This window comes from Mesocricetus auratus, unplaced genomic scaffold (assembly GCF_017639785.1).
Source record: "Mesocricetus auratus isolate SY011 unplaced genomic scaffold, BCM_Maur_2.0 Super-Scaffold_100062, whole genome shotgun sequence".
NCBI lineage: Eukaryota > Metazoa > Chordata > Mammalia > Rodentia > Cricetidae > Mesocricetus > Mesocricetus auratus.
Window position 1 is genome coordinate 2,565,078 of NW_024429234.1, and position 60,948 is coordinate 2,626,025.

The 60,948-nt window shown below is 42.2% G+C and overlaps 1 protein-coding gene and 1 pseudogene across 1 annotated transcript; both read right to left on the bottom strand.

Annotated features, from left to right (window-relative positions):
• Window positions 1-10,900: 10,900 nt before the first annotated feature.
• Window positions 10,901-24,095, bottom strand: LOC101836038 (annotated as a pseudogene).
• A 22,530-nt stretch (window positions 24,096-46,625) lies between these two features.
• Window positions 46,626-58,276, bottom strand: LOC101827999 (acylcarnitine hydrolase-like). Its single transcript, XM_040736563.1, has 12 exons — window positions 58,125-58,276; window positions 57,282-57,492; window positions 51,486-51,627; window positions 50,711-50,844; window positions 50,374-50,629; window positions 49,510-49,608; window positions 49,143-49,283; window positions 48,940-49,020; window positions 48,560-48,704; window positions 48,067-48,204; window positions 47,615-47,687; window positions 46,626-47,169 (listed from the first exon to the last, which is right to left on the bottom strand). Exons 1-12 carry the CDS (start codon window positions 58,198-58,200, stop codon window positions 46,983-46,985), a joined length of 1,683 nt encoding a protein of 560 aa, XP_040592497.1. The 5' UTR covers window positions 58,201-58,276; the 3' UTR covers window positions 46,626-46,982.
• Window positions 58,277-60,948: the final 2,672 nt, after the last annotated feature.

Here is a 60,948-nt window from a genome sequence, read left to right on the forward strand (position 1 = left end):
GTTGCATTGGGTGGCTGCCTGCTTATATAGGAAAAGGGTAAGGATAGTTGCCTGGGCTACATAGTGAGTCAAAACCATGAACTCTTCCCACCAAAGAAGGAGACTGCTTCCTGAATATAACACCAGTAGCACAAACACTGAGATCGACAATTAATAAATTGGACCTCCTGAAACTGAGTAGCTTCCGTAAGGCAAAGGACACATTCAGAAAGACAAAAAGGTAACCCACAGATTGAGAAAAGATATTCACTAACCCCATATCTGACAGAGGGATGATCTCCAAAATTTTCAAGGAACTCAAGAAGCTATTCTCCAAAACACCAAAGGACCCAATTAAAAAGTGGGGGAGTGAACTAAATAGAGATGTCTCAGTAGATGAGACTAAAATGGCTGAGAGACACTTGAGAAAGTGCTCAACATCCTTAGTCATTAGAGAAATGCAAGTCAAAGCAACTCTGAGATATCTTACTCTTGTCAGAATGTCTAAAATCAAAAACACCAATGACAGCTTATACTGGAAAGGATGTGGAGAAAGGAGAACACTCGTCCATTGCTGGGGGAGTGCAAACTTGTACAGCCACTTTGGAAATCAGTATGGCGATTCCTCAGGAAAATGGGAATCAGTCTACTATACGACCCAGCAATTCCTCTCTTAGGCATATACCCAAAAGTTGCCCATTCATACAACAAGGATGTCTGTTCCACTATGTTCATAGCAGCATTATTTGTAATAGCTAGATCCTGGAAACAACCTAGATGCCCCACAACTGAAGAGTAGATAGAGAAAATGTGGTACATTTACACAATGGAGTACTATTCAGTTGAAAAAACAATGGAATCTTGAAATTTGCAGGCAAATGGATGGCACTAGAAGAAACAATCCTGAGTGAGGTAACCCAGTCACAAAAAGACAAACATGGTATGTACTCACTCATATATGGATTTTAGACATGGCCCAGGGGAGTGCCAGCCTACAATTCCAGGGCCAGTGAGTCTGGGAAATCGGTAGGCTCCCAAGAGATATGCATTATACCCCAGAGAAGTGGAAAGAGGGAAGATCTCCTGAGCAGATTGGGAACATGGGGGGAGAAGAGAGGGGACTAGGAAAAAGAGAGGGGGATAAGAAGAGGGTAGAAGAAGACATGGGAGCAGGAAGGCTGAGTCAGGGTAAGAACAGAGGAGACCATGATGAGAGATACCATAATAGTTGAAGTCATTATAGCTTTGAGGAGAGAGCTGACACTAGTGAGATTCCCAGAAATGTACAAGGATAACACCAACTGGAAAGCTAAGTAATAGTGGAGAGACTACATTAATAGCCCCTATCTGATGATAAGGTTGGTGACTACCTTATGTGACATCCTAGAACCTTCATCCTGTGACTGATGGAAGCAGAGACAGATACCACAGCTAAACACTGAACTGACCTCCTGGAACCCAGTAACAGAGATGGAGGAGTGATGAGCAAGGCTGTCAAGACCATGCTGGTAAAACCCACATAGACAGATGACTGGACAAGGGGAAGCTCTTGAACCCCAGACTGATGACTAAGAGGCCAACAGGGGACTTATCAAGACTCGATGAATGTAGTGTCAGTGAGGAGGCCTAAGAAATCTCTGGGGCTTTGGGTAGTAGACTAGTGTTCATACAAATGAATTTGGGAGCCCATTCCACATAGAGGGATGCTGTCTCAGCCTGGACACATGGGAAAGGGCTTGTGTCCTACCCTGGATGAAATGACAGACTCTGGATATCCCGCCAATGAGGGCCTTATCCTCCATGGGGAATGATGTGGGGATTTGGCTGGGGGTGGGGAGGGGTGATCCTGAGGCTGGTGTAGGGAGAAGTGGGGAGCGGGTATTGACATTTAAACCATGCAAGTTTCTAATTTAAATAAAAAACATACAAAAAAGAAAGGTATGCAGATAAATGGATGGATTTCTCAAATATGGATCATTTAATAATGAAGCTCTTAAAAAATGATATGGCTATTGAAATTCTAAAGTGTCCTGTGAGTCCCCTAAGCACACAGAGGTGTTTGTAGGAGGAGCTCCATAATGCCTTAGGATTGCAGTGGAAACATCAGGCAGCCACCTTCCTGCACTCAGAGGAGTTGCTCTTCCCTCCCCCAGCACCTGAGCAGGCTGTGCTGTATCCTTGTCTACCCTTTGGTGTCCAGGTTAGAACATGCAAGAATCATCCTTTTCTTTTTTTTTTATAGATTTCATTTAAATTAGAAATAATCTTATTTTACATATCAATCACAGTCCCTCTCCCTCCCATCCTCCCATACCCCCCACTGACCCTCCCATCCCCCATCCCCCATCCACTCCCCAGGGAAGTGAGGCATTCCATGAAGGATCATCAAAATCTGTCAAGTCATTTGGGGCAGGGTCTAGGCCCACCCCTGAAGAATCACCATTTTCATCTGTTGATCCTAATAAACCTAGGCTGTGCAAATTCTGATTTGAGTGAACTTGACAATGGACATCAGGAGAGTGCTGACTCTTCTCTGTCTCAGACTGGGGTTGCATTGGATGCTATGCACTCCCTGGGAAACCCTGATCCTTTCCATGTGCAAAGGTGCAGGGAGGTGTCCAGTGACGCCCTTATTCCCCTTCTGGGTTTGTCACCTCCACAAGCTCTCACCTCCCTGGCCCCTCACCTCATAGAGCGCTCATTTGACACTAGAATTTGGCAGACACAAGCTTCAGATCAGTCTGGTGTTTCTAAGATCTCCCCTATCGGATTCACATGGATCAACATCATTTTTGCCAACTGACATGGAGGGGACCAGAGCAGCAACATATCTAGGCATCAGAGGATTTTCCCTACGTCTTTCTAAGGTGAAAATTTCACCTCCTGCTCCCAATGACTTGCTGCCTACATGGAATGACTTGCCACATGGGTTCTCTGACTATGGAACTCACTGAATCCACCAGTGATGCCTGGCACTAGTATAGCATTAGATAAAACTTGGAGAATTAGCCCTACTTGAAGCCTGACACAACCATGATACTTCATTCTCCAAGGGCAGCTTTCCCTGAAATGGAATTTAGTGGAATTGTGTCCTTTCTGTTTGAGGGTGGATAAGCCCAGCCCAAGAAGGGGTCAGATTGTGACCAATATGTGAAAACCAAAGATACTTGCATACATTTATTCACTTTTGCTTTTGTTTATTTCTATGAAGCAGAGCTGGCCTTCTTTTTCATTTCTTGAGTGACCAATGAGCTTATTGGGGTGTAGTATCTGAGTGAGAGGTTGCGAACAGGAGCATAGAGACCTCAAGGGCTACCCAGGCTGACTGATGTCTCAGGAGAGCTGCATCCCTAGAGATCTCTGGTGGTTTTCCCAATGCTCAACAGATCCAAGAGTCTCCTCTCCTTAGCAGTCCACTTCTTTCAGAGCTGGATTTGAAAGAACAGATGTGTGCATGTTTGCGGCACAGGGTTGAAGAGATGCATCCAGGAGAGGACAGGACACTCTCAAGCATGGAGTCTTCTCTTTGCAGTAGCCATACTTCTGATTTTGGATGCTTCTGGAATTACATGCTAAGAGACCTCTTCTCTGTGTTGAGTGGGATCCTGTGTGGTTGCTGATGTGCCCTGGATAGAAGCCCACCAGGGATGCTGTACTGTAAACAAGGTTCCCTGTCTTCCCTGTGAGGTTCCCAGAGCCTTGTAGCATTACACCTGGCAGAGGAGTGAAGCTGAGCATGCTTAGGCCTGCAGCATGATGCTGTGGCATGATGAAAGCTCTTACAATATTCAGCTTTGAAAACATATCTCTATAGAAGGAATGTTGCCTCAATGTAGATAATCTGCATTATAACACTATTGTGTTGGAGTTCTTACTGCGTTTTTTCTTATTATATACTAATGATACATAATAATATGTTTCATTATGACATTTTCACACATGTGAATGGGGGATTTGTTCCTTTACTCTCACTTGTCCCCTTCTCTTTTAGTTGTCAACTATTCCCTTTTCTGTTTTATTGTCTTCCTCTTCTTCTTTTTTTTTTTTTTTTTTTTTTTTTTTGGTTTTTCAAGACATGGTTTCTCTGTATTGTTTCAGAGACTATCCTGGAACTCACTCTGTAGACCAGGCTGCCCTTGAGCTCACAGAGATCTACCTGCCTCTGCCTCCCAAGTTCTGGCACCACCAACACCCGGCTTTTTATTGCTTTTTAAGCATTGTTGATCATCCAGTAAATTCAATTGGAGTAACTAATTAAGTGAGGGTTTATTTACAGCAGCATGAATGGTTTACTGTTAGCAATGTTACTGAAAGAACTGTTTCTTTCCTCCCCAGTGTTCATCACTCACCTAGAGATCCTGAGGAAGGAATGGGGCCTCCTGCACCTCTGTGCCCCAGCAACCCTTCACTGCCTGAACATCCTCAGAATTTTGTTATATGAACAGATTCTTGCCAGATTTCTGGATTTCAGTTGCAGAGTCTCCTATTTCCTTCAACAGGTTTCCTGTATCATCGGGAATGTGCCACCATATCTGGCTCACACCTATCTTTTTAAGTAATCCTGGGGATTTGTGTAACACACTGTCACCTCAATGTTCCTATGGATGAGGCAGCTCTGGGTGTGATAGAAGAGGATGGGATACAACTCTGTGCCTTCTTAGAGTTGTTTGAGGTTCAGAAGCAGGTACCCGAACCAAGCCTGTTCTAAAGAGCAGCCATGCATGAGCATGTTAGACCTTCTTCACTATGATGTTGAGTGACCATTAGAGCCCAAGAAAGTGCAGACAAGGGTCTCAGGCTGATGGAAGTGTGGCTTCCTTAGAATGGCTCTGACTAGGGGGAGTGGCTTGAATTCCTCAGTTCATTGTAGAGTGTCTGGGGATAAGAGGCATCAAGGTTTTTACACACTCTCTTGGTTTAGCTTCTGATCAGAGCCTGAAGACAATGTTGTGGGCCCAGAACAAATGTTCTTTGCTCTAGAATCCAAGTTGCGCTTTTGCCCATGGTCAGACACACCTAGAAGGGAATCTGGGCCTCTCATTTCAGCACTGTAGTGTGAGGCTAGAGAGTTCTGGTTCTGTTTTGGACCAGGATATTCTCCAGAGTCTTTGGGGGGGCACCTAGATAATTCTCTGAACAAAGTGAATGAACAAATGACATTATGAAGGTGTTAATCGTTTTATTGTTAAAGGTCCTCAGCATCAGCAGCCACAATTTAAGCCCAGTTACACACAGAGACAGGAAATGTCCCATCTGTCCCTCTCTTCCTGACCATCTGCCTGATCCTTCTACCTCCAGACTCAGCACTCATCAGAGCCTCTCGCACTGTTCTTCTCCCCAGTGCTGAGTGTCTTCAGGCATCACTGACTCTGTGTGTGCTACAGGATCACTCTGTGGGCTTTAGTGGAGGTATTGCCTTACTGCTGTCTGTCATTCTCCATAAGCTCCTCCCTCCCTGATCCATTGCCTTCTATGCTATCAGTCTTTGACTGCAGAGGTTGGCAGCTCTGACTCTATTCCCACCTTCCCTTTTCAGAGTCTTACTCTGAATACACAGGAGGGGAAGCAGAAGCCCACAGGCCATAGTCCTCAGGAAAGCCAGGAAGTTGACCCAGTGGCATGATCAGCTATCTCAGTGGTTCTCATTCTTCCAAATGCTGCTACCTTTTAAGACAGTTCCTCATGTTGTAGTGACTCTCAAACATAAAATCATTGTGTTGCTACTTCATAACTGTAATTTGACCACTGTTATGAATCATACTATAAATATATTGTATGTAGGATATAGGGTATGCCACGCATATGAAAGAGTCGTTTGTTCCACCAAAGAGGTTGCTACTGACAGGTTGAGAACCACCGAGCTAGCTCCTGGACCTGAGTTCATGCTGCTATGGGATGCATTGTGTTCCCCAACAGGAAGCAGCTGTGGGCCTCACCAGGTAGGAATTTGTACAAGTACAGGTGGGAGCTCTATGGGGCAGTGCATGTTAATATCAGAGGAGACCTGCACTGACCAGGCACAGGTGAGGATAGCCTGTGCTTATCGTACTGAAAAAGTCTCCTCATTTTTTTTATTGCTCTCCGTTTTGGGAGGCATAGCATGTACCCTGAAGTCATTTTGAATATCTGTAAGCCTTACCCCAAACCTTGCCCAAAATCATGGTGATTTCCTTGTCACAGACCCAGCATGGGGAAAGAGTGGGGACCAGGAAACAGAAGGCTGCATTGGAGGTTCTGGATCTGTAGGCAGCCGTGTGCAGAGGATCCATCAGATGGAGAAACCACAGATGTAGAAGGGTGTGGGCACTTGAAATTTATACCCAGGGATGGAGGCCTACAAATGCCTACTCCGTGGACTGCTTTATCTGTCATGGTATTTTGTATGTTGTCTTTTAAAGGCAGGGTTTAAATGAGCCCACCAGACCCAATATAAATGGTAAATAGGTATTTATTAGGGAATCACAAAAATAATAGTAAATAAGATGCCATGGTCTTCCTGTTCCAGAAGATGCAGTCTCTGTTCTTCTGATCCTCTCACTGCAACTCAAGAGAGGGAGCTAGCCCCTCTTCTACCTTATAAGGGGTCAGGGCTGCACACCTGAAGCCACGCCCATAGGGAGTGGCCACCACCACAAGTTCAATGGAAAAACAAGATGTCACTACAGTCTGGCTTTTCATTTGTTTTCTTTTCATTTTATTTAATTCTTGGAATTTTAATTTCCCCCTTTAACTTCTTCATGACACATTCATCATTCAATAATATATTGGTTAATCTCCAAGAGACTGTGTGTATTCTCTTGCTGTGGGTAGAGAGTTTTATTTCATTGTAATAAAATAGGATGAATTATTTCAATTTTTATGTATTTGTTAAAACATGCTTTGTATCCTAATATATGACTTTTTTATATTTGTTTTTTATTATATCTTCATTATTTTTAAATTTAAATTAGAAACAAGGTTGCTTCACATGTCAATCCCAGGTCCCTCTCCCTCTCACTCCCCTCTTCCCATGCCCACCCACCAACTCCCTGCCCCCACACCCCTCCCTCAGTCCTTTCTCCAAGGAGGGTGAGGCCCTCCATGGGGGGTATCCATAGTCTGTCATTTCATCCAGGACAGTCCACAGAATGGGACTAATTCACATTTGACAGAGGGCTGATCTCTAAATTTACAAAGAATTCAATAAGCAAGTCTTCAAAACACCAAAAGATCCAATTAAAAAGTGGGCTACAGAACTAAATAGAAAATTCTCAATAGAGGAGTCTAAAATGGCTGAGAGGCACTTTAGAAAGTGCTCAATATCCCTAGCCATGCAAATCAAAACAACTCTGAGATACGATCTTACTCTTATCAGAATGGCTAAAATCAAACCCACCAATGATAGTTTATGCTGGAGAGATGTGGAGAAAAGGGAACATTCCTCCACCGCTGGTGGGAGTGCCAACTCATACAGCCACTTTGGAAATCTGTACGGAGATTTCTCATGAGAATGGGAATCAACCTACCATAAGACCCAGCAATACATGAGTTATTTTATGGAAAGTTAGGAATTGCTTAAAAGAATGTATATTCTGTAGTGTTTGGATGGAATTCTAGGTACATACCTGTTAAGTCCATTTGTTCTATGATATCATTTAAATCGTATTTCTCTGTTTACTTTTATGTGGTTTCCTTAAGTGCCCATCTCCTATTCATCCCTATTCCGTTCTGTTTGCACACTAGTGACAAACTCCCACTGATATCAAAATTAGAGACATTAATATCTATGTGACAAACATTTTCAGGCCCTGTTGTTTCCAATACTGGGACTCTCTGGGCTCTCAGAGCCAATGATGAAGGTGAAATACTGGGTCATGAACAGGAGTTTCAGAGTCCCCGAAACCCTGCCAGGATACACACAGAATGTAACATAAGTATTCTGAAACAGTTTGGTATTAATTTCTGAATGAGGTGTTAAGCAATCTTAGTCTTTAGGGACACGCAAGGACTGGCTTACCTTGGTTCCTACTGTCCAGCTCTCACGTCCAATACAATCATAGCCCAGAAGAGCAGATTTTCTCCTTAGTGGTTTGCAGTGTTCTTATTGGCATAGTACAGCCATGGGTTCACTTGCCTCCTCCAATCAGTGAAGAATTCTATAGAGTCAGCAACTCCATTCTATATTTTCTGTGTTACAGAATATATTGTGTCCCCCAGTCTCTAAGTCTGTACCAGGGAAAGACTCTCTCTCTCTCTCTCTCTCTCTCTCTCTCTCTCTCTCTCTCTCTCTCTCTCTCTCTCTCTCTCTCTCTCTCTGTTACCAATCTAAGGAATGGCAGGATATTAAATAGTAGGTCCTCCAAGTTCAAACTATGGATGTAGTTTTTTTATGTTACCTGCACAGCCTGGTGTATCCTCTTAATCCTGGACTGTTGTGTGCTGTGTAGCAGAACTTGAGGTCCTCATGTGCTTTGTCATTCTCTGCACCATTATTCAGAGGCCTTTTTTTGATAATGGTGAAGATAACAGAAAACATGTAGAATGAAAAAGACTCTGAAATCTGTGTGTATGGGGCAGTTGTGAAAACTTTCATATGTAGGAGAGAGAGAGAGAGAGAGAGAGAGAGAGAGAGAGAGAGAGAGAGAGAGAGAGAGAGAGAGAGGTCAAGTTGGTCAGAAGTAGGAATTTGAAGGTATCTCAATGTCTAGGATGAAGGATTTTGTGAACACAATTTTTCACATTCAGAAAATGATACAAAGTACAAGACAGGTCATTTATTAGTCAGATCAAAAATACAGTGACAACAATTAGGTAAGAATGAAAGTCATGCATATGAAATCACAACAACTCTGAGATACCATCTCACTCCTGTCAGAATGGCTAAAATCAAAAACACCAATGACAATTTAAGCTGGACAGGATGTGGTGAAAGGGGAACACTCCTCCTTTGCTGGTGGGAGTGCCAACTTGTTCAGCCACTTTGGAAATCAGTATGGAGATTCCTCAGAAAAATGGGAATAAACCTACCACAAGACCCAGCAACTCCACTCTTAGGCATATATCCAAAAGATGCCCATTCATACAACAGGATGTCTGTTCCACTATGTTCATAGCAGCATTATTTGAAATAGCCAGAAATTGGAAGCAACCTAGATGCCCCTCAACCGAAGAGTGGATAGAGAAAATGTGGTACATTTACACACTGGAGTACTATTCAGCAGAAAAGAAATGGAATCCTGAGATTTGCAGGCAAATGGATGGCAATAGAAGAAACCATGCTGAGTGAGGTAACCCAGTCACAAAAAGAGGAACATGGCTTGTACTCTCTCATATATGGATTTTAGACATAGATCTGTGGAGTGTCAGCCTACAATCCCATGGCCAGAGAGTCTGGGAAACAGAACCTTCATTCAGTGGCCACGGGAGGAGGGGAGGGAAACAGAGAGGGACCTGGAACTGACTTGTGAAGCAACCTTGTTTCTAATCTAAATTTAAACTTTAAATAAAAAAATGAAAAAAAGAAAGTCATGCATATGAATTATCACTGAGAATGTTGTGTCACAGGGGACCAGAAAATTGAGAAAAAGACAGGATAACCAATCCATCCAAAGACTGGTTCTCTGGGAGAGAGGGGACAGGAATTTCCTCTACTGGACATGTCTGAACCTTCTGACATCCTCATCCTACTTGTATCACACTCCTTACAATCAAAAATCTTCATGGATGTGCTGTGATCTTCCAAGGATGGGCCTAACAGAGTCAGCATATCCCTTGGTGTTAACCTCAGCGGACACACAAACACACACAGAGAGGCACATGTAAACACTCATAGAAGTTCACTGATACATACACATACACACAAACATATACACACTTGCACACGTAGACTCATACAAATACAAACACATGCACACACACAGACACAGACACACACACACACTTTTAATATATTCAGGCTCATGCAACTTATAGATAACCAGACCTACCTCTTATAAAACTTAAACCACTTGACCCCATGGAACAGAGATAGACTATATTGATAGGTTTTGTTAAATGTAGATTATAGGTGACATTTGATTTGTAAACAACAGGTAGCAACGTTTTCCATCATTTACAACCTTAGTGGTTGATATGGGGACCTCTAGGTGCTATGTTTTGAAATTTTATGCATCATATGCCTATGTTGAAATCTAGTTTTCTATGGGATGTTAGTAACTGTTGGGTCTTTCGAAGGTATCACAGGGGACCAAGAGATAAAAAAAAAGCTAGGACAGAGAGTTGGATTTAGGATCTTGCACAAGCTAGATAAGTGCTCTACCACTTAGCTGTTTCTCAGAACCTTTGGGTTTTATTTATTCTTTGGCAATTTCATATATGAAAACAATGTATCTAGATCTTGAACAGTATTAGTTATCCCAACTGCCCAGTTGAAAACACAAGGTTCAATCTTTGGTATAGAGAGCTATCCCTCACCACATAGCACACATGCTGGCATATGCTTCATGGTCTACAAAACCATGAATACACTTTTATTTATAAGCCACACATTGGTACATACTTGTTCACACATGTATACAGCTATATATTCTTGAGATGCAGTCTATGTATATTTAATGGGTAGTCCCTTAGCTCCTGAGATAACAAAACTCTCTGACTTCAGTCTTCCAAGGAGCTGAGGCACAGACATCTATCAGAGAACTGAATTGACTATCAGCTTGAACTGATAATGACAGCAGGCTTGTGGCTCATCAGAAGTTTTATAAATCATTTATAAATCATTTCTCATAAAGATATGAGAAAACTTGGTGATTGGAAAGAAATGGATATGAAAATTTGACAGTCACCTATTACCAATGTAGAGAATTACCCCAAAGCTTCTAAAGAGGGGACATAATCAGATACAGAGATTTACACATGTCAGATAAGAACTGTGCCACTAAACTATATTCCAAGAGTATTGGATATTTTTTATTCTTTGGTAAATTCATACATTCATACAATGTGTCATATGCAACCCTATACCCCAATACCCACAAGAATCCCCAAACTCCCACCATATTCTCCTTCAACTACATTATCTCTTCTCCTCCTCCTCTTCTTTCTCCTCCTCCTCCTCCTACTCCTCCTCCACCTCCTTATTCCTCCTCCCTTTGGTAACTCACTCACTGAAATTATATTTTTAGTCATTTTTTTGTACTTCCTATGTGGAGAGAAACCATAACTAAATTTCCCAGTCTTGCCTGGATCTTGCTCTATAGCTCAGACAGGTTTCAACTTGTGATTCCTGTCCTCAGACCTCTAAATACAAAGGAATGTAAGTCTGTGTTTTCTGAACTTCATTTATTTTATTTTCTATGGTGGTGGACATCAAATCCAGGGCCTTGTGCATGGACGAAAGTTCTCAACCTCAGAACTACCTCCCCAAACTTACAACTTCTGTAAAGGTTTAATACATGTGTCTTCTGACTGGGCAATCTTGTTTGGCTTGTAAATCAAAAATTTATGTACATGTATCACATGAAATCATGTGTGAGAATATCCACACAACATTATTAGAACCAAAACCTGTGGCTGCATTCTCATGCCTATATTTTAACCACTCAGGAATCCAAGGCAGTGATAGCATGAGTTGAGTGCATACCTGGGCTACACAGAGACATTGCCCAAAGAAGAAGAGCACATAAGCAAGTGAAACAATAAGCAAGTGAAAATAATCAGTTGTCCATAGTTAGGGTAAGGGAATAGAATGTGTCATGTGCACACGTGGACAGCACAGTTCTACAATGAAAGGAAACAAGAACTTCGTGTAAAGTTAAATAGCCAACCATAAAACATTCTACTTGTATTGCACTGGAGACAAGCTCCAATAGACCCAGATAAATTAATGTCTTGGTTACATTGAAACAAGGTCAAAGGTAGTGAATGGCAGTAAAGGGGGAGGAAGGGCTCTTCTAAATCTGATGTGGTGACAGTTGCATGCCTTGAGAATTTTCTCAGACTTACCAAACCATATACCAAAAAGAGATTGATAGTCCAATGATATATTCATGGATAGAACATTTGTATAACATACACAAACCCTAAGATCAACCCCTAGCCATGTAAAAACAATCTACACTCAAGCTAGTAGAAGTAATATAACTATACTCATATAAGGCATATTCTGACTCACTTTGGAAGTCTAGTGTATATACAAAACTGAAAAGCAGAGACACACTAGCAGTATGAAAGTCAATAAATGCTCTGCATAGAGAATGGAAACAACCTGTAAGTTCAGTCTCACTAACAGGAAAATCTTTCCTGGCCACAGTTCAAGTCAGCAGGGACCTAATGAGGTCCTTGGAATGCCACTATTTACTCTTTCTCCCAGAATAGGAGACAAGATGTAATCCTTGAAACCACTAGACAAAGACCTGTTTCTCACCACACAGCAGATCTGTGTATATTCTTAGCCAGGATTTCTCAGTCTACAAAACTGTACTTTTGTAACTGTTTGTGAGTTACTGAGGTTATTTATTTTTGTTTCTGAGATGTAGGTCTTGTTATCTTGCAATGGGCTTCGGTAATCATCCTGTATCAGCCTGAAGACATCTGAGGCCACAGACAATAAGAGTCTGGTTTGTAGTTCATTATCTGTTGGGAACAGCATTGTGAACTTAGGAAGGCCACAGGGCTTGGGGAAACCAGGTTTTCTATTGGCAACTGATAAATAGGAGAAAACATGAACTTTCTGAGAGAGGACATGAGATTTCCTGTAGTCAACAGTGCCTGAAGTTTCTGCTTCATTTGAAGAGGGTCTGAGACATGGAAAAGAGGAGAGAGGGGATGTGGTGAAAATGATTGGAGAGAGGGAAGAAGGAATGAAGGAAGGAAGCAAGGAAGAGCCAAATTGCAGTGAAGTGTTTAGATGGGGAACTTTGGGGCTCACACATCCATTTGGTTATGAGAGTATTTATTTGTGTCCAGAAGGATAAGGAGTAATACACAGAGGGTTTGTCATACATTACTGAAAGAGTAAATCTTGTTGGAAATGCTTATGTGAGTGTTGGAACAAATAAAGATAAATAAACACACGTTGTAAACTAAGGATGACCCTATCTGTTCTCAGCCCCACCCACCCTTCCTGTCACAGGGCACTAAAGCTCTGTGTGCTTGTCCTTGGCCCCTGTTAGCTCCTGAATCTTCTGGGGAAGAGTCTTTGTCCTGGACTGTAGCTTGGTGGCCTTCAGCAGGATGAATGTCCAACTTTAGATACTGGTCATCATGGACCAATTAGGCACAGTAGGGTAGACCCTTGCTGTTGGGGTACCTGTGAATATGCCACCAACACAGAAGGGTGAGGTCAGTCTCATCAAAGATCTGATCCCTTGATTTAGGTCAGAGCAGTGGATGAGTAGGCCAACGTCCCGAGGATACAGAAGGACTGGTGTACTGATATAGCATACAAGTGTCATCCACTAGTGTCTGCTCTATATGAAGCAAGGGAAGCTGTCTAATTTTGTGTCTCCTTCTCAGTGGGAAAATCCAAAGAACAGTACCACAGTATTGTGACTCATCCACCAGATTTCTGTGTGTTGAGCAGTAATTTAAAGCTGGAAGTTATCTAAGTGTGCCCCGGGTTGGAGAAGACTGTGGTGTATGTAAGGATCATGCATGCTATGAGGCACAGGTACATGGGCAACCTGGATGAAGAAGCATATGAAGGTGAGGAAGGGGCATGTTCTCACCCATGTCTTGAAAAGTTGGCCCAGTACTTCATCATCCTCCTGTACAGCAGTGACGTCAACTGCAGACAGAAGGAGACAAGGGTCCAAGTCCTAGCTACCTCAAACAAGTGCAACTCATGCTCTACTATAGCAACTATAGCAACCACAGCCCAAACCTGAATGCTCAGCCTGGTGTATATATACTCCCTTTCCTCAGCACTCAACCCAGCATCCATGGAAGCCTCTACTTGGATTCCGTCTGGTTCACTCCTATCCCAATGTATTGTCATACTCTTTAGTCCAAGCTAGACTAGGAAAGGTTCATATTCTAACCCTGGTAGAGCTTTTGCTGGCTTGTTTGCTTGCTTTTTATTTTGTCTTGATCTGTTCTCTCCCAGAGCCCCAGGTTCCTCAACTGCACTGAGAACTAGGTAATAACTTAGGAACTCATCAGGGACTTCATTGAGCTCACTAAACACAAGGAAGACCCACGTTTCATGCCCCAGAGGTCAGAGACAAACACAAAGGCAGCATCATCACCATGGTCAGCCCTCACATGGGATGCTCTGACATGCTTGACGTAGCTTGGCTTGTGTTGGAACTCATAGAAGTAGACAGGAGCATGGGAACCTGGAAGTGAGAACATGGTGACATAGTGATTTCTCACATGCAGTTTTTCTGCCTAAACTTTGATGACAAGAAGAAACCTTGCTTTAAATTTATCTGGAATTACAGTTGAGTGGTGAGATTCATGTTGGATCATTAACTATAGGAAACCTTTTGTTAAACAGTGACCCTGGCATTCTCAGATGAGCAGTTTTGGCAAGACACCAAGTGTAACTAACATGTTTCTTCCTCTAACCTGGATAAGATTCCAATTCACTTGCTCTAGACATAAGGATTTACTGAGATGAGTGTCTTCAGTTGCCTGGTGTCTGAGGTTTGATGATGACATGGGTCAGGCCTGGACACTACAGAACTCATCTGGAACCCACAGATCTGAGCTCCCCACCACACTAGGTCTTGTTAAAGAGGTGCTCATGCTGAAAATGTGCTACTTGGAGTGAAGGGATCACAAACATGGTGTCCCCCATCATCTCTGTGAACTGTGATTGGAGGGCCTGGGGGTCCTCAGTGTCCCCCATGTACTCTCCCATTAGCAGGTCACCACACTCAGGAAGCGACTTCTACACCAAGGAGAGCAGGAAGGATGAGGCTAGGCATGTTCTCAGTTAGGATGGTCATCAACATTTGGCATGGGGAGAATGGGTCCAGGGATGAGTTAGGCTATAGGCAAAAATGTTCAAGTTCCAATCTTGTGGAATATTTCTTTAACAGGGCAAAGATGTGTCACATTTCTTTATGAGGTGGAATATTACTTTAACTGTGTAAAGGTGTGTTACATTTGTTTCTGTTGCCTTTTTTAGTGATGTCAAGATGTGCTACATTTGTATTTGCTGTGTTTGTTTAATCATGTAAAGATGTGTTGCTGTTTTGCCTTGCCTGTCCAATGTACCTGATTGGTCTAATAAGTTGAATGGGCAATATATAGGTATGAAGGAATAGGCAGGGCTAGTGGGTAGAGAGAATAAATAGGAGGGGAAATTTAGTTTCAGAACAAGGGAAAGAGAAGACAATGAGGAGGAAGGGAGGGACACATGAGGGCCCAGAAGCCAGGCAGCTGCCAGCCAGACATAAGAAACAGTGACAGTAAGATATACAAAAGGAAAGAAAACTAAAAAGCCCCCAGGCAAAACGTAGATAAAGGGAAACAGGTTAAGTAATAAGACCTAGTGACCTAGTGGGGCAAGAGTAAGATAAGCACAAGTCTTCATGTCATGATTTGGGACCTGCATGGTGGCCTCCAATAGAGAAAGAGCCTAGTAAACTTATAGCTGACCCCACATAGAATCACCGATATACTGACATTTATTAATAGGGATGCTGTCTGAGGAGATATGAGCAGCCTCTTTATATAGACAAGACTAGAGGTGTCCTTCAGTGCATCCTGTGGTTATTTCATTTATTGTCTGGACACTGTTTACAACCTGAGAAGCAAAAGACAATGTTAAGAATGGGAATAGATGGCTTAAATTAAACATGTACTGATTTCCCACTGCTTATCATGAGTCTCCAGGCTCCCAGAGGATTGGAAGTGAGCCTCAACATAGGGATGATTCAACCATACTCATCATTTTGTTGACATCTATGATGCTGGGGGCAGGTTGAAAATCCACAGGGGCCAACAACTCCCATGGATGCCTGGGTAGGAATTCCTCATCCACCACAGCAGGGATGGCCTGGAAGACCTGGAGGCATTGAACGTCAATTCTGAATGTCAACAAAATACACATGGCAATGTCCACTGAGTGACTTTCACCAATTTCTCATTTCCTCAGGGTGCTCAACTCCCTCTGGAAGAGAACCTATACTTAGATTAGCCCGTCTTGGTGTTCTGATTGCATACAGAACTTAAGAACGCCAAGTCATAGAGATGAGGTGTTTGGTTCAGAGTCCCACATCTTGTTTACCAGGTCCTTCCATATACACAATTCTAGTTAGTTAGTTAATGGCAAAACACCTGCTTCACTCTTGCCTGTCAGACAGTGCACCAGGGCCTCTGATTCTACAGCATCATACAGACAGCCTGTCCACCATCTATAAAGGGAACAAGCAGGGAGAAGAGTTTTCTCAATTATAACTCAATGCTATTGCCCCTAAATACCACACTCCAGCGTGTGCTCTGTGTGGGTTCAAAGAAGTATGAAATTGTTTCCAAGTCCTGTAGTTCATAGGTGACAGATAGCATGTAATGTCCTTTATATGATGAACACTCATTTTTTTCCTATGGCGTAGTTTTTTCTCCATCTATATTTCTGTGTTTTGTGTATGAGAGAAAGAACAACTTTTCCACAGTCCGTATATTAAGATTAGAGGACAAAGTCTCAGACTTCACTGTTCACAGGGTGTCTTCTTGTTTTCCTGCTGCCTGTACTAGCTGAGCTGTTCTGGGAACATCCAAGGATTCTCTTGTCTCTGACTTCTGCCTGGCCACAGGAACATTGGAATACAGATACATGTTAGTATCTCTAGCCTTTTTTGGGTTCTCTGAATTTGAACATAAGTCCTTGGCTTGCACTCCAAACACTTAAAAAAAATCCTGAACCATCTTCCTAGCCCTTGCAGACTCAATTTTGGCAGTGATTGAATCTGCTAGGGCAGCTTTGCTGTTCACATAACACACTCAGCCTGTAGAAAGCAGAGGTGTGGAACTGGCAAACTAAGCAATAGTGGAGAGACTACATTAATAGCCCCTCCTTGATGATAAAGTTGGTGACTACCTTATATGCCATCCTAGAACCTTCATACAGAGACTGATGGAAGCAGAGACAGATACCCCTAACAAACACTGAACTGAACTACTGGAACCCAGTGACAGAGATGGAGGAGTGATGAGCAAAGGTGTCAAGACTGGGCTCGTGAAATCCACAAAGACCGCTGACCAGACAAGGAAGAGCTCTTGAACTCTGATGTATAAGAGGCCAAGAGGGGACTGATCCAGACTCGATGAATGTAGTGTCAGTGAGGAGGCCTCAGAAATCTCTGGGGCCTTCGGTAGTAGATCAGTGTTTACCATGGCGTATGAATGAACTTTGGGAGCCCATTCCAAATAGAGTGATGCTCTCTCAGCCTGGACACTTGGGGAAAGGCCTAGGTCCTGTCCTAGATGAAATTACATTCTCTGGGGATCCCCCAAGGAGGGCCTCACCCTCCCTGGTGAATGATATGGAGATTGGGTGGGGGCTCAGGGAGCTGGTGGAGGGAAAAGGAGGAGGGGTGGGAGAGGAAGCTGACATGTGAAGCATTCATACTTCTAATTTAAATAAAAATGTATACTGAGGGAAAAAGAAAGCAGAGGTATCAATTCTAACCCTCGAGCCTTTCAGAAATAAACAAAGAGATGCCCTTTTCCTAGATTCTTGTTTTCTCCATTGAACACCATAGTGCCAGCGGATAGTGCTGTGCCAGGAGATACAGGGCTGAAATTTTTGTGGGCACTCACTTGGTAAACCATCTCAGAGGAGCTGGAGATGAGACCAAGCATCATGGCTACTCCACTCTCCATGATGCACCATGGAAGAGTCCTTTGGACATGGGGGACAAAACACGTGAAGACACACTTGTACCACCTGGTAACTCTCCAAAGATAGTGACCTAGTCAGAGTTGCCTCCAAGGTGGGTGATAAGTTGATAAACCCAGCATAGGGTGGTCATTTACTCCAGGTGATCCCAGTTGCCTCTGGCATGCTTGTCTCCAGTACTGAGAACTGGAAGGGACATGGATCAAAAGTCTTCCTAGGTTCTTTTCAGTTGACACTGCCCTGTCCAGTCTTAGTCTCACCTGAAAAAACCTAGGACACCTAGACAGTACTGGATAGTGACCACCACCATATCCTCAATTGCTGCCAGCATGGATCCATCATATATGGAGGCCAGGCCTATAACCAGAGCACCACCATGGATCCACACCATCACCTGGAGGAGTCAAGAGAGATGGCTTCTATCTGGCACAAGCTCAAGTGGGACTACCTCCTTGATAATTGACTGCTTTCTATCTGTGCAGCTAAACACAGACACAGACACACACACAGACACAGACACACAGACACAGACATAGACACACACACACACACACACACACACACACACACACACACACACACGCACAGCTCTTCATTGTTTTAGACTCAGGCCATAAAGGAAGAACTCAGTCTCAAATCAGCTCATTTCCAAGCTCCACTCCTGCAGCAGGAATCTCAGTTGAAATTAATGGATTTCAATCCAGAGTAATGTCATTATCATTTCCAGACTTCTTAACAGCATGGAAAAGGGAATCTACATAAGAGATTTTTTCTTATTACCAACAAAAAGTAGCAGCAAATCTTATTGGTGGAACCAATATCCCAAAGTTGGAAATTTGGCTTATCTCAATGTTCATCCTTTACACACCAACTTAGGTTTCTAGAGATCAAGTTTGTTGGGAGAGAGCAGAGTTAATGAATGGGCCATCATCTTTGACTTCTCATAGCTCCTGTGCTCAGTGTCCTATACACAGGGTTTAGCTGCCTGGCAAGACGATACAGTGGTTGAGAAGTCTTTCTTGGATACACATGAAAATGTTGACTTGCCAGCTACACTGCAGTAGAGCTCAGGTTGATTGTCTTCTAATTCTCCTTATAATGAAATCCTCCCGCAGTCATAAAAATGCATAGCCATATCTTTAAGGCATGCATGTTAGGATCAAAAGTCTTTCCAAACCTCAGACAGACCCCACCCTTCATGAAGCCCACATGCCTTTCTTCAAACAGGGTACTATAACTCTTTGTGCCTCTCTTGAGTGCCCTTTAGCTCCTGGATCTTCTGGGGCAGAATTTTGGTCCAGAACTGCAGCCTTCTGGCCTTCAGAGCTCATCCCACAGCAGGCTTGATGTCCAGCTGCAGGTATTGTTCATCGTGTTCTAACATGGACCAGTGGGGTAGCTGTTGGGGTTCCTGGGGATATGCCACCGATAGGGAAGGGTGAAGGTCAGTTGATCCCGAATTGGTTTCAGGACAGTGAACAAAGGTCAGAGTATTGAGGGAACTGATGGGCCACATGTCCTGATATAGGTATATGAATGTGACCTACAAGTTTCTGCTCCATGTGGGACAAGTTTACTGTCTCACATGGCCTGTTTTCTGCCTCCTACTCAAATGCAAGATCTCAAGAACATTACCACAGTAGTGTGTCCCTGCCTAGTCACTGCAAGATGACCAATAACAAACATATTTAAAGTATCTATCTAAGTGTGCCTTGTTGGGGTGTGGAGGGAGCTGCTGGCTACATGGTAATCTGCTGGCCAAAGTGTGCTCTGGGGTAGGGAAGAGTGTATCATGTAATAAAAGACCACACATACTAGAGAGGCCTCCACACACACACAGTCCTGGACAGTGTTCCATCCTTGCAGAATTTGGGGGGAGGGCATTCTCACACCCATGCTGTGCAAAGTTGGCCCAGTACTTCATCATCTTTCTGCTCAGGAGTTCCTCTTCCTCAGTGTAAGCAACTGAAGAGAGACGGACAGGTGCTTAGTTCCCAGCCACTGCATACATTTCCCCACTCATGCTTCATATCACCCCACCTAACATTTGATCTTGAACATTGGACTGGTTCCCTCCCTCCCCTAATCCGTGACAGAAGTCTCTAAGTGAATTCAGCCATGTCCATTCCTGCTCCATTGTTTTCTTATTCCCACTAAAAAAGGTAGATTGTAATATAGGTTTTGAGTTGTCAGATGTTGCACACTGGACTCTGTCTTTCTCTAAGGGTTTGGTTCACTCAACTGGATTAAGATCTCAGCTATCATTCAGATTTCCATAACGGACCCCATCCAACTCAAGGAAAGCCAGGAAGACCACAATTTTATGCCACATAATAGGTAGCCAAAGACGAAGAAAAATTCATCACCATGGTCAGCCTTCACATGTGGTGGTTTGGAATCTTTAAAGTAGCTGGGCTGATGTTGGAACTCATAGAAGTAGACAGGAGCATGGGCACCTAAGTGTAGGACATGTGGTGACATGTCAGCATTTTGCCTAGAAATGCCCTGACACATGTTTGGTGACAACATAACTTGCTCTCAAGTTATCTGGTATGATAACAGTTGAGTGTGGAGCTCCAACATGGAGCCACCTGTTAAATAATGACTCTGGCCTCCATAGTGAGTAGTTTCGTCAAGTCCCAGATATCACTCAGCTATTTCCTCATCTGTACCTGGATAATATGTCACTTTTTCACACTCAACATAAGAATTTACTAGATCAACACTCTCAGTGATGAACCAACAATCAGGGAGCCTGCAGATGTCTAACCTAAGCCCTTTGCATATATGTCATAGTTGTGTAGCTTGGTGTTGTTGTAGAACTCCTAACTGAAGGAGCAGGGACTGTCTCTGACTCTGCTGTCTGCTTTCTATCTGTGCAGCTAAACATACCCAGTAGTCCTCATTATCTTAGACCCAGGCCACACATGAGGAACCCAGCCTCACCAGCATGTTTCCAAGACCCACTCTGGCACCAGGAATCTTAGCTTGGATTAATGAATTTAAGTCCAGAGTAATGTCACTAACGCTTTCAGAACTCTCAATAGTTTGGAAATGGATGTCTCCATAAGAATTTTTCCAGATTATGAATCAAAAGCATCACCAAATATCACTGGCACATCCTATATCCCAAAGCTGGAAATTCAGCTTTTCTCAATGTTAATTCCTCAGACACCTGCCAAGGTCTTTAGGGAAAAAGTTTGTTGAGATAATCCTGACTTTGTCCATGAAGGTCAGCACTAACCATTTCCAACTTCAGTGTTCATTGTCTCATATCCAGAGTTTAGCTGCCCACCATGACTGTGAAGGCTTTTTTGTACAAAGTAGGGAAAGGCTTCTATCAGGGTTTACAGTGAAGTGGAACTCTGCACTGATTTTATGCTTTATAATAAACCTGAGACAGAAATCTCCATGTCCACCTAGTTTAACATGACCCAACTCTCACCGGCAGGTTAGAGCCCTCATGGGCATGGGTTGGTGTGTAGATGTTGACATACAGGCAGTCCTCAGACATAGAAATGGGAGGCATGATGAGTTTTATCGTCTTCATAGCCTCAAAATTCATCATATCATAATTTGTTAGACACCTGGTGACAATGGCAGACAGTTATTATAAGAGATGTGGTGGTCAAAACTAGGGCTTAGTATTGATTTTCTCTCAGCAACTTCTGGTCACTTTCCTCTAATATGTCCTGTTAAAGCATGATTCCTCTGTAAAACCCTTTCCTATAAAGGTAAAGGCTACAGGCTCTTTGAAATGTGGGATGGAGCCAGATTTCCAGAAAGGTTTGTAATTGAATGAGGGCATATATTTTATTATTTCTGAGCCTGGAGTCTAGAAAACTCTGGGTGGACTTAATGAGGATAACTTCCTACATGCAGTGACAGTCACTTCTCTTCTACTCTTTAATTCCTGTTAAGATGGTGAGCTTTGCTTTCCAGCTAGAAATATCATAGAATCTCTTGGGGAATATAGTCTGAACCAGGGATTGTCTGCATCAGTATAGCCTATGGGGATTTCTTGATTTTGTTAATAGAGGTGGGAATATTTCCCACTATGAATGTCACCATTGCCTAGGAAGGGGCTTCTTAACTGTGTAAGCCGGGAAGGCCAACCTCCCATTAGCAGATATGTATGCATTCTTTGATCTCTGATTCCAGTTAAAGTTGTGATGTGAGCCTATCCCTTAAGGTTTCCTATTGTAATGAATGGTAATATGGAACCTATAATAAACTGTTTCTGTGTTAAATTGATTCTACCAGGTATTTTACCACAGCAAAAACCCCAAAACAATAAATAACAACAACAAAATGAAGATACCTGGATAATGTGGTACTATGCCTACCCAGGAACTATGGAAGTCAGTAGACAAGAATGTCCCAAATCTAGTGGGATGCTCTTCACTCTATGTCCAGAAACTTAGGAAAGCTTGACTTCCCATTTAATATCAGGGGGAAGCTTTTATCTATTTCTTTGAATAATGATACTAGGCTCTATGGATTTTCTCAGTGAGTGTAGAGGATGGAGTTGCCAAGGACCTATCAATGATGCCCTCCTCAGAAACTTACATCACATGAAACTATTCTCTGGGCTGTGGCCGATTAATGTGCTTATATTGACCTTTGTCTCTAACTGCTTCCATGGAGGCATGGATCACTTGGCACAATCTGAATCTAGGAACCATTTTTATCTGATTCTCCCTGCAAAACTGAGAGACACTCCCTGTAGGAACTAATTTCTGACCCAGGAGACAGGGAAAGTTGTTTTGTTAGAAGTCTTAGGTGTATCATGAATTAATAAAGGGATCCTGAAACTGATATTGGGGTTCAAACTTCAAGCTGAATATCAGAAAAGCAAAGCAGCTGGCCACTAGCTTCTTATCTCTGCTTCAGGCTGAATGGACTGATCCTGTCTCCACGAGTTCTCACCAAGCCTCACACTGTAAACTCTACTCAGCATGAGTGGAGACTGAATGCCTCCTACTGAATACTGAAGACCACTTTTTTATCTTTTCACTCACTAGTGCTGGGATTAAAGGCATGTATTCTCTTCCTCTTTTAGACTGATCCAATCTTGTGTATCCCTGCATGGTCTTGAACTGACAGAGATAAGTTTACCTTCTTAATCCTGAGTACTAGGATTAAAGGTGTGTACCACCACTTCCTAGCTTCTGGTTGCAGGGATTAATGGTGTGTGTCACCACTACCTGATATCTATAGCTTGAGATTGACTTTGCTTTTCTAAATCCTCAGGGAAGCTTTAACAGATCATAAATAATATATCACTACACTTACCTATGTACTAGAAATAATCTTCCGTGGGTTTGCAATGAAGTATGACCCTCATTCTGGCCCAATGCTCAGAGCATATCCCCAACTCTTGTCCCAGAACTTACATGGCTGGATAGGAGGTCCCATCTCTCACACCACTCCAAGGCTCTGGAGGCTCAGGGGGTGCAAAGCACAGTGGTCCTACAGGTGGCTTGGCAAAGGGAATTCCCAGAAACTTGTGGACATCAACTTCAGTGTTTTTCACATGGACAAGTCTTCCTCTAACCTGGCCTGTGTGTGTGTTCCTGATGGGACTGGTTGAGTCCTGGCCTGTGTATTGAGAGATGCCATCAGGGTTAGCTTGGCTCAGGCAGCTGCCACCACGCTGTTGTTTACCACCTCTTTGTCACTAGGGTAGTTGGGAAGGGAAATCCGGGATTGTGGGTTCAGTTGTGGGATGTGGCAGAGGAGTTTCTTTATCCTTCTCAATGTGCAGGAACATTGTTCATGCTGTTTTTTCCTGGTGCCTATACACATTTCTGGCCAACAAGGAGACATCCTAAGAGGCACTTTGCAGTATGAATGCATTATTTTAATTATTATCCAGAGTTCTATAGTAGCTACACTCACAAACAGAGGAAGGAAATGACCCTTTGTTCACTTTGCCCTAATCTGCAGGCCCAGTCATGTCCAGACCTCTTTACACTGGGGTGACATTATGGGTACAGGGTGTACTTAGGTGTCTTTAACCCTCTGTGTGCAGCAGGCTCACTCTATGGGCTTGGGTATGGGCCTTGAGAGCTCCACAATTCCCACCTTTTTATCTGCCATCTTTACCAGTTCTTCCCTTGAGGGTTCCTTCCCTTTGGCAAGATCAACTGCTGAGTCTCTAGAACTGGGCAGCTTGGACCCTGGTCCTCATATTTACTTAGGGGTTCTCACCTTACACATACAGGAAGAGTAGCAGGAGCCCACAGGTCACAGCATTCAGCCAGCCAGGAAAGCTTTCCAGTGTCATGGTCGGCTCCTAGTCTGAGTCTGTGTTTGCTACAGGATAGCTGTGTTTCATGCACAGGAAATAAATTATGTGGAACTTTTGTAAACAGGAATTTGGACCTAAAATAAAGTAGGGAGTAACTTAGCAGGGTGGGGCAATGTCCTCATTGTTAAAGAGGTGCAGGCCAGCCAGCAGGTAAAGCAATCGTTGTTCCTGCTCTTTGGCCTCCTAGAAAGGGATACCATGGTATCTGAAGTCCCTCTGTGACACCAGGAGTCCTGTATGCAAACTTAAATCAAGTCAAACCGTGATCACTGTCCTTGTTCTCACTGGTCAGATGTCAGTGTTGTCGTGGTGGTCAGGGAACAGGAGGATATAAAAGAAGCCAGCAGTGCTTCTCTGAGTAGATAAATACCGAAGATGCCCCAGATGGGGAGTGGTCAGAGATCTTAGGATCTATAGATAGACCCCTCTGCAGAGGTAGTGGCTGTTTTATTGAACTACTGTCAATCTGGTACTTTTTAAGTCAGAGCCCCTATTCATGCCTCTTCCATAGTCTGTTTCACTTATAACCACCTCCTTCTGAGATCAACTTCATAGTTCTTTTTTTTTGGAACCAATTACATTTTTCCTATGTATTTGTGTATTCTGTTAGTGTTTAATGTATGTGTGAATTCCATGGCACACATATGAACACAACTCCTGCCAGTCAGATCTCTCCTCTTCTTGTGTGTATCGATCTCACGTTCTCAGGCCTTCTACAGAGTTTCTCTGCCCATTGAATCACCTCCTGGCCTCCACTTAAGAAATACTTAATGGGGAGTGAGTACAGGAGCTAGTGAGGGGGAAGCAGAGGCTCAAATTCCCCTAAATGCCTGCAATGAGACACTCCTTCACAACATTCAATAACAGCAGACTTAGGAGCCATAAGGCCAAGTGGTCACAAAGATATGAAGTCACAGACACCCTCATACATGTCTGGAAGGGATGCAAACAATATAGTCAAAGAAAACAGTTTGACATTTTCATTAAAAGTCAAACATGCAACTCTGCTCTCAGATGTTTAGTCCAATGTAAAAATATTGATCTTGAAATCCTATGTTTGAGATGCTCATAAGAGCTTGATTGAAAGTAATCCAATTTGGTTACTCATGTGTGCTTCAAGTGGAGACTGTATAAAATGTGTAATCTGCATATGTAAAATGACTATGTTAACCAAGAGACAACTCCCTTGACTAACTTGTACCTAGTAGCTGGACTAATCACAAATTATTACTTTTCCATGATAGGATGTCCAGGTCCCTGATGTTTTTAAATTCTAAGGAGTTTTCAAAGTGTTTACCAGAAAGCAGCCAATGAGTTGCCAGGGAGCGGAGATCAGGCAATGATTAACATAATGACCATGAGCTAAATTGACCAACAGAAGAATTATTCTTATCTTTGAAGTGTGGGTTGTGACTTATCATATGCTCTTAGGCAAATTTACCAAGTTATACTGGTCAAAGGCAAATTTGGTTGCTTTCCAGTGGTAAGAGGCTTATATAGTGTCTAAAAACCCCTCAGTGAAGTTCCTGTACATCAGCAGAAATGCAAACCTCACAGAGGTGTGTGTACAGCAGGAGCTCAGTAATGCCTTCAGGCTCCTGTGGAAGTACCAGGCAGAGCTCATACGTCCTCAAAGGGTCCAGGCAAAGCAGTGTTCTCATGTCTCTCCTGCCTCCTGGTGTTGGGAGAGGGCATTGCAAAAGTCTTCACCTGGATGATGATTATCTTTTTTTTAGAATAATATTTATGTTACATTTATTTTTATCTTTATTTAATTTTTAAAATTAAATTTAAATTAGAAACAAGGTTGCTTCACATATCAATCCCAGGTCCCTCTCCCTTTCCCTCCCCTCCTCCCACACCCTCCCTCCAATCCCTCCAATATCCCTTCATTTCCCCAGGGAGGCTGAGGCCCTCCACAGGGGTGTCCATAGTCTGTCATTTCATCCAGGGCAGGGCCTAGACCCTCCCCTGGGAGTCCAGGGTAAGAGTACATCTCTCATTGTTGGATGGGCACCCAAAGTCCATTTGTATACCTACGGTAAATACTGATCTACTACCCAAGGCCCAATAGATTACCTAGGCCTCCTCACTGACACCCATGTTCAGGGGATCTTGATCAGTCTCATGCTGGAATCCCAGCCATCAGTCTGGGATTCAAGAGGTAACCCTTGTCAGTTCAGCTGTTTCTGGGGGTTAAACCAGCCCAGTCTTAAACCCTTTGCTCATCAGTCCTCCCTCTCTGTCACTGGAGTCCTTGAGTTCAGCTCAGTACTTAGCCCTGGGAATCTGCCTTTGCTTCTATCAGCCATTGAATGAAGGTTCTGTTTCCCAGACTCTCTGGTCATGGGATTGTAGGCTGGCACTCCCCAGATCTATGTCTAAAATCCATATATGAGAGAGTACATGCCATGTTTCTCTTTTTGTGACTGGGTTACCTCACTCAGGATGGTTTCTTCTAGTGCCATCCATTTGCCTGCACATTTCAGGATTCCATTGTTTTTTTTTTTTTTCTGCTGAATAGTACTCCATTGTGTAAATGTACCACATTTTCTCTATCGACTCTTTGGTTGAGGGGCATCTAGGTTCTAGGTTGCTTCCAAGTTCTGGCTATTACAAATAATGCTGCTATGAACATAGTGGAATAGACATCCTTGTATGAATGGGCATCTTTTGGATATATGCCTAAGAGTCGAGTTGCTGGGTCTTGTGGTAGGTTTATTCCCATTTTCCTGACGAATCTCCATACTGATTTCCAAAGTGGCTGTATGAGTTAGCACTCCCACCAGCAGTAGAGGAGTGTTCCCCTTTCTCCACAACCTCTCCAGCATAAATTGTCGTTGGTGTTTTTGATTTTAGCCATTCTGACAGGAGTGAGATGGTATCTCAGAGTTGTTTTGATTTGTATTTCCCAGATGGCTAAGGATGTTGAGCACTTTCTCATGTGCTTCTTAGGCATTTTAGACTCCTTTATTGAGAATTCTCTATTTAGCTCTGTAGCCCATTTTTTTAATTGTATCCTTTGGTGTTTTGGAGACTTGCTTCGTGAATTCTTTGTAAGTTTTGGAGATCAGCCCTCTGTCAGATGTAGTGTTGGTGAATATCTCTTCCCCTTCTGTGGGTTGCTGTTTTGTCATGTTGATTGTGTGCTTTGCCTTAAAGAAGCATCTCAGTTTCAGGAGGTCCCGTTCATTAATTGTTGATATCAGTGTCTGTGCTATTGGTGTTATGTTCAGGAAGCAGTCTCCTGTACCAATTTGTTCAAGAGTACTTCCCACTTTCTCTTCTAGGAGATTCAGTGTGACTGGATTAATGTTGAGGTCTTCGATCCATTGGGACTGAAGTTTTGTGCATGGTGATAGATACGGTTCTATCTTCTGTCTTTTACATGCCAGCATCCAGTTACTCCAACACCATCTCTTGAAGATGCTTTCTTTTTTCCATTGTATAGTTTTAGTTTCTTTGTCAAAGATCAGGTGTTCAAAGGTGTGTGGGTTGATATCAGGGTCTTTGATTCGACTCCATTATTCTCCTGTCTGTTTTTGTGCCAATAACAAGCTGTTTTCAGGACTATTGCTCTATAATAGAGCTTGAAGTCAAGGATGGTGATGCCTCCTGAAGTTCTTTTATTATATAGGGTTGTTTTGGCTATCCTGGGTCTCTTGTTTTTCCATATACAGCTGAGAATTGTCCTTTCAAGTTCGGTGAAAAATTGTGTTGGTATTTTGATAGGGATTGCTTTGAATCTGTAGATTGCTTCTGGTAAGATTGTCATTTTTACTTTGTTGATCCTGCCTATCCAAGAGCATGGGAGATTTTTCCATTTTAGGGTATCTTCTTTAATTCCTTTCTTTAAAGACTCAAAGTTTTTGTCATACAGATCTTTCACCTGTTTGGTTAGAGTTACCCTGAGATATTTTATGGAGTTTGTGGCTATTGTAAAGGGTGATGTTTCTCTGATTTCCTTCTCATCCCCTTTATTGTCTATATATAGTAGGGATACTGATTGTTTTAGTTAGTTTTGTATTCTGCCACTTTGCTGAAGGTATTTAACAGCTATAGGAGTTGCCTGGTATTATTCTTTGGGTTGGTTACATAGACTATCATCTTATTATCTGCTTCTATTGTGTGGAACAATTTGAACAGTATTGGTATTAGCTCTTCCTTGAATTTTTGGTAGATTTCCGCACTGAAGCCATCTGACCCTGGACTGTTTTTTGGTTGGAAGACTTTTTATGTCTGCTTCTATTTCTTTAGGGATTATAGATCTGTTTAAATTGTTTATCTGTTCTTGATTTAAGTTTGATATTGGATATCTATGCAGAAAATCATCCATCCATTTTCTTTAGGTTTTCCAGTTTAGTGGAGTACGTGTTTTCAAAGTGTGACCTGATGATTCTTTGGATTTCCCCAGTGTGTGTTGTTATGCCCCCTTTTCATTTCTGATTTTGTAAATTAGCATGTTCTTTCTGTCTTCTGGTTAGGTTTGATAAAGGTTTGTCTCTCTTGCTGATTTTCTCAAAGAACCAATTCTTTGTTTTATTGATTCTTTGTATTGTTTTCATTGTTTCTACTTTATTGATTTCAGCTCTCAATTTGATTATTTCCTGGTGTCTACTCCTCCTGGGTGAGTTTGCTTCTTTTTGTTCTAGAGCTTTCCGGTGTTCTGTTAATTCTCTTGTGTGGCAATTTTCCAGGATCTTCATGTGGGCACTTATTGCTATGAATTTTCCTCTTAGAACTGCTTTCAAAATATCAAGATAACAACCCAATTAAAATTGAAGTTCAGATCTAAACAGATTATTATCAATAGAGGAAATTCAAATGGCTTAGAAACACCTAAAATATACAACATCCTTAAGTATCAGGGAAATGCAAATCAAAACTACTTAGAGATTTCATCTTACATGTGTAAGAATGGCTAAGATCAACAAAACAAGTGACTACTCACACTGGTGATGGGAAGATGGCAATATATCTCCCTCAAGATTCAGCTAAAGGTTTCCTAGTCATATACCCAAAGATGCTTCATCCTACCATTTGGACACCATCTTTATTGCTGCTCCAGTCTTTTTTTTTTGTTTTTTTTGTTTTTCGAGACAAGGTTTCTCTGTAGCTTTGGAGACTGTCCTGGAACTCACTTTGTAGACCAGGCTGGCCTCGAACTCACAGAGATCCACCTGCCTCTGCCTCTGAGTGCTGGGATTAAAGGTATGCGCCACCAACGCCCGGCACTGCTCCAGTCTTAATAGTCAGAAATTGGAAACAACCCAGATGTCCCTTAACAGATGAATGGATAAAGAAATGGTGGTTCTTTTCCATAATAGACTATTACTCACTTGTTAAAAAATTATGACATCATGATAATTGCAGACAAATGGATGAAGCTACAAAAAATGATCCTGAGTGTGGTATCCTAGATTCAGAAAGAAAAATATTGTATGTTTTTGTTTATACATGGATGTTAACTGTTAAGTCAATGATAACCTAGCTACAATCTGTGGAGACACAGAGGGTAGGTATAGAGCAAGAGACTAGGGGAACAGTTTGATCTCATTAGAAAGGGAATATAATTGTACTTATGGATGGAGGCTGGAATGGGAAGCTCATGTGGTAAAGATGGTTCCAGGGGGTTGAAGGAGTGAAAAGGGAGAGAGACAGCTAAAAACTGAGGGACATTTGAGGGGTAGTATTGTAAACTAATACAGAAGATATTCCTGAATATATGTATATTTCATATATATTATACATATAATTTCATACATATATGAGAGTGATTTAAATGAATTTTCGAAAATGTGGGGGAGATGAAGTCATCAAATGAAGCTTGCAGTACCAGGATTGGATTATAGCTAATTGCACTGTTGTTCAAAAATGTCCCATGGAAATCCCCACAGAAGCCATGTTCTTGACAATACTGTAGGTTACTCTCCACAAATAAGCAAGACTTCACTGCCAGAGACAACACCTACAAACTTCAGTGAATATATAGGAGTCCAGCTGGTGCCTACATAGAACCTTCACTCCTACATTCTAGTGTCTTTGGTAAAGGAAGGTACTCTGCATGCAACCAAAAAGAGAAATGTAAACACCAAACCAGCCACAATCCCTTTAATATACAATGATGTCCTACCTGTAATATATGCTAGGAAAATGGTGGCATAAAGCTTGTGGAAGTAACCAAACAATATCTGATTCACTTAAGGCTCACTACATTAGATGGGACCCATGTTCAACTGCTTGTGTAACCAAGAACCAGAGAACAAATAGCCCAAGGACCTAGGTAAAACCCAGCACTACTTGTTTGGAAAAGGAAAAGGAAAAGGAAAAAGAGTGATTACATGACTCCTAATAATATTCTGTAAACTCATAAATCTGTGTGTTGCTTATTGATCATCAGAGAAACATCCTCCTATTGCAGATATGAAAAATATAAATATCCATAAGCAAATATTATACAGATAGTGAGAGACCTTGGAACACTCAGCCCTACATGGGATGTCTCTCTTAAATCCCTCCCCTGAGAGTTCATGCAACCCTACAGAGAGGAGGCAGAAAGACTAGAAGAGGACACCAAGAAACAAGGCTCTCTATATCAACACAACACAAGTAAAGCTCATAGGAGCACAGAGACTGAAGCAGCCTGCACAGATCTGCACAAGGTCCCCTCTGTACATTATTATGGCTTCAAGGTTAGTGTTATTGTGGTATTCCTGAGTGTGTGAGTGGATTTGATTCTAGTGCCTTCCCTTGCATTCTTTTCCTTGATCAGTTTGTTCTGTCCAACATTGCTGTGATAGTTTTTGATTCATCATATTTTATTTTATTTTGTTGTATTTTAATATCATCTCTTAGTAATCTGTTCTTTTCTAATGAGAGAAGAAAAGGAGTGGATCCAAATGGGAGGGGCAGTGGAGAGGAAGTGGAGAGGAGTAGAGGGAGGGGAGACCGTAATCAGGATATATTAAGTGAGAAAAGAATCTATTTTCAATAAAAGGGAAAAAAGTCATTTTATAAATAACAAAAAACATTGAAAATGGTTCCTCAATAAAAAGTGTATATATGGAAATAAAGGTTCACAGAATAATTTGCAAATGGACACCACTTCTACACACCCAGATAACCAGTGTTGGCATAGACATGTTGTCACTGGTGCCTAACACATAACTGGAAATGATTCGAAATGGTGCAGTCATTTTTAAAAGAGAGGTTGGCAGTTTCTTCGAAAATTAAACACACATGTGTGCTTTGATTCAGTAAATTTACTCTCAGGTTTCGATTTTCACGGATATGAAAGCATATCACAGAAACTAATGCTTGAAATGTTCATTACTGCTTGATTAAAAGAAGCTTAAAAACAAAATTCCCTCAGGTGTGCATTGTTGATTAATGCTGCACTCTCCACACTGTAGGAAACAGTGCTTTCCCAGACTGTGACCTGCACCAAGACACTCTGTTATACAAGGAGCACTTGACTGCATTTTGAGAATGGAGCATGGCCTGTACCTGGGTAGACACATAACCCCAACGGTCGTGCTGCCCTGTGGTTGACCTTCAATACAGTGGATAAAAAAAGAAATCCTTGGTAATCCATAAAAGTTCTCCTTAAGGTCAAGTTAGTCAGAAGTAGGAGTGTGAGTGAGTTTCTATGTCTAGGATTCAATGTCTAATTAGCACACAGAAAATACATTGTGGAGGAATTCAGATTGAGCATAAGTTTGTACCTTCAGACAAAGACATGGTCTGACAACAATATATTTATTTATTAGCTAGGTCAAAAGTGTACAGTGACAACGGTTAGGTAAGAATGAACGTCATGAATATGGACTATCATTGAGAATGTGTGTCATAGGGCCCAGGGGATTGAAAAAAAGTCAGGATGACCAGTCTGTACAAAGACAGGTCACCAGGGAGACAGGGGACAGGAATCTCCTACTAAACATGTTTGAACCTTCTGGCATCCTCATCCTGCCTGTATGATACACCCTCCAGTCAAACATCTTCATGGATGTGCTGTGATCATGCAACATTGGGCCACACAGAGCCAGCAGAACTCTTGGGATTAAGGACAAACCTCAGCAGACACAAAGGAACCAGCTCAACTCTTCTGAGCACACACACATACAAAGCCTCAAGCTAAAAAAAAGCTAATAGATGTCCTACTTCTCATAAAATTCATACCACTTACCACATTTAGACAGAAATAGACATCATTGATAGATTGTCTGAAAAATTGTAGGTGACATTTGATTTACATACATAGTAGGTAGAGGCATTTTCCATTGTTCTCAACCATAGTGACTGATATGGGGACCTCTGGGTGCTATGTTCTGAAAGTTTATGCATCACATATCTATGTTGAAACCTAGTCTCCTTTGGAACGTTAACAAGCACTGGGTCTTTAGGAGTTGTCACAGGGGTCCAGAAGATCAAAAAAAATAAGCCAGGACAGAGAACTGGATCTAGGGTCTTGCCCAAGCCAGATATGTACTCTACCACTGAGAACCATGTTGGGGTGTATTTATTGTTTGTTAATTTCATATATGATCACAATGTGTCCAGATTTGGAACACCATTAGTTTTCCAATGTAACAGCTTGAAGACACAAGGTTCAATATTTTGCATAGAGAGCTAGCCCTTACCACATAGCAGATTTGCTACTGTGTTCATCTTGAGCTTCATTGTCTCCAAAACTATGAACACACTTCTGTTGTTTATAAGTCATACATGTTATTATACACAAATGTTCACATATGTATGTAGCATATATATTATTGAGTTGTATGTATACAGAATGGGTGGCTTTTTAGCTCCCTAGGGCTACCTCCTGCTTTAGTCTTCCAAAGACCTGAGCCACAGACATCTATCTCAGGACTGAATTAGTTAGCAGCTTGAATTGTTAGGACAGCAGGTCTGTGACTAATCAGAAGTGTCATAAGTCATTTGTAGATATGGTAACCTTGGTGGCTGGTAAGAGATAGACATGGAAATTTGACACCCAACCATCTCGAGTATAGACAATTACCCAAAATCTTCTAAAGAGGGGACAGAGAATTGAATCTAGGGCTTTACAAATGTCAGATAAGTGCTCTACCACTGAGCTGTAATCCAAGAACATTGTTTTTTTTTTATTCTTTGGTAATTTCATAGATGGATACAGTGTATCATGCATTCCTATCCCAGCAAGTCCTGAGATGCCTCAAACTGACACTGTAGTAGTCTCCTTCCAACATTATTTCTTCTTCTTCCTTATAGTCAATGTCATTGTCCTTCTCTTCTATCTTCTTTCTCCTCCTCATTTTCCTACTCCTCCCCTCTACCTCCTTTTTTAATAACTCACTAAGTCAAATTGGAGTTTTATCTTTTTTCTTGTACTTTTTTGGTTTTTCAAGATAGGGTTTCTGTATAGCCCTGGCTGTCCTGGAACTTACCCTATAGCCCAGGCTGGCCTCAACTCAGAGATGTAACTGCTTCTGCCCATCCAGTACTGAGATTAAAGATGTGTGCCACTGCCCAGCCATTTTTGGTACTTTTTAGTGTGGATTCAGACCACATTTAAGTTTTCCAACATTGCCTGGAGGTTGCTCTATTTCTATTTCTCAGGAAGGTCTTAACTTGTATACCCTTGTCTAAGTCCCCTGAGTAGCCAGGGTGAAAGCTTGTGTTACGTGATCTGGTTTATTTTATTCTTGAAGTATTTGGCATCACTCCCATGGCCTTGTACATAGGAAGGAGCCCTCCATCCCTGCTACACTCCTAGCCTTACAACTTCTTTAATTGTTTAACATGTGTCTCAGGACTTCGCAATTCTGCTCTAGGCTGTAAATCCAAAAATTGAGTGAATACATATGGTCACATGAAATCATGTGTAAGAATATTCATACAGCTTATTTAAAACCCAAACAAAGGATGGAAGGTCCATGTCTATAATTCAACCACTCAGGAAACCAAGCAGTGTGGTCATGAAGCCAGGGCCCACTAGGGCTACATAGAGACCTTGTCCAAAAAAGAAGAACAAATAAACAAGTGAAACAGTTGTGCATAGATTGGGTAAGTGGGTAAAATGCATCATATGCATACTTGGATAGATTTTCACAATAAAAGGAAATGGAAACACTTATTTGAAGTCACACAGCCAGCCACAAACCCCAATATAGCAAGATAGAGTAAGGCCAGAGTTACTTTGAAACCAGAATAAAGAGAGTGAATGAGAGCAAAGGGCCTGAGGAAAGCCTTTTTTTGGAGGTAGGACTGTTCTAAATATGACCCGATGGCAGTTGCATGCCTTGAGAATTTTCTCACACTTTCTAACCATACATCGAAAAGAGATTACTTGCATCTAAACAAACCACAGTATACTGAGTGTATAGTTCATGGGGAGAGCACTTGCCTAACATGCACAAGCCCTAAGATCAATCCCTAGTCCCATAAAAACAATCCACACTCAATCTACTAAAAATGAGATAATTATTAAACGTCTAAAACATATTCTGACTCCTGTTATATGCAGAAATGAAAAGCTAGCAGTGGGAATGTCAAAATTTCTGTCCATAGAGAATGGAAACAACCTGCATGGTCAGTCTCACTAACAGAAAAATCTTCCTGTGCACAGTTTAAGTCAGCAGGGACATAATGTTGTCCTTGGAATGTCATTGTTTGCACATTCTACCAGCAGAAGCCTCAAGATGTAGTCCAGACACCTGTTTCTCACCACAGGGCAGATCTGTGTGTTTGGAACTTGGATTTCTCAATCTACAAAACCATAATTTCTTACTGTTTGTAAGTTACTGAGGTTATTGTTTTGTTTTGCTTTTGAGATGTGGGTTTTCTTATCTTGCCCTCGGCTTATGTCATCCTCCTGTTTCAGCATCCAACCTCTGATGTCACAGACACCAAGTTTATTATCAGTTGGGAACAGCATTATGACTTTATGAAGGTAATATGGCTTGGGGAAATCAGGTTTTTTACTGGCAACTGATAAACAAGAAAAAACCTGAACTTGCTGATACATGGGATTGGATTCCCTATAATCAATAGTGCTTGAAGCTTCTGCTCCACTTGAAGAGGGTCTCAGGCATGGGAAAGAGAGGAGAGGTGTTGGGGAGAAGATGCCAGGAGGAAGGGATGGAAGAAGGAAGAAAGGAGGGAGGGGGAACTACAAAGTAAGGAAGGAAGGAAGGAAGGAAGGAAGAAAGAAAGAAAGAAAGAAAGAAAGGGAGGGAGGGAGGATGGGAGCAAGGAAATAAGGGAGGAAGTGAGAAGTAAGGAGGTTAGCCCCAGTTGAGAGCTCAACCTCTGACTCTGAGCATCTGAGCAGTTCTGACCCTGGTCCCCTCTGCTTATGTAGGAAATCTTACCATACACATGGAAAAGGAGAAGCAGGAGCCCTCAGGCCATATCATACAGCCAGCCAGGCGAAAGAATATCTAGTATCATGGTTGAAACCCAGGTCTAAGTCTGTATTCACAACAACAGAAAGCAGAACATGCAGGCCTTGTATAGTTTATGATTTCCTTCACACGCACAGCTTCTCCTGCCTCCTCCTACATACAGTGTCATGCTTCCAATGTACAATTGTCCAATCTGTGGTCCCAGCCCTTCATGGTGGATATTCCATATTTATCATTCTGACTCAAGGAACTGCTGTGACAGGAGATGTCATTCTGTAAATGTTTATCTTGTAAGTTGATGAATAAAACACTGTGGCCAATAGGGAAGCAAGATAGGCAGGTCTAGAATTTGAGGAGGATTGTGGTATGTATAGGCAGAGAGCAATCACCATATCAGATGTCAGAGGAGTGAACCTGTCTCTGGTAAGATAAGTCCAAGTGTAAATACTTTGATTAATAGAAATGGGCCAGTAATTAAGATAGAACTAGCCAATAATAAGCCCTAGTCATTGTTTAACACTATTGTAATTAGTATGATTCTTTGAGTGCTCATTTGGGGCTAATATGGTTGCAGTGTTACAGGAAACTCTGTAACACTACTGGGCTCTGGAGGCTGAGAGGTTCCCAACTCCTCCAATCTCTGGGTCAAGAAACAGTTTCTTTATGTTTTCTGGACACTCCGTTGCTTCTTCCTAATTCAGAATTCTACACCTCAGCCCAATAAAAGTCCCCACATGTTCTGACCTTCTTAGGGAGGCTAAAGACATGATAAAATTGTGGGCTGGAGAAGATCCTCAAATATTTCTTTTTTAAAATGGAAAATAGACTGTTCTTTCATACAATACATACCAACCAAGGTTTCCCCTCCCTTCACTCCATCTAGATACCTCCCACTTACCTTCTCACCTAGATCTACTCCCTCTCTCGGTTCTCTTCAGAAAATAGCAGACATCCAAGAGATAGCCAAGTAGGTTCTCTTCTGTGGATGGAAGCAAGGAGACAGTTTGACCAACAGACAGAAAGAAGTATCCAAGAATAGGCCAGAGTCAGGGACTTTCCAGCTTCCTCTGTTATGACTCCCACAAGAAAACCAAGCCATAAAACCACAAATTCATATGTAGAGGACCTGTCTCAGGCCCAGGAAAACTCTGTTATTGTCACTTCAGTCTCTGTGAGCCCCTATGAGCCCTGCTTAGTTGACTCTATATGCCACGTTTTGTGATGTCCTTGACCTCTCTTGTTCCTATCATTCTTCCTCCTCCTTTTCTGCAGGGATTCCTTAAATCTGCCTAATATTTGACTGTGAGCATCTATAATTGCTCCAGTTAGATTGTATACAGAGCTTCTCTGATGATGATTGGGCTAGGCACTTATCTATGATTATACCAGAATATAATTAGGAATCATTTAATTAACATATTGCCATACGTGTTTGCTTTCCCGTGCAGGTCTTTGAGATACCTTGCCTCCAGTTCCTGAGCATCCAGGTGGTGTCAGATATGGACTTTCTATCACAGCGAGGGCTTCAATTTGGATCAGATATTGCCTGGTTGCTTCCACATGTTCTGCACCACCATTACCACAGCACATGTAGGTAGGACAATACCGTGCCCGCTGTGCAGCCTGTATCTGAGAATATGGTGATGGTGTCGGGATTGATGATACAGAGACCAGTCAGTTGCATTAAGAAAACTTTATGCTCCCCAAGAAGGCTCAAGAGAACTTCCCAAGAAACGCTTCCCTCCAGAAAAGCTTCTGCCACACACTGTTTTTTCTTCTCTTGGCTAGTGGTTATATTTCCCTGTCACCAGAGTTGGCAGCAGCAGCAGGGGGCAGGAAGAGGCGGCTAGCCATTGGAAAGATTAAAGTCAGGGTGTTTCAGTGAGCCTTATTGGGAATTTATAGCTTCTGTAAACATTTCTTAGGGCACTGGATTGTTTTCAGTAAACATGTTTTCAGTAAACATTGTCTGACAGCTGCCTGCTCGCAGGCTCATGGGGAAGTTGGCCTCTGGCTAAGGTCTGTTGTTCCCACAAGTCCCCAACTAGAGGCTTGTTGTATTATCCATAGAGTACCAATTTGTTCCTGTAGTGATGTAGTGTTTTGATTTAACGTCAGTAGCCTCAGCTGAATATGAGAAGTGAGCCAAAGTCTCCTTTTTGTTGTATTAGGACAAGTTGCATTTCTCCAGAAAAATACACTGGTATAGGCCTAATTTCAGAAACAGGAACCACCAAGGCTGACATTTCAAGTGGCTGTGGTCCTGTTTAAATACTGAAAAGGGGCTTTTGCCACTCATCATGGTCCGTACCAGTGTCCAAATTTCTGAATGGGTCCTTTTTTTTCCCCCAAAAGGAAAAACTGGCAAGATGAATTTTGTTTCAAGGTGTGTCAAAGGCAGACTGCTAATCTTCCAGTCCTTTCTTGGCTTCAGGAGGAAAACTCATGGGTCCAGAAGGTTGATGTAGCAGGCCTGTTGTGAAACTGGAAATCTTGACTGTTTTATTTCTTTCTTGGGCTGTAGATTTGATGACGTCAAGGGTCAGGAACACTGATTTAGGAGATCTCGAACTGGCTTGGGCAGCCTCCCATGGTCTCAGGTTCAGTTTTTCTCTGCTTCATGCATCTCACCAAATGTTGTGACAGCCGTCGAGCTTAGTCTTTTTCTGCAAGAAAACACAAACATGCCCTTGACCCCAAATTAGGGCAGAATTGGGTCTTTTCCAGGTCTAGTGCCTGGATGTCTCCATTTGGCCTGAGCAAAATGTGCTCAAGTTCCATCATGCCAGAATCTGTCTGTAGTGGATTGCTCATTGGCACCCACATTTTAAAAATGAGGAGTGGATTATTCAATGAATCATGTGGGGACTGGGGACATTACTCCTCCTTTTTTATTTTTTAAAATTTGTTTGAACTGTTGATGTTGAACCATAACAGCAGAAGGATTTTTCTACCCTCCTTAGTTAACTATCTAGGTGAATTGGGATCACTATTTAAATTATTAGTAGATGTACTTTAAAAGGGACATAACCATTAAGTATTTTTTTAAACTTATGAGAATCATTTAAGGATTGTAAACTATACTAAGTCCCAAATAATTTTTGAAAATTACTTGAAGTCTGTGAGTAGTCTTTTTTTAATCTAACCAGTAGCTCTCACTAGCTGACAAGGCCTCATTTGCATCTGAGCTGACAAGGCCTAATTTTCATCTACACAGACACCTTTGAGGGTGGGGCCTGTCAAAGTGGCAGGGCAGTTCTCTGAGAAAACATTTAAAAATTTTTTTTAATCAACTAGCTCTGAAGGCTTAAATCTTTTAACTTTTCTGTTAAGACATTAACCGACTGACTGGATGTTCCTTTTGACTATATCTAAAGTGATTTAGGCAGCTTTTAACTATATTTGAAGGGATTTAAGTATCCCTTTAATCATATCCAAGGCAATTAGAACAGTTGCTTTCGTCAACATTCACGCATTTACACTTCACATTTCATACATACTGGCATGGCTACGTCCATACACACAGACCATGCATACATCTCTCCTTTTGCCTAGGTTATGATTAGTTTGTTGAAATGAAACTTCTTTAACAGAACAACTCCAGTCAATCCTTGAATTAAAACAAAAGGTTGAAAAAGTCCTGTATGTCCCTCATCATTTCTCCATTTGAGAAGTTCTGAGCTACACTCAGGAGCTACAGCCATACCCATACCCACTCCTTGTAATTCTGTGGATGTAAAGTGGAGAGTCCAGGCTTTTTGCCAAAAGTTTTTAGAGATGACTCACAAAATTGACCTTAAATTTGTATCAATATCCTACCCCATATAAATGTGAGCAAACATTTTTTATTTTATATACCTTTGCCTTTTTTTTTACTGAATACTAGTACCTCATTTATTAACTGTTACCAATTTTTTAAATTTACCCATCTTTAATCCATCCTCCCTTTGAGGATGATCCCTCAGGCAATCCACCCTCCAACTGAGGGCTACCTCTTAATTTCCCCCTTTCTTTCCCGACCTTTGTCGGGCTAAGGCCTGGAGATTTAATCTGGTACCCCTAGCTTGCTACCCCTTTTGAATACATCCTCATAGCCTTACTTGCTGGCCAGCCTTTTAGATCTCTCAGTTCCCCTTTACTTTTCTGACCTCAGTGGATCAGGCAAAAGGCTGGAGATTTTTTTTTATCTTTTCTTTTTCTTTTTATTTTACCCTTTTTTTTGAGACAGGGTCTCTCTCTCTATTGTTTTGGAGGCTGTCCTAGAACTTGCTCTATAGACCAGGATGGCCTCCATCCTACCTACCTCTGTCTCCCAAGTGTTGGGATTAAAGGCGTATGCCACCAATACCCGACTCTTTGAAGATCATAGCAAACCTCCTCCTAATCTGGGACATTTAAGCCTCCCCCAGTAATGAACCATGGACTTGCTTGTTCAATCCATTTTAGAAAGCCTTCCATGGTTTTAGCCTTGACTGTAGTCTCCTGTCCTTCAAGTAACTTTTTTACTTGATACTGTAATTTAAACTTCCAGGGACTATTTCCCATTGTTTCCCTGGCTAGAAAAAGAGACAACCCCGTACACTTACCTCACTTTTGCATCTCGGTGGGACATCCAATTGCCGCACCCGCTGCTGAGCCTATATCTGAGAATGTGGTGTGGGTGGTCAGGATTGATGAAACAGAGACCAGTCAGTTGCATTAAGAAAACTTTATGCTCCCCAAGAAGGCTCAAGAGAACTTCCCAAGAAACGCTTCCCTCCAGAAAAGCTTCTGCCACACACTTTTTTCTTCTCCTGGCTGGTGGTTATATGTCCCTGACACCAGAGTTGGCAGCAGCAGCAGGGGGCAGGAAGATGCAGCTAGCCATTGGAAAGATTAAAGTCAGGGTGTTTCAGTGAGCCTTATTGGGAACTTATAGCTTCTGCAAAGATTTCTTAGGGCACTGGATTGTTTTCAGTAAACATTGTCTGACAGCTGCCTGCTCCCAGGCTGATGGGGAAGTGGGCCTCTAGCCAAAGTCTATTGTTCCCACGGATCAAAATCTAGGTCCATATGGTGATTCCTCAGAAACCTGGGAATCAATCTACCTCAAAACCCAAATGATGGTTCCCCTACCACAAGGACGCTTGCTCAACTAAGTTCATAGTAGCTTTATTCACAATAACCACAAACTGGAAACAACCTAGATGTTCCTCATATAAAGATAAATAAAAGGTGGTACATTTACACAGACACACTCACCTGTTAGAATAAATGACATAATAAAACTTTCAGGTAAATGGATGGAAGTAGAAAACAATCTTGAGTGAGGTAACTTAGAAAGAGAAAGACAAACATGGTATGTATTCACTGGTAAGTAGATATTAGCTAATAAGTAAAGATAACCACATTACAATGCACAGACTCAGAGAAACTAAGTAACAAGGAAGGGTCAAGGTAGATGTGTGGATCTCCCTAGAAAGGAGAAGTAGAATAGATTTTACAGGTGGATTGTGGGTGGGTGGGTTTGGGTATAGGAGGGATTGACAGGACAGGGAGGAATTGATAGAGAGGATACTGGGATAGATGCCTGGAACTTGGGGGCACTAGGGAGCTATGTGGGAGCCTAGTGCAGTGGATCTCCCTGGGTTCTATGATGGTGACCCTAGTGAAGATTACTAGTAATGGAGGATATGGACCCTGAACTCTCCATCTTCTGTAGTGAAATATAAGTAAAGAGTTTATGTTTGGCCTTAAGTGAAATGTATAGTAAATCTTTTGTGTCAGGCTTTGAGAGAAATGTTTCATCAAAGTCTCTTCTCTGTTTGGATAATCATTAGAGGCTGAGAAACTGTTTTGAGACTGTTTAAACCTTGAAGAAATGTTTCTCTGGAGTCTGCCTTTGGTACTATGTGAGAGCATGAAGCTGCACCAACCTTGGTCCTAAGACACCCCTGGCTGACCTGGAGTTCATACTTTTGATTATGGGTTGCTATACTCAAAAGATTTGTGTGAGTTTTCTGCTCTCATGAGCAGCAAGAGAAAGATTGCTTTGATAATTGGAACCTTTCCCAGCCCCAATAACCCTGTAATTGTTTGAATAAAGTAACTGGAGCGAACTAGCTAGGTGTCAGTCTTTTCCAAGAAGGGTGAACTCCCCGGTTTGTCATCTTGGTGAGCTTCTCTCTCTACCTTGAAACCTATGACTCTACATCAAACAATATCTCCCGTGGTGAGACAGGGAAAGAGTTCTTTAATGAAATAGAGAAATGCTTTAGGGGAATACAGAGACAATTGAGCACCATTTATCACCTTTGCATGATGGCATAAAGTTTAAGTAAAAGTTTTTAACAGGTGGGTCCAGAAAAAGTTTAGGGACAACAATAGGGAAAGAACATAAATTAATAATATGGAGGATGAAGGAGAATGATTGTGTCACAAGGAACCAAAGAGCTAGGGGACTTGTGAAAACCAGAGATAGCCTTCCATAAATGGACAAGTACCCAGGGAGACATGGATAGGATGCTCTGCTCCTTGACATTTCTGTACCTTCTGATGCTCCCTTCCCACCTCCAGGACACACCTCACAGTCAAATATATTCACAGATGTGCTGAGTATGTGACATGAACTACATAGTACCTCCAGGCCCTGGTGGGTTGGAAAAAACTTCAACACACTCAAACACACACACACACACACACACACACACACACACACACACACACACACACAGAGTGTCATCTCAGGCTAGATTGAATAAGGGATAGGCCCAGATCTCCTTAAAATATATCCCTTACCACTTGTGAATTAAATAGCTGAATGTGTGAATTGTTTTAAATATCAGTCATAGGCTACACCTAATTGTGTCCTATGTTGAAGCTGATTTTGGGAGGCAGAGGCAGGCGGATCTCTGTGTGATCGAGGCCAGCCTGGTCTACAGAGCAGAGTTCCAGGACAGCCTCCAAAACAATACAGAGAAACCCTGTCTCAAAAAACCAATACAAACAAACAAACAAACAAACAAACAAACAAACAAAAGAACTGGGACAGTTAGAAGGTTATCAAGTCATGGGCTATATTATGTATATTTTCCATACTGTGAGAACATGAGTTACAATCTTTGAGCTGGATTTCTATATCTTGCCATACAGCAAATCTACTAGCATCTTAGACCTAGACTTCTAATCTCCAAACTTATGAACAAATATTTATTGTCTATTAACTACAAACTTAAGATATACACCTAGTCATACAAATGTTTATATAGAATTATTGATATGTAATGCCTCTGTGTCACATTCTTGGAATCCTGAGCTTATGCAAACTACTGTCTCTACCTTCCAAGAGCTGGGCCATAGCCATCTGCCTCTGCCTCAGCACAGAGCTCACACCTTAAGATGATTTTGCTACAGCAGCTGTGTTAGACAGAGTTCCCTAAAGGAGTAGGAGATACAGAATGTACATATGTTATAAAGGAAGATTTGTTAGAATGGCTGATTTACATCTTAAGGCTGGGTGCTATAATAATAGCTATCTGCACCCTGGAGAGGATCAGAACTCTGGTAATTGCTTAGTCTGTGAATTTCAGGACCCAGCTGTTCCAACTTAGCTTTGGAGACCTCGGCGACTCCTAGAAAGTCTCTAGTCTTCAACACATTGGAAGATTGAAGAAACTGGAGTCAGATGTCATGAAAGCATCAGCAACAGAGTCAGGTAGATGCGTTCACCAGGATGAGGCAGAGGCAGGAAGCAAGGAACTCTGCTGCTTACATGAACTTCTTTACATCTGGAACACACTGAGGAAGAGACCCTTCTCTTCTCAGCTAATCCCTCCTAGAAATGCTCTTCAAGACTCATCCCGAAAGGTGCCTCTTAGTTGATTCCAGATGCTGTGAAGTTAGGAATCAAATGTGGTAGAATATTATTTTAAGGTGTGTTACCTTTGTTTATGCTGTGGAACATTTGGTCAATGATGTAAAGATGTTTTACTTTTGTTTTCACTGTATTTGTTTAACTATGTGAAGCTGTTTACTATGCCTGTCTTAAACACCTGATAGTCCTAATAAAGAGCTGAACAACCAATAGTGAGACAGGAGCAAGGATGGGTGGGGCTGGCAGTCAGAGAGTATAAATAAAAGAAAAAATGAGGAGGGAGAGGAGAGCATGGAGGGGAGGAAGTCAGGGCCAGCCACCCAGCCACCCAGCCACCCAGCCACCCAGCCACCCAGCCACCCTGCCACCCAGACACCCAGACACCCAGACACTCAGCAATACAGCTATATAGCAAGACAAGGAGTAAGAAGGAAAGAAAGGTATACAGGAATAGAAAAGGAAAAGCCCAGATGCAAAAGATACAAGGGATGGTTTACACTAAAAAAAGCTGACAACAAACAAGTCAAGATGAGACCAGACATTCATAAGCACCAATAATACTCTGTGTGTGATTCCTTTGGGTGCTGGGTTGTGGGCCCCTCAAAAATTCAAAGGAGTAAAAAACAAAACACAACAATCAAGGTAAACATCACTGCAGCTTAAACTTATTAAGACACGAGATCTGCAGTTAATCATGTTTTTAAGGGCTACTTAGAGATATGTGAAAAAACAGAACATTCCGAGATGGGCACGAAAATGTGATACTTACTGAAAATGAGGTCAGCACTCCTCAAGGCACTCACTTCCTCTGAAGGATGTCTGAATCTTAGAGAGGAAGTGTTGGGGAGAAGATGAGGTATCGAAAAGAGGAAGAGGCCCAGGCTCAGTGAAGGGTGTAGAGGCAGGTGTCATTCATAGAAGCTCATACACAGACATTGTATTTGGGTCATTTACCAATGACACATACATAGTCGTGTGGATATTTAACAAGTGTGCATATACTGACTTGGGGACGTTTACTGAAGATATGAGACAAGAAGACACATGCAGGCTTTGTACCTAGGGACATAGAGGGGATTCCTCTAAAATATTAGTTGAACAGAATGTTGAAGACTTGACACATGGAGACATAAGTGATGAAGTTGGTCTTGGCTTTCTGAGTGTGGATGGCACCTCAGATTGACCACACTTGTACTCAGCATACCCTGACCTTGCATGCTGCAGCTCTATATACTTGTTTTCAGTACAAGGGTCCTTGTTATGACCACATCATGCAGCTGCCAGTTAATATTCCATACTTACCGTCTCTGCTTAGACTGACCCTGGAACCTGGTCTGGTCCCTTCATTCCCCTCTAGATGCCAATGTCTAGGACTCTTGATGGGGGAAGTCCTTCTGTGTATGTGTTTGTCTTATTGGTTGATAACTAAAGCACTATTGACTAATAGGGAAACAAGATAGATGGGACTAGGAGAGGTGGAGGATTCTGGGAAATGGAGGCACAGTCAGTCACCATGTAGGACCCAAGAGAAGTAAGAGGTCGGGACCCTCTCTCCAGGAATAGAGGGCCATGTGGAAATACTCAGATTAGCTGTTATAGGTTAATAATTAAGTCAGAGCTGGCCAATAAGAATCGATAGCAAATGGCCAAAAGCTTCTTAATTAATATAGTGTCCTGCATGCTCATTTGGGACTGATGAGGCTCTGGGACCAAGCTGTCGGGAAGAATCTCCTTATAGCCTGTCCCAGCTATTCTAAGCTCAAAGACATGCATTAGAATATTTATGTTACCTGAACTGCCTGATGTATTTTAACCATTGGCAGCAGGGACCAGAAAATGAGCCCAGCCCCGAGTGGGAGAATCTGGCACCAGGCCTCCTGCATGGTATTGTTCTCTGATCATGGTGTCCAGGATGGACAATCAATAATCTTCACGTTGACCCCAAAGTTCATGCTGTCCTGTGGTTTATCTTCCTTGCACTGGATTGGGAAACAGGGGGGTTTCCCACCCAGGAAAACTTGGCTTGTTGGGCAAACAGATCAGAGGTAAGGGACTTGGATATATCAGGGTCTCTAGCACAAAGTATCTGGTCTCTTATTGACACAGTGAAAATATTTTTGGCAAATTCAAGCAGGTTGTGTACCATTTGCATCTTTGTATCGTTACATAAAGTAAAAAAGAAGGTTTTTATTAGAAAGGACAAAATGTTTAATAATAGTAAAGAGGTAAAAATGAAAGTTATATATAAATCCTCTCAAGGAGAAGAGGGTTATCACAGTGACTGTGAGGTTTCACAGGGAATGTGGACATCAGAAGGACACTCCAATACATGGACAAGTGCTCAGTCAGACAACTATATCTTTAATACATGGATGGACCTTCTGATATCCCCCACTCTTGGTCAAATATCTTTCCAGATATGATGTGATCATGTAACTGTGGGTGTCACCATGTCTACAGAACCCTTGGAAGTCAAGACAAACCTCAGCAGACACAAAGTAACCAACAACCAACCTGGTTCTTTTGAATACACACACACACACACACACACACACACACAAACACACACAAACACCATACATATATGCATACAAACAAATCGGTGCACACAAATATATACAGACATTGGTGTGCAGAAACATACACAACACATACATCTCTGTGAACAAATATGTATGCATGTATGCACACTCTTATGTGCACACACATACATGCACTCACACTGTTTCACTGAAGTAGATAATAGATATTTAAACATACATATAGAATAAAATAATACAAATGGCTACTTTGGGACAGAATAGATGAATGGGGTTGAATGATGTGAAGGGTAGAAAAAACTAATCAATATCAATGGATGGACTGATTATGCTAAATGAAATTTAGTGTGACATTTTATCTACAGACGCAATGGGATTTTTTTCAAATCTAGTGACTGACCTGGGAACCTCTATGTGATGTATTTTGAAAATATCTATGAATTATATTTCTATAATGAAACTTAGGCTCCAATGGAATGTTATTAAGAGTGAGGCCTATTGAAGACTTGGTTCATGAGAAATATTAAATATCCATAAATATCAGTTAAAACACAAGGTATCATCTCTGAGTCAGAGAGTTTAGTTAATACAATATAGCAAACATGTTGGAATCTTAATCTTGGAACCCATGGTCTACAAAAGTATTGACATTATGAAAAAAGGCATGTGATTTTCAAATATCTTACCCATGCGATATGGGGTTTTTGAAGAACTGATATCAATGTTCATCAAATTTCTTCTTTATTACAAAGACAGTTTTGGTTTTAGAGAAGATGACTTGAGGATTAAAAATTAAGGGAGGAAGAAAGGGGCCTAGTACTAGTGGAATGTGAAAGGAGATGGGTACTTTAGGGCTCACAAATGCACACTGTTATTTGAGCACTTATTGAGTGGGTCTGACTAAAGATGACTCAGCAGAATAAAGAGTCACATGCAGAGGATTTGTGATAAACATAGAAGAACGTACAAGTTCAGAGGTTTTGTCAATGTTAGAATCAACCCAGGTACCTCAATATGTTTTGGGAACCCCAAACTGACGCCACAAGCAGGCAACCCAATATGCCATGCTAAATAAAGGGCACTACAGCTCTTTGTGTATGTTCTGTGAACTCTTTAGCTCCTGGATCTTCTGGGGTAGAGTCTTGGTCCAGAACTGCAGCCTTCTGGCCTTCAGGGCTTGTCCCACAGCAGGCTGAATATCCAGCTTCAGGTACTGCTCATCATGGTCCAACATGGGCCAGTAGGGTAGACCCTCACTGTTGGGGTTCCTGTGGATATGATACCCAGTGAGAGATGAGGTCACTAGGATTCAAATTCTGATCCCCTGATTTGGGTCAGAGCAGTGGAGCAATTAGGCTAATGGTTAATGGGACTGATGAGACAGGTGTCCTGATATAGGGCTACAAGTGTCATTCACTAGTTTCTGTTCCATGTAGGGGAAGACTACTCAACCTTCTTTATGTCTGCATCTAAGAGGTAAGATCTAAAGAACAGTACCATAACACTATGGCTCATGAGACAGGTTACTGTGAGTTGACCAATAACTGATACCTACAAAGTGTCTATATAAATGTGCTATCCAGTACAGAAAACTATATCATGTGATGGAAGACCCATGAATGCTGAAGACACCACCCAAAAGGGAGACTAGATAGGGACACACAGAGCCCTGTAGCTCATATAGGGAAGGTTGAAAGAAGGGTGTGTTCTCACCCTTGTCTTGCAAAGTTGGCCCAGTACTTCATCATCCTCTTGTTCAGTAGCTTCTCCTCCTCAGTGAAGTCAACTGGAGTTATGAGGAAGACAAATGTTGAAGTCCATGACACCTTACACAACTGCCAACTCATGATTTATAATGACAATCCCAGCTGTTGACAGATCCAAAACTACTGGTTTTGTCACCTCCCTTTGTTACTATCATTATCCAACATCCGTGCATGCCTCTAATTGAATTCCTACCCCAATGTGCTGACAGCTCCAGCACAGCTAGACTGAGATGGGTCCTGATTCTAATTTTGATATAATTTTTTAGGCTACAGTATGTCACACATTTGATTTTTTTTTCTCTCAGAGCCTACCTTTCCTCAAATGGACTGAGTGGCTCAGGAGTTCTTAAAGTATCACCTGGGACCCCAGTCAGTTCAAGGAGAATAAGGAAGACTCACGTTTCATGCCAAACAAGTAGGACCCAAAAACAAAGGGAACCTCATCAGCATGGTCAGCTTTCACATGCGGTGGCCTGACATCCTTTACATAGGAGGGCTGATGTTGGAACTCATAGAAGTAGACAGGGGCGTGGGAACCTGGAAGTGGGGACAAAACCTGATTTAGTGGCTTCTCACCTGGAGCTTTTCTGATACCTAGTTTGTGACAAGGTACTTTGATATGAAGTTACCTGGAATCATAAAAGTTAAATGGGAGGAGCTCCAGGCTGGAGCACTAGCTGTGGAAAAGCCCTGGCTATAGGGTGGTCATGGCCTTCCCACCTTAGTTGTTTTGAGAGAGTGAATAGAGTATCAGTGACCTATTTTCTCCTCTGTACCATATGTCACTCTCTATAACTAGACATGAGACCTGGGTACCACACTGCTCTACAATGCTCACCCATCACATACATCTCTGAGTTGCTCCCATAAGCCTTGTTACAGATGTACTCACGCTGAAAACGTGCTACTTGGAGAGCAGGGATCACAAATATGAAGTCTCCCATCATCTCTGTGAACTGTATTTGGAGGGTCTGGGGGTCCTCAGTGTCCCCCATGTACTCTCCCATTAGTAGGTCACTGCACTCAGGAGGCAGCATCTACACCAAGGAGAGAAGGAAGAATGAGGCTAGGCATATTCTGGGTTAGGTGGGCATCAGCGTTTGGTATGGGGAGAATGTGCCCTGAGATGAGATAGGATATAAACAATAAAGTTCATTCTCTGAGATCACCCCACACAGAATCACACGTATATTGATCTTCATTAATAGGGGTGATGTCTGAGAAGGAGATATGAGGGACCTCTCTGAATAGGACCAGAGATATCTCACTCACCATTTGTGCTGCTGCATTCTTCATAACAGCCTTCAGGTTCTCTCTCGTTATTCCCATTATTGTCTGAGCAGTGCCCATGACCTCGAAGGCAGAAGACAGTGTTATGTGTGGAATATGATGGACTTTGATTAAAGATGCATTGAGTTCTCACTGATTAACATATGAGTCTCCAGGCTCCTTATAGGATTGGAAATGAACCTCACCATGGGGAAAATCCAACCATATTCATCGCTGTTGACACCGATTATGCTGGGGACAGGGTGAAAATCCACAGAAGCCAACAACTCCTGCGGATTCCTGGGTAGGAATACACCATCTACCACAGCAGGGATCATCATGAAGACCTAAGGAGCATTAAAAGTCAAAGCTAAAGGCCATTCAAATACATATGGTGACGCCCACTGAATTACCTCCACCAATTGCTCATTTCGTCCTAGCCTCAGTATGCTCAGCCCACTGTGGAAGAGAATCTACTTTTAGATTAGTCTATCTTGTTGTTCGCACTGTACACAGAACTAAAGAACACAACAAAGTCAGATTAGATCTTCCAAGATGCATTATTCTGCTTACATTGTTAATGACCAGAATCTCTGCTTCACTCTTGCCTCTCAGACAGTGCACCAGGGCCTCTGAGTCCATGGTCTCACATCCAGATATGTTAGCCACCGTCTGTGAAGGGAAACACGCAGAGATTGGAATCTTTACAATTGTAACTAAATACGATTGCTTTAAATACCACACTATAGTGTCTGTTGTGTGTGGATTGGTATAAATATAAATTGTTCCCCATGTCCTTTTCCTCAAAATTGACAGCCAATAAGCAGTATCTTCTTTACCTTTTTTTTTTTTTTTGCTCAGGGTAGTTTTATATACTCTATCCATCTTTTTGTGTTTCGTGTATAAGAGAAGGAGTAAGTATGCCAATGAATGTATGTGAATGTTAGAGGACCAAGTCTCCTCTCTTCACAGACATCCCTTTATTTGAGCCAGGGTGCCCTCTTGTTTTCTACTCCCTTAACTAGTTGAGCTGCTCTGTGAACATTAAGGGATTCTCTTGTCTCTGCCTCCTACCTCACCATAGGAACATTGGGATTACAGATACATGTCACTATCTCCAGCATTTTGTGAGTTCTGGAGATTTGAATTTAGGTCATCCCTCTTGCACTCCAAGTATTTAAAAAAACCCACTGAGCCACCTCCCAAAACACATGCATATTTATTTTTGTCAGTGATGGAAGCTTTCATGAGCTGGTCAGATAGCATACTCACACCGTTTGAAGTAAAGGTGAGTAGAGGCTAGCCCCAGAGTTTCTCAAAACTTATTGGAAAGAAACTGTTTTCTATGGTCATTGTTTACCCACTAAACAGAACACCAGGTAGCACAAGATAAAAGCTAAAGGGGCAGATTAACGTTATGATGGTAGAGGCACTTACAGTGTAGAAATTCTCTTGGGTATCAGTAAGGCCAGGTAGCAGAATAACTCCACTCTCCATGATGGCTCTGTGGAAGAGTCCTTTGGACATGGGGGACACAACAAGTGAAGACACACTCACGCCACCTGCAGACTCCCCAAAAATGGTGACCTTGTCAGGATTGCCTCCAAAGTGTGCGATATTCTGTTGGACCCAGTGTAGGGCAGCCACTTGGTCAAGGTAGCCCCAGTTGCCTCTGGCATGTTGATCTCCAGTGCTGATAAATGGAAGGGACATGGATCAAAGGATTGTTTAGGGTCTTCTCTGCTGCCATTGCTCAGCTCAGCCCTAGTCTCACCTGAAGAAGCCCAGGACACCCAGACGGTACTGGATAGTGACCACCACCACATCCTCCATGGCTGCCAGCATGGATCCATCATACATAGAAGCCATTCCTACAACCAGACCACCTCCATGGATCCACACCATCACCTAGAGAAGGCAAGAGAGATTCCTGGAAGCTCCCAAGCAGCCTATGCTCTGAAGGACTACTTCCTAGAGTATTAACTGCTGTGCCTCTGCAGCTTTACAACTACATACAAATACTTAGCACTTTAAGGCATTGTTTCATGACAGGGTCCTCTAGTAACACCATCAGTGTATTTATAGTCTACATACTCATCATGTACCTCAGTTTTAATTAATGGTTCTATGTATACAGCAATGGCATTAATATTTAGACATGCTGTAGAGGAACAATTAGTGGTGTCTCCATGGATATCTGTCAAGACTTTTTAAAAAAGAAAAGGACCATAAACTCTCATTGGCACAGCAGATATCCCAGAAGTAGAAATGGGGACCTCAACATTGTGGCTTAAGCACCCAAGCGGTTCTTTAGTGCTCAGGTTGTAGCAGATTCCTGGTTTTACCAAAGAGCTAGAGCCTTTGTCACTTAGTGCTTTCTGTCCCATGCCCAGGTTTCTGTTGCACAGTATGGCTGAAAAGGTCTTCTTTGACAAGAACAGGACAAGGCTTTTCATTAGAGTCCACAGCTGAGCTCAGGTTGTTTTTATTCCTTCTAATCATCTGTAAAACATGTCCTGTCCCCAAGCTGACCATGCCCTGACACTCACAGGCAGGTTAGAGCCCTCATGGGCATGAGCTGGTGCATAGATGTTGAGATGCAGGCAGTCCTCAGACATAGAGATAGGAGGCATTGTCAGTTTCATATCCTTCTGGCCCTCCACATTCATTATTTCAAGGTTTTGCAGACACCTGATGGAAATAGAAGACAAATACTCCAAGAGATGTATGGTGGTTAAAACCAGTTGTGAGTCTGGGTCTTTCTCAGCCATAGGAAATAGATAATCCCACTTTACCAACACCCAAAAGAGAGAAGGGGTGGAAATCCACATACAATTCCATCAAGAACAACAACTGCAAAGCAATGGAGAAGGAGCAATCAAAGCTCATTTATGCCCCTCAATATTAATTGTCTTAACTTGCCCATAAAAAGGCACAGGCTGACAGAATGGATTCAAGACAGAACCCATCCTTCTGCTGCATACAAGATACATACCTCAGCCTCAAAGACAGACATTATCTCTGAGTTAAGGGTTGGGAAAAACTTTTCTAATCAAATAGATCCAAGAAACAAGCAGGGGTAGCAATCATAATATCTAACAAACTAGACTTTAAACCGAAATCAATCAAAAGAGACGAAGGAGGTCATTTCATATTCATCACAGGAAAAATCCACCAAGATGAAGTCTCGATTCTGAACATCTATGCCCCAAATACAAAGGCATCCACATTCGTAAAATAAACATTACTAAAGCTCAAACCACACATAAAACCTCACACACTTATAGTGGGAGACTTCAACACCCCACTGTCACCACTAGACAGGACTACAAGGCAGAAACCTAACAAAGAAACAAAGGAACTAATAGAAGTTATGACCCAATTGAGCTTGACAGACATCTATAGAACATTCCAACCAAACACAAAAGAATATACCTTCTTCTCAATGCCTCATGGAACCTTCTCAAAAAATGACCACATACTTTGCAACATAGTAAACATCAACAGGTACAAAAATTATTGGAATAACTCAATGTATGTTGTCAGACCACCATGCTTTAAAGTTAGAGTTCAACAACAACAGAAACTGCAGGAACCTTACAAACTCATGGAAATTGAACACTGTGCAATTGCACTACTCAGGGGTCAAAGAAGAAATAAAAAAAGAAATTAAAGACTTCCTAGAATTCAATAAGAATGAAGACACAACATATCCAAATTTATGGGACACTTTGAAAGCAGTGATAAGAGGAAAGTTCATAGTACTAAGTGTCCACATGAAGAAACTGGAGAATAGTTACACTAGAGAATTGACAGCACAGCTGAAAGCTCTAGAACACAAATAAGCAAACTCATCCAAGAGGAGTAGATGCCATGAAATAATCCAATTGAGGGCTGAAACCAATAAAGTAGAAACTAGGAAAACAATACAAAGAATCAATGTAACAAACAGTTGGTTCTTTGAGAAAATCAACAAGATAGAAAAACCTTTGTCCAAACTCACCAAACGGCAGAATGTGAACATGCAAATTAACAAAATCAGAAATGAAAAGGGGGACATAACAATGGACACTGAGGAAATCCAGAGAATCATCAGGTCACACTTTGAAAACCTGTAATCCCCTAAATTCGAAAATTTAAAGAAAATGGATGACTTCATGGATAGATATCATCTGCCAAAATTAAATAAAAAACAGATAAGCAATTTAAATAGACCTACAACACCTAAGGAAATAGAAGCAGTCATCAAAAGTCTCCCAACCCCCCAAAAAAAAAAAAGCCCAGGGCCAGATGGCTTCAGTGCAGAATTTTACTAGAAATGCAAAGAACAGATTATATCAATTCTCCTCAAAGTAATCCATGCAAAAGAAGCAGACGCGTCTTTGCCAAACTCTTTTTATGAGGCTTCAATAACCTTGATCCCCAAGCCACACAAAGACAACTAAGAAAGAGAACTTCTGACCAAATTCCCTCAAGAATATTGATGCAAAAGTACTCAATAAAATACTGGCACATCGGATCCAAGAACACATCAGAAAACTCATCCACCATGATCAAGTAGGCTTCATTCTAGGGATGCAGGGATGGTTCAACATACGAAAATCTATCAATGTAATCTACCATATAAACAAGCTGAGAAACAAAAATCACACGATCATCTCACTAGATGCTTTGACAAAATCCAACACCCCTTCCTGGTAAAGGTCTTGGAGAGGTTTGGGATAACAGGAACATAGGTAAGAATAATAAAACCAACATCCAACATCAAACAAATGGACAGAAACTCAAGGCGATTCCGCTAAAATCAGGAACAAGACAAGGCCGTCCCCTCTCCCCATACCTCTTCAATATTGTACTCGAAGTTCTAGCTAGAACAATAAGGCAACAAGAGGAGATCAAAGGGATACAAATTGGGAGGGAAGAGGTCAAACTTTCACTATTTGCAGATGATATGATAGTTTACATGAGTGACCCAAAAAACTCTATCAGGGAACCTTCAGCAAAGTGGCAGGCTACAAGATCAACTCAAGAAAATCAGTATCCCTACTATATACAGATGATAAGAGAGCGGAGAAAGAAATCAGAGAAACATCACCCTTTACAATTGCCACACACAACATAAAATACCTTGGGGTAACACTAACCAAACAAGTGAAAGACCTGTATTGCAAGAACTTTGAGTCTTTAAAGAAAGAAATTAAAGAAGACACCAGAAAATGGGAAGATCTCCCATGCTCTTGGATAGGTAGGATCAATGTAGTAAAAATGGCAATCCTGCCGAAAGCAATCTACAGACTCAATGCAATCCCCATCAAAATTCCAGCACAATTCTTCACAGACCTTGAAATAGAAATTCTCAACTTTATATGGCAAAATAAAAGATCCAGGATAGCCAAAACAACCTTAGTCAACGAAGCAACATCTGGGGGCACCACCATCCCTGACTTCAAGCTCTGTTATAGAGCTGTAGTCCTGAAAACAGCTTGGTATTGGCACAAAAATAGACAGGTAGACCAATGGAATCGAATTGAACACTCTGAGATTAATCCACAAACCTATGAACAGCTGATTTTTGACAAAAAAAGCTAAAATTATACAATGGATAAAAGATAGCATCTTCAACAAATGGTGCTGGCATAACTGGATATAGGCATGTAGAAGACTGCAGATAGATCCATGTCTATCGCCATGCACAAAACTTAAGTCAAAATGAATCAAAGACCTCAACATAATTCCAGCCACACAGACACTGTTAGAAGAGAAAGTGGGAGGTACCCTTGAACGAATTCGTACAGGAGACTACTTCCTGAACATAACACCAGTAGCACAGACACTGAGATCAACAATTAATAATGGGACCTCCTGAAATTGAGTAGCTTCTGTAAGGCAAAGGACACAGTCAGCAAGACAAAAAGGCAACCCACAGATTGGGAAAAGATATTCAGTAACCCCACATCTGACAAAGGGCTGATCTCCAAAATTTACAAAGAACTAAAGAAGCTATTCTCTAAAACACCAAAGGACCCACTTGAAAAGTGGGGGACTGAACTAGATATTGAATTCTCAATAGAGGAGACTAAAATGGTTGAGAGATACTAGAGAAAGTGCTCAACATCCTTAGCCATTAGGGAAATGCAAATGAAAACAACCCTGAGATGTCATCTTACACCTGTCAGAATGTCTAAAATCAAAAACACCAATGACAGCTTATGCTGGATAAGATGTGGCAAAAAAGGAACACTCATTCATTGTTGGTGGGAGTGCAAACTTGTACAGCCACTTTGAAAATCAATATGGAGATTCCTCATGAAAATGGGAATCAGTCTACCACACGACGCAGCAATACCACTCTTAGGCATATACCCAAAATATACCCATTCATACAACAAGTGTATCTGTTCCACTATATTCATAGCAGCATTATTTGTAATAGTTAGATACTGGAAGCAACCTAAATGCCCCCCAACTGAAGAGTGGATAGAAAAAATGTGGTATATTTACACAATGGAGTACTACGCAGCGGAAAAAAATGGAATCTAGAAATTTGCAGGCAAATGGACAGAACTAGAAAAAACCATCCTGAGTGAGGTAACCCAGTCACGAAAAGACAAATATGGTATGTACTCACTCATATGTGGATTTTAGACATGGATCAGGGGAGTGTCAGCCTACAATCCCCGGGCCAGTGAGTCTGGGAAACAGGGAGTTTCCCAAGAGATATTCATTATACCCCAGAGATTGGGAACATGGTGGGAGAGAAGGGGGGGACTAGGAAAAAGAGAGGGGGATAAGAGGAAGGTAGAAGAAGACATGGCAGAGCAGGAAGGTTGAGTGGGGGTAAGAATAGAGGAGACCAGAATGAGAGATACCATAATAGTTTGAGTCATTATAGCTTTGAGGAGAGAGCTGACACCAGTGAGATTTCCGGAGATCTACAAGGATAACACCAATTGGAAAACTAAGTAATAGCGGAGAGACTACATAAATAGCTCCTACCTAATGATAAGATTGATGACTTCCTTATATGACATCCTACATCCTTCATCCTTCATCCAGTGACTGATAGAAGCAGAGGCAGATACTCACAGCTAAACATTGAACTGACCCACAGGAACCCAGTGACAGAGATGGAGGAGTGTTGTGCAAAGGGGTCAAGACTGTGTTGGTGAAAACCACAAAGGCAGCTGACTGGACAAGGGGGAGCTCTTGAACCCCAGACTGATGGCAAAGAGGCCAACAGGCGACTGATCCAAAGTCCATGAACGTAGTGTAAGTGAGGAGGCCTCAGAAATTCTCTGGGGTCTTGGGTAGTAGATCAGTGTTTACCATGACATACGAATGAATCCCATTCCACATGGAGAGATGCTCTCTGTCTTGACACATGGGAAAGGGCCCAAGTCCTGCGCTTGATGAAATGACAGACTCTGGAGATCCCCCCAAGGAGGGCCTCACCCTTCCTGGGGAAAGATGTGGGGACTGGGCTGGGGTGAGGGATTGGTGGTGGGGCTTTTAGGGAGAAGGGGGAAGCTGGGATTGACATTTGAAGCATGCATGTTTCTAATTTAAATAAGAAAATAATTAGCAGGCATACAAGCTTTTTCCACTCTCTGCTCCTGTTTATGGACATGAAGCAACCAGCTCTTTCAGTGTGAATTCCCTCATATTATGGTTTGTAATCTGGAGCCTTTAGTAGTAGTTTTCTCTCCGATGTTGCTTTTATCGGTACTTTATTAGCCATAGGAAACAAACTAAGACTGCAATATTGGAGTGTTGTCCTCCACATATACTAGAGAATCAGTGGACAATACTGGCCTAAAGAGCAGTGATAAATCCTTCATCCCATGTACAGGCTCATAGGGAATTTTTTCTACAGTGTCTCTAGAGGAAATTAATTACATATAATTCCTTGGTCACTATTGCTTGGCCCTATAGGTTGTCAGTGTGACTGCAAGGGTGGGGTTGGCAAGTATCCATCTCTGCTACACTCCTCAGGACCTGGAGCATATTCTACTGCAGTCAGGGGTGCTCTCTGCTTAATAGGTCACACAACTGATGCCTAGACATTTCTGTCATTGTGGGCTCAATTTGAATCTGTAAACAATTTAATCTTTGTTTCTCTCTAAAGTACGGGCATGTAACTCTCTATGGCTGCCAAGCTCTGACCTAGTATACTGGCAAGGTTGTTATATTCAGCCTTACCACATGTGTTACAACAATGAATGGGGGTAACCCCACAATGAGAGAAAATGCTGTGTAGCTGAGATGGAGGAAACACTTCAGGTTTGCTCAGAGCTCACAGCATCTGTTCATCCCAGGACCTGACATCCTCGGGGTCCAGAACTTACATGGCTGGATGTGAGCTTCCATCTCGCACACCACTCCATGGTTCAGGGGCTTCAGGGGGTGCAAAGCGCAGTGGTCCTACAGGTGGCTTGGCAAAGGGAATTCCCAGGAAGGTGTGGACACCAACTTTGGTGTCACTCACTTGGATGAGGCTGCCTCGGACCGGGCCTGTGAGTGTATTCCTGATGGGCCTGTCCTCTGGTGAGTCCTGACCTGTGGGGAAAGATGTCATCAGGGTTAGTTTTGTGCAGTCAGCTGCCAGCAGGTTGTGGGAATTCTCATCTTAAGGTTACCAGGGCACACAGGAAGGGAACCCAGGACCTCCTAGTTCAGCTGTGGGGTGTGAGTGTAGAAGCTCCCTACCCCTCAGGGCCAGGAACCTTTCCTATTGCTCTGTAAAGGGTGTCACTGTATTTCTCTGGCCAAAGTAGTCACACACTCTGAGTCATTTGTCCACATGAATTTATGATTAGTGTCATTTTTATCAAAAGGTCAGTAGTAGCTGCATTTATAGCCACACACTGAGCATGGGAAAATGCCTTCAGCTCACTTTTCCTTGAATTGTCCAGCACTCTCCAGAGATTCTTACACTGAACTGTCTCTTTAGGATTCAGTGGTCTTAGATATCTCCTAATCTCTGTGTGCTAGTGGGCCACAAAATCTGTGGGCTTTGGTCAGGAGACTGGGAGGCACACATTTCCCAGAATTTTGTCTGTCTGCCAGATCCTATCATTTCCCCAAGCCCCACCCCTCCACCCATTTGTCTTCCCTCCCATAAGCTCAGCAGTCAGAGCTTGGCAGTTCTAACTCTCATAATTCCCCATTGTCAGCTTAGTGAGCCTCACCCTGCACATGGAGGAGAAGAAGCAGGAGCCCAAAGAACACAGCATTCAGCCAGCCATGAAGTTGGCTCAGTGGCATGATCAGCTCTCAGGCTGGAGTCTGTGCTGCGATATAGGATGGCCACGTTCTACAAACAGGAAGCACAAACTGTGAGGCTTACTCAGGCAGGAATTTAAATGAAAAGGATGTGGGCGGGAACTTGGTGTGGTGGGGCAGAGTTCTCTTTGTTGGAGAACTGATTAGTCAGAAATGAAAAGGAGTCAATGTCCAGGAGGCAGGGCAAAGTCTCCTCTGCTTTCTCTTTCCTCTTTGGCCTCCTGATAAGGTACAGTATGGATTCTGAAGCTATTCTGGTATACCAGGAACTCTGTCCTCCTGGGCAGAGAGCTGTAACAGGAGCGACATGTAGCTCTGTGAGTAGGCACACACTCAAGATGTCACAGGAGAGACAGACAAGTCTGGGTGTGACCTCATCCTCAAGACTCCTCTGTGCTTTTAAGACTCATGTTTATTGAGCCTGTCCAGGGTCCCTGTTCCTTGTCTATTTGGACACCTCACTGTTGGGTCATAATTGTTTGATCAAAGCAATTCTGGTGCTTTAAAATAAACAGCTCCTACTCATTCCACCCTCATGATGCGTGTCCTCTAGTGTCCAGGTCCTGCCAAGATCAACTTCACAGTCATTGATCCATTTAACAAATATTTTAGTTGTTTGTGTTTATTTATTTATTGTGCTCATGTACATATGTGTATGGATTCTCCCTGGCCATGGCTCTCACATGGAGGTGAAGGAGCAATTTGTGTAAATCCATCCTTTAATTGCACCATGTGTAGCCCAAAGTGGAAGTTAGGTCTTCAGGATTGGATGAAAGTTCTCTTACCACCACCTCTTGATCAAGCAATTATTGGGCCTTGCTTGCTCCAACACTGGGGTCAATCTGATGTCTCAGAACCTATGATGAATCAGAGATAAAAGTCTATAAATAGAAGTTTCCAAATCACAATAAAACATTAACATGATATATAAAAATCAGAGATAAAAGTCTATAAATAGAAGTTTACCAATCACAATAAAACACTGACATGATATATCAAAGAATGCAGGATCAGGAGTCCATACTCAGTCTAGACTGACATCCTACAGGAAGTGGTGTGGAGATCATTGTGAGATAGTCTTTAGTACCACCCAAGCATTGGCCTTGACTTTTAATTATCTTATTAACGAAATAATAATGTATAGCCTAACAGCATTCACTGTGGGACTTCTTTCTCGGTGTCTCTTTGGCAGTTTCCCTGGAACAGTGAAGATCAGCTTTTCCTGCGTCTTCCAATCAAAGGGGTTCCTTTGATTCACTGTTACCAGAATGTACTCTTGTCCTGTTTGTGGTACTAGCTTTTCTTGAAGAGCTAGACCATGATAGCTGAGAAGTTGCCAGTTCCTCCAATATTGGGATGAAGGAACTAGATTCCCAATGGATCCTGGAAATACCTGTGCTTCTTAATTCCAGACAGTTTTGTATCTCATCTAGGGAAATCCCTGCGTGCTCTGCTACTCATTCTACCATCACTCAGAGGCCCTGTGTTGATGATGGTGATGGCCACAGTAAAAATGTGAAATGAAGAAGACACCCAGATTGTGTTGTGGAAGGAGACACAGAGTGAGTAGGGAGAGCATGAAAGATAGAAAAACAGGTGACAGAAACACAGAAGATTATAGAGGCTCAGGTCCATGTAAATTCCTTTAATGAGATACTACTATATTCCTGTTCAATATGCCAGACTTAAGACCATAAAGACAAGTGTTGGCAAAGTCAAGGAGCTACTGGTACTATCCTACACTGCTGGAGGAGATATAGAAGGCAATTAGTTCCTTTAAAAGTTAAGATATAAATAGTGGAGAGGATGCCTGAACTGGCCTACCTCTGTAATCAGATTGGTGAATACTCCAATTATTATCATAGAGCCTTCACCCAGTAATTGATAGAACCAGATGCAGAGATCTACATCCAAGAACCAGGCCAAGTTTTGGTTATCCAGGTGAAGAGAGGAAGGTGGGGTGGGGGGTGGTAAATGAGCAAGGGAGGTTAAGTTCAGGATGGAGAAATCTACAGAGACAGCTGAAGCAAGCTGGTGGAAACTCATGAACTCTAGACCTACAACTGTGGAGACTCCAGGGGACTGAACTAGGCCCTCCATATGTAGGAGACAGTTGTGAAACTTGGACTATCTGAGGGGCCCCAGCAGTAGGACCATGATGCAAACCTGTTTCATGAACTAGCTTGTTGGAGCCGGCTCCCTATGGTGGGATGCCATGCTCAGCCTTAATGCATGGGAGAGGGGCCTGGACCTGCCCCAACCTATTGTGCCAGACTCTGTTGACTCCTCATGGGAGCCCTTACCTGTGAGGAGGAGTGGACTGGGAGTGGGCTGGGGAGGAGCTGAGGGGGTGGGAGGAGGCGAGGTGGGGCAGGAGGAAGTGTGGGAGGGAGAATTGTGGTTGGAATGTTAAATGAAAGTTAAAAATAAAAAAAAAAACAACGCGAGTGACTGGGGAAGGCCTCAGAGGTTCTCATCATGTCAGGAGCCAAACATGCCAGATCCCAGGCCTTCTATTCCAACAAGGAGACTATGGGACCAGCTGTTCCAGTTGGACCAGGTAAAACAAAGCAAAAAGTTAAACGTATTTATTCTGTGATTGAGTAGTTCTACTCCCAGGTCTTTAGTTTAGGGAATTAAAATTCCTGTCACAAAAATTCATACTTCTAAAGTTCATAAGCGCTTTATTAAAAGTAGTCAAATCAGGTCACTCAGATGTCAATTAATTAG

Bases quoted from the DNA above. Each gene is read 5' to 3' on its own strand.
- LOC101827999 (XM_040736563.1), bottom strand. From the start codon at position 58,200: ATGCCACTGAGCCAACTTCATGGCTGGCTGAATGCTGTGTTCTTTGGG. The intron at 50,630-50,710 runs GTGAGACTAGGG...TCCATTTATCAG, and splicing joins GGTGTCCTGGGCTTCTTCAG to CACTGGAGATCAACATGCCA. The intron at 49,609-50,373 runs GTAAGTGCCTCT...TTCCCTTCACAG, and splicing joins CCCAAGAGAATTTCTACACT to ACGGTGGCTAACATATCTGG.